At 39.7% G+C, this 54,244-nt stretch overlaps 2 protein-coding genes across 2 annotated transcripts; one reads left to right on the top strand and one right to left on the bottom strand.

Annotated features, from left to right (window-relative positions):
- Positions 1–23,643: 23,643 nt before the first annotated feature.
- LOC124139560 (leucine carboxyl methyltransferase 1-like) lies at positions 23,644–34,460 on the bottom strand. Its single transcript, XM_046506733.2, has 6 exons — positions 34,186–34,460; positions 30,424–30,607; positions 28,516–28,760; positions 26,933–27,042; positions 26,562–26,645; positions 23,644–25,945 (listed from the first exon to the last, which is right to left on the bottom strand). Exons 1-6 carry the CDS (start codon positions 34,384–34,386, stop codon positions 25,822–25,824), a joined length of 948 nt encoding a protein of 315 aa, XP_046362689.1. The 5' UTR covers positions 34,387–34,460; the 3' UTR covers positions 23,644–25,821.
- A 207-nt stretch (positions 34,461–34,667) lies between these two features.
- On the top strand, positions 34,668–53,896 carry LOC124139559 (DNA polymerase delta subunit 3-like). The gene is made up of 14 exons (XM_046506732.2): positions 34,668–34,927; positions 38,100–38,155; positions 39,825–39,930; positions 40,805–40,912; positions 41,631–41,695; positions 42,294–42,399; positions 44,485–44,613; positions 46,339–46,414; positions 48,091–48,259; positions 48,577–48,623; positions 49,458–49,532; positions 49,682–49,888; positions 50,878–50,978; positions 52,836–53,896. The coding sequence occupies exons 1-14, from the start codon at positions 34,832–34,834 to the stop codon at positions 52,923–52,925; spliced, it is 1,431 nt and encodes a 476-aa protein (XP_046362688.2). The 5' UTR covers positions 34,668–34,831; the 3' UTR covers positions 52,926–53,896.
- The last annotated feature ends 348 nt before the right edge of the window (positions 53,897–54,244 follow it).

Raw genomic sequence — 54,244 nt, 5'->3', positions numbered from 1 at the left:
ATTATTTTTTTCTCTTTTTTAAAAAGAAGAAGAAGTACCTGTTACATAAAATGGGCTTCCGCCCAGGGTAGCAGAAAGCCCATGACATACATCACAACTTATCAGTACATCTTAGGTTGTTTTTTTAATGAAAGTAACATACTTCTCAATCACACATTCACCCTATTTATACAAACATACTGCCTATATCAAGTATGCATAAACTATTAAATTGTATATATCATATTGCAGTGCAGGAAAGTACATGGTCTCAAACATTAAAGTCTTAAGTACAAAACTAAAAATTAAAAGAAAAGCTGCTCCTCAAAAAGTTGATGATACAGCATCTAAGCACCATAGAATTTCTGTTGATTACCTGTCTTGAAAGCAATGTCTTTTTCAATGTTGTATCGTGAAAAAGCTTCCTTTGTATAAACATGAAAATAAGGTTTTGACATCCTGTGTTGTACTGAATATATTATTACAAATATTGTTCCAATTTAAGTTTTCAAATTGTAATTCCCACATTTCCTGCCCTTTAGTTTTTACTTCTGTAGAAACCTATGAAAAATAAATGCTTTGAACTACAAAAAGTTTTTACCACACAGCGCTGGTCCCCCACAGAATATGTAGGAACTGTAACTAAACTAGTTCTGAGTTAGTGTTAATGCTGCTGACAACACAATAAAATTCTAAACATGATGAACAAATACCATACATTTCATTAAATTCCTCATAGGACAGAAACTCCTTATTGGCCTTGACCAAGTCTATAATTTGGGAGTCACCCTACTCAATCCAGTATTTCAAGAAAAATGATTTCCTATTAATTTTGATATTAGGGTTATGAAAAATTGGTTCTGTTAAAAAACTAATGAAAGATTCTGGCTTGATTTTCTCATCAAGCACTATAAATGACTGAAAACAACTTTTCCAAAACTCATTACTTATCAAAGATAATTCCTCTCAAAGAACATCACACCAAATTCACCAAGTTTACACAAATAAGGATATGGTATATAGATTTAAATAGGTCCTTCCATTTTGGATCACCTGAGGACACAAGTCTCCTTATCCATGTGGCCTTAAGGGATGTTATGTATGAAAAAATATTTACCATACCTAAGCTCTCTTGCTTAACAGGTTGACAAACTTTAATCCTCTTTACTTTGTCTTGTTTTGAGTGATAATCCAAAGAAATTTAAAAAGCATGGCATTTAAAGTAACAAGAAAATCATTTGGGGGATCAGGCAGTGACAGCAATAGATAATTGAGTTTTGATATCAACAAGGATTTTGATTGCCACCCTACCAATTGGTATAACTATCCGTTTCATCCACCTATTCATAATCTGTTTTAGCTCAAATAATTTGTCTTTAACGTACAACTGAACCATTTTTTCCAGATTTGTGCAAAACTCTTCTGGATTCCAACTAATAGGCAAATCATCTTTGAATTTTTCCTTACAACTTCTCTTGGTGCCAAGCGAGATAACTTGAGTTTTATTATAGTTAATCTTAAGACCAGATATTTTGGCCAAACAATCAAGAGAGTTAATACATGATACAAAGGAGGACTGACTACCATCAAGTAATAATTCCATATCGTCAACATACTGTCTAAGAAGATACTCGCTACCGTCCACCGGGATACCTTTGACATCTCTGTGAGAACGGATCATATTGTTAGTATTTCTGCACAGAGAATTAATATATATGGTGATAATGGGTCACCCTGTCGACAACCGCGTCTGATATTAAACCAAGATGACAACTGACCATTGATGGACATACAGCTTTTTATATCATTGTAAATATACAGATACTAATTTTCTTAAATTTTCACCAAATCCCTAAAAATATAAAGATTTGTCTATAAATGATCAAGCAATGGAATCAAATGCCTTCTCAAAGTCTATAAGAAGAAGCATACCAGGAATGTTTTTTTTTTCTGTACATGAGATGGCATCATAGATTAAGCGAATATTGTCACCAATGTAGCGACCTGTCATGAAGCCAGTCTGATCTTCATTAATGATAAATGGCAATTTTGATTTGATTCTATTTGCTATGCATGACGATGCAAGTTTATATAAAACATTCAATAGTGATATGGGCCTCCAGTTAGTTATGAAGCGTTTAGGCTTGACCCCCTTTGGAATACAGATGATAACCCCTTGTTTCTGGGTAACAGAGAGTTCACTTGATTTGAAACCACAATTCAGTGATCGCAATAAAAACTGTCCAATATCTTTCCAAAAGAATTTATAAAATTCAGTGGGAAAGCCATCTGAGCCTAGGCTTTTGTTATTTTGCATAATCTTCAAAGCTTTTGCCAGTTCATCAAGAGTTAATAGATCTTCCATCTCTTTCACATCATTTATATTTTAAAGGGGAGAGAATCTCTATCCAACAGGGAATTCAAATCACAGTCTTGCACCATGTGTTCTTTGCTCCTGTAAATTCTCATAGAAATTGGCAGCTTCAGCAATAATGTCACTTGAATTTAGCAATGTGGTGCCATCTTTTAACTCCAAATGAGTCATAGACTTGCTGACAAAATTCCTTTTCACAAGGTTACAGAAATAACTGCTAACTCTTTCACCATCCATAATCCACTTAGTTCTAGATCTTTTTGCAATTCCAGCCATCTTGTGTTCCTAATTTCCTCTAATTCTTTTCTTTTATCATATAATGGGTAGGTTTCTCGGCATCAAAAACGATATCCGTTGGGGTTATATGCGGATAGAGATGCAAATATCAAAGGTCAAGTAGAGACTACTTTCACTGTTTATAAACAAACATGGCGTCGCCCTTGTCATTCGGCGATCGAGTCAGAATTAACCATTGGGAATCTGGATAAACTACAGAGATAATTGCTATCATTATCAAAAGAACAGTCTAATATACTGAAAATCAGTGTCTAACTGTGACATAGCGAAGGCATTTTATAAGTTTGGGCAACTTTGGAGAAACAATTTTGTGAGGGCACGAGGCCTAGCCAAGCGGGATCAGTAGCCATATCTGTGCTTGTAGACCTTCTCCACAATTTAAAATAGTTGGATTTGGCCGAAATATGTTTGAATTGTTACCTTGTTTCGTTTTGTCGCTGTGTGTACATCTGACTACACTGCTTAACGTTATGACAGGACAGACCAACTGTCAACAACGTCTGACTGTGGCTGTGACGTCTCGTAGACTAGGTTTAGAGTAGCTTCCCTTTGACAAAGGGCAGTTACTCTAGCGGACAGACCGATGGATTGCCGTGAAAGGCAATTAAAAACAATTGTTGTTTTGAGTATATGTTGTTTTGCCACTGTATAAGAAACAGATTTCAGTTGGAATTATATTGGCTACTGTCACTGTCCGACTGAAACATCATTTACCCTGTGACGTAATAAATATTAATGCGCGCATTCCAGGAAAACTCGCACTGTTTCGGTAATGTTTATGAAAGAGGGAAAGCGATTTTGAAGCACAGAATTAAAGAATGACATTATATGATAAAGAGGTTATCACGCTTGTGTGTTTGGGGATGGTAAATATCCTGTATTAGGAATAAACACTATGTATTTAGCTCGCCAAGGCTCGCTAAATACAATGTTCATTCCTAATGCAGGATATTTACCATCCCCAAACACACTCGCCTGATAACCTCTATTTATCTTCCAAATCATCAAAATTAATATCATTAGAAGTTTCAAGAATTTTGATCTGTTGAATCAGATTTTGTTCTTTTTCAATATTTCTTTTTTTCTTGAAGGAAGAATAAGAAACTGTTTTCCCTCTGATTTCCAGAAGCAGGACCATTTTAATTTATCATTTATATTAAACTGAATTTCTTGATTAGGTGACCGCTTCCGTGGTCTTGTGGTAGAGCGTCCGCCCGGAGAGCGGAAGGTCCAGGGTTCGATCCCGGGCCGCGTCATACAAAAAGACGTTAAAAGATTGTACTTGTTGTTACCCTGTCTGGCGCTCGGCATTAAGGGGCTAAAACAAGGACTGGTCGGCTCGGAGTCAGTATACTGTGTCTGAGTGGGGTATTCATGTTAAACTGCGGCATGGTATCTCAGTGAGCTAGCACTATAAATCGGCATCAGTCCGGACTAGTACAAGCAGCCACACACACACATACACGTGCATGCACGTCGCTATATAAGTGCAATGATCTTGGACGCGACGTTAAACCCAATTTCACCTCACCTCACCTCTTGATTAGGTATATCATTAATATTGGGAGAATCACCATACATTTTAATATACAGCGTCCATTTTAATATGCAGCTTTCTTAAGCCTTGCGGCACTAGTTTCAAATTAGCAACTTCCATTCCAGACTATGCTTTAAAAAGTATTTTGAATCAGTCATACAGTCCATAACAGTAGTTTAGTGTTAAACTTTAGAGGTTGCATGATTAGAAAACGTATTCTGCTAACAATGTAACACAGAATATGATTATTTCCTTTTTTTTATCATGTGTTCGTATCATTATCTTTCGTGTAGTTGTCCAATTTTCGATCACAAACGTTGATACTACCTAATTTCGTTTATCCGACATACTCGTTCATCCGACATAATCATATACAATCAACAATGTTGGATTACCGGGACTTGACTGTACTGTGATTTAACCTTTGAAATAGTTTCTTTCACTAGATCTATGTAATACTAATCTTTCAACAAAGAAAGTTGTAGTAGTACGCTTTGGACAAGTTTGAAATGAAATGATTGAATGTTAGTTCTATAGCCTGCAGTGATTTTAGCCTGTGTGGCAAAAGAATGGAGTCTTTCTGAGATAAGGAAGAAATCTAATCTTGCTTGTTTTAAGGGTGACTTTTTACACCCTGTAAACCTTTGGATTTTTGGATAGAAATCTCTCCACACATCTACAAAACTAAAATCACCAATTAATTTTAATACTTTTTCACGAGCACGAGGGTTATTGATATTCTGGTAATTATGAACATCCAGTGACTCATTCAAAACAAGATTCCAATCTGCAGCAAAAATATAATCCTCATTTGTCATGTGACTACTTGCTCTTTAACCTGCTCATAGAATTCAGGTGAGTGGGACCATAAATATTCACAAGTGTTACCCGTTGATCACTAATAATTATATCTAATATAAGTAAATTACCATTGTCATCCATATAAGTCCCATGTGGGGAATTAAACTCAGGTTTTGGGCGAGCGAACACTTGTGTCCTCTGTGTTTGTTTGTTTGTTGTTTAACGCCACACTCAGCAATATTCCAACTATATGACGTTTATCTGTAAATAATCAAGTCTGAACCAGACAATCCAGTGATTGACATCATGAGCATCAATCCACACAATTGGGATACGATGACATGCATCAACCAAGTCAGCGAGCCTGACCCCTTGATCCCGTTGGTCGCCTCCTATGACAAGCATAGCCGCCTTTTACGGCACGCATGCTTGTCATAGGAGGCGACCAATGGGATCGGGCGGTCTGTGACCGTAGTTGGAATATTGAGGTTTGTTTGGTAGTGAGGCTTGGAGGACCTCTAATAATTAAATTATTTTTGCCGTACATTATACCACATTTATGTGAGAGGGAACAAATACAATCTGCTGTGACCACTGCCATGTTGGGGGGCATGGATGACCCAGTCGTCTAAGGCGCTGCGATTCGCTGTGCAGAGTTGCGTCCCTTGGGCACGCAAGAAACCTATGATTGTGGGTTCGAATCCCTGTTCGCCCCAATTATGTTTCTAGGTTTGTCAGCACCATACCCGTGCTCGTGGGTTTCACCGAAGTGGTAAACGTCTGAGACCTGCATCACCTCGGGCTTTCCCCCCACATTAAGCTGACACGCCGTGATATAACTGGAATACTGTTAAAAGCGGTGTTAAACCCAACTCACTCACTCACACCCACCCCTGCCGTGTGCCAGTGGTTGTGATTCATGACAAAGCCAGACGGAAAGGATTCCATATCCTATCTTTATTCCTTGTAAAGAATATGTTCACATAAACACAAAGTTACAGGTTCAGTCATTATAAATCAGCTAGATGAGGTAAATCCCTCATCAAATGTAGAATGCTGGAATACCAAGACTGTAAAACAGCAGAGACACCTTGTTCACTTCCAGTGAAGCCCCGTTAACCTGGACAGTCCCAACTCCAGTGAAACCTCAATTGTCTGGATAAATGAATTTAAGGATTAACAAACCATGGGTATGTAGTGACTTCCATCATGTGGAAACGTTTCTAACAATAACCATCTTGGACATGAGGTTTCAGGACTAAAGACTTTAACAGTTTGCACTGTGCGTATTTCTATATATATGTGTGACACATTCAACTGGACATCTGGTTGAAAATTGGTAAAATCTGATAAAATTTGGTTTCACTAAAAAAATCATAATATATTACAATAACCATGTATATTTCAATAACATCAAAATGATAAACAATTCTTCAGAAAAATAGAACAGATCACTGCAATTGTACATTCCGACAACCACTCGGTGCCGACAACCACTTGGTGGCTCAAGTCAACCATCTACATGCTGAAGGAACTCTAAATGTTTTAAGTTTACAGATTAGACTGACTGGCGTCAAAAGCCACAATCGGAAAATAAAATCATGCTAATACTACACTGGTAGTTACCATATATTCATATCTATTTGCCCTATCACTCCTTTTTTGATAAAAAAGAAAGTTAAAAAAAGAAAAAATACAAAAATTATACAAAATATAAGTAATTATTAATTTTTAAAGCTCTCAGTGCTATCATCAAAACCAAGCGCATAGCATAATAATAGATAACTGATCAAAAGCATAGAATGTAGACTCGCCAAAGCAAACATTTATTGTTTCTCACTGAACTGACCGATCCAAACCACTACAATCCAAACAAAATCAGAATGAGTGAAAGAGTTTGGTGTAACGCCGCTTTTAACAGTATTCCAGTTATATCATGGCTTAATTTGGGAGGAAAGCCTGAAGTGATGTAGATCTCAGATCTTCACCACTTTGGTGAATCCCATGAGCACATATATGGTACAGGCAAACCAAGAAACATAACCGGGATTCAACCCATTATCATAGGTTGATGTCTGACATGCCCAAGGGACACAACTCTGCACATCAAATTGCAGCACCTGAGACATCTGGGTCCCCGGAAATAAAATAAGAAAATGCAGAGCTACACATATATACTTCTACTGGCCCTAGAAGACTGGTTAGCTATAAATCAGTGCACAATGATATGAAAAAGCATAGCCCCAAAAAGATGAACTATACATTTGCACACAGCACAAAACTTGTCCTTCATAAAAAGAAATTGCACAATACTGAACCATACAAAAGTTTGAAAACTGGTTTGAAACAATATCACAGTCAATAGGTAAACATGGTAAACACAGCAACAAAGCTAAATAATTCTGAAAGCAACAAAGCAAAACATAAATAATACATTTATAAACATTGTAGTACATTGCAGCTGAGTGAAGCCCCCATTTTGACCAAGTTTTTGATAGTGTAACATGCCGTGACAGGACTTTGATGGAATAGAAACCGATTCTATTTCTCATCAAACTTTGATCAAAGTTTGATGACGTTGATTTAATTTAGCCAATCAGACTGCAAGGAACATTTACCCTTTTTCAGCCGGAAGTGCATAGAGTCAAGTCAAAATGAGTCAACTATTTTGGACTCAAGAGATGTTGGGAGAATTAATTGATTTGTTTCAACAACGAGCGGCCATTCTTGGGACCAAATATGCCTTTGCCTACCCCGACGCCGCCTTCTCAACATGGCAATAAACAAAATACATATGATAACAGCAAACAATTCTTTATCAGTAGCATCCACCTTGGCAAGATAATTCCAACCAAAACTTTGACGGCCTGTCAAAAACTTTCATGAGTGTTAACAGTCCAACTTGGACCAAGAAAACTTGGTTAAAATTTTCTTTGACCAAGTTTTTGATAGTGTAACGGGGGCTTAAGTTTACTGCTGGTGTATATCAGCTAAATATCATGGCACGTCCAATCAGTGTGCCAGGAGAGCCCGAAGTGATGGACATCTGGGACGTTTACAATCTGGTGAAACTCATATGTACAGAAATGGTTCTGATAGATCTCATCCTCTATTATAAAGCGTACTATAATACCTCTTATTTATACATTTGAAATATGATGCTGGAGCGCTCGGTTCCAAACTAAAATATAAGGTATCTAATCTACAGTTAGACTACCCCAAATTTCAAAACACAGTAGGTTTATCTCCTAATTGATAAGGAGATGTACATTACTTCTTTTCAGATTTGCAGGATTTTTTGAATATTTGATGCCCCCGAAGTTTCATTTGGAACTGATGGCGTTGGCCGGAGGTTTCAAATGTAAAAAGTTCCCGGCATCAAATACTCAATAAAATCATAAAACACATAATGTTTATCAACATTGTGAAATTCAAAAGTTTTTAGTCATTTTCCAAACGAATCTCTTCAGGACATCTGACAGCTGTGAGACAGACATGATGTCACTCTGGAATGAGATGGTATCATGATACAATAGATGACATCCCATGTTTCTCGGAAAACTGATCCCGCCTGATTAGCAGAATTTGAAAAAACGCAACTAAATAGAAGTTGTTCTGATGAATATTGATTAAACTCTTTATTGTACTTAATTAATGTAGTATCCATTTTGCCAAGCTGAATGGCACATTTTTCAAACATGAGTAAAACTGTTATTTATCAAGAAACAAATACAAACCCTCTGAAAAGTCTGCAAGAATGGTTTTGATTCCCATCTAGCCACATGTTTCAACCAATCAGATTGCAACACACACCCGCCTTCATTTTACAAGTTGGCATTTGGATTTTATTCTACTTCTATATGTACAACAATTTATTATTTGCTGATAAAGAATCCAGCTATCTGATTGGTCACTCTCTGTCTTATAAAACCTTCTACATCTACTGTACCCTGTACTACTGTCCTGGCAACTATATGTTCCAAAGTAATTCTGGCCTTCATCTCAACCAATTATTCATAAAGAAATGTGTAACCTGACATAAGCCAGATGTTTTTTGTGTGTATGAATCCACCTACTCCAAAAAATTGAAATGTTAAAAATATATGAAAAGCAGTGTGTTTTTACTGCCAACAGGAAGGAAGTGAAATGTAAAAAACACACAAAAAAACGTCACATATTGTCGCTATCAATATAAATAAATTATTTAAAATACTGTAAGTAAAACCTGTTGAAAATCTTACAAATTCCAGCCATGCATTTTTTCTTTTCATTTCTCCCAATTAATACCCACTCCAAATTTAGAAGAAATAAAAAATACATTTGAAATTGGACTTTTAAAACCCCTAACATTTCAACCTACCGACCTGGGCTCAAAATCTATAAACCTTAAATAAAGAAAAGTCTGTCAAGTCTTTGGTAGGCAGCCATTCAGGTGCTGGAAGAACTTGAAAAGGCAAAACTGTTTATGGATGCCAAACTTTCTTATTGTCCGTAACAATGAGTCTGGAGTATTTCCAGCCCCCACCACCTTGTTACCATTGATGTAATCAATAAAAATGTTTTCTGTAGTCTTGATTTTGGGGTAGATAAAAATGTTACTTAATATTTGTTTTCACCCTTTTGTGACCTTAATCATCCCAATGTCAAATAAAATATTTTGATTAATAACGTGTCAAATAATCCCAATATGTTCAGTCCCTGGCTCTTATTTTCATAATGTTTTCACAAAGGGAAATTACTATTCCCAACTTGACATGTACCCTAGGGCATCTCTATGTATGCCATAAATGTATAAATACTCACACATTAATGACATATATGGATATATCGAAGTCACCAATATAACCACACCTAAACAAACCGTACTTTTACAGTGTGTGATGAAACAATCAAGTTCACGACAAACATGGATATAATTGTCATCTGATGCAAGAAACTCACCTGATACTTCCACAGTATGTTTGAACTGTTCAAAACATTAACGTTTGTTTGTTTGTTCTTTAATGCCGCACTCAGCAATATTTAAAAAAACCAAAAACATTGGAGTGAACTAGTGAGTGAGTTGGGTTTAACGCCCCTTTTTACAGTATTCCAGTTATATCACGGTGTGTCAGCTTAATGTAGGAGGAAAGCCCAAAGTGATGCAGGTCTCAGACGTTTACCACTTCGGTGAAACCCATGAGCACGGGTATGGTGCTGTCAAACCTAGAAACATAATCGGGGCGAACCGGGATTCGAACCCACAATCATAGGTTTCTGGCGTGCCCAAGGGACGCAACTCTGCACAGCGAATCGCGGCGCCTTAGACGACTGGGCCACCCGTGCCCCCTAACTAACATTGGAAGACCAGAAGTGTGGTATTGGCTGGTCCACACAATTCTACAATTCTCAGTGTCATGTTTAACGCTTTGTATCAAGGACCCAATAACTGTATCATAACAGTAGGGCTGGGCTGGGAAACTCACGTACCTGGATCTGGTCCGACCCGGGTACCTACTGGACTATCCGGACCCGAGGTTAGTCACGTGATATATTGTTTAATGACAAAAGTTATCTAGAACACTATGGTTACATTACAAGTCACAAATGTTTGCATTTCTTTCTGACTATGCACCCATTCTTTCCGACTTTTCATATGGTTGAATAAAGATATAACTTAAGTCAACTTCAATGTATGCATGACCAGATTGTTTAATACATGTATATAAATATGTTTTGCCAGGGCAATGCTGAAAGAAATCCTAATTGGACATTTTGAGATATCTCTTGAGACCTACAGTGGGTAGCCGGGCAGGGTCGGGTAATAGGGGGTGGGTACCCGGGTAGTAAATTTTGACTCGTCCCAGCCCTACATAACAGTTCCTACTCCTCATACTACATGTGTGATGACTCCTCTTGCACAACATTGCAACATCCAGACTTGCTCATGGAACTTTGCGAAACAGACAGACTTGATTCAGAATTTTCTTGAGACCCCCCTCCGTAGTTGACGATATACGCCCCAACAATACTGCTGTTCTGAATCCTGGTGACGATGTACATGACAAGACAGAAGAGAAGCAGTTGTAGGGCTGCCAGTACTGGGCCTATCACCTGGAACACAGACAACTGGGAATTGATTTTGTCGAGAACCCTGTTGTAACATGAAGACTTGTATATAGAAACGTTGGACATCTGAGTTTGATAAATCACACATTTGGCCTTCTTGTCACAGAAGCAGCTCTCTGGAAATTGATTATTTGAAAAATTATTACTTAGCCAGTCAGCATAATTGTTCACTCCACAACAATGGAATTTCTCTTGAGTTTCCGACACACATTCTTTAACCATGGGATCCGTAAACAAAGCAAATGTTTTCAGCATTTCGGCTTTGAGACGACCTTCAGAAAGTATTGACTTGTGGATATGTGCAACGATGGCTGAAGTTGTCTCCATCGCCAGTATCACGGTCAAAATAAACATACAAGCTCGAAAAACTTGTTCGTTGGTTCCACACGAGGTCTTGTATAGCCCAATAACTCCAACAACAGTAGTAATCACCGCAGCAGTTAATAATAAATAGTTGGGTGTGAAGTACAATCCCATATAGTTACAGGAATATATCCTCTGTGACGCGATCCACACGGAAATAATAACAGTGACGAAGCCCTGCAAGAAGTACAAGGCACAGAATAAAGTTACGAAATACTTCATTGCTTTCATGCGAAGGGATGGCTCCTCGATGTGCGATATTTTCAACATGACTGCTGCCGTGTTGCATCTGCTTAAATATCATCACAGAACCAACATTTCTCTTGTAAAATTGTTATAAAATCATGATAAAGATATAGATCCAAGTTTACTGAAGTTCATGATCAAAATTCCATCCATGGCCATGGGTTATGATCTGAACCCATGATCACTATTCAGTCCATGATCAAAATCATGATCAAAATGTGTGATAAAAAATCACGATCAAACTTAATGATCAAACAATGACAGTGACTTCATCGCTGAAAGATTTCTTTATGTGCATAGAAGATATCATTCATTGTAGATGTCTAATGACGGAGCATCCAACCCATCAATAATAGCCGCTTCTTGTACAGCATTGAGACATCTCATGTGTGTTGCCTTGCCTTGCCTTGCCTGGCCTGATCATCGTTACTGGAGCTGCCATACAGAAATGAAACAGACATGTTTAAGTTGAATGAAATGAATAAATTTAACAAAAATGAAAGAAAGTGACTGTAGGCATAGTTATGTAATTCCAGTTTGTTCAACGTCAGGGGAGAAGTAAGTTTGGTTCAGACACAATTAGAACAGTACAGTCGAACACTTTTATCTCGAACCTAGTGGGACCATGCTGTAACTTCTAGAGTATCCAGACAGATCAAGTATTTTAGATACATAGAAATACGATTGCATACACAACACGTGTAGGCGATGAGTGAGTGAGTGAGTGAGTGAGTGAGTGAGTTGGGTTTAACACCGCTTTTAACAGTATTCCAGTAATATCACGGCGTGTCAGCTTGATGTGGGAGGAAAGCCCGAAGTGATGCAGGGCTTAGAAGGTTACCACTTCAGAGAAACCCACGGGCACGGGTATGGTACTGACAAACCTAGAAACATTAATCGGGGCAAACCGGGATTCGAACCCACAATCATATGTTTCTGGCATGCCCAAGGGATGCAACTCTGCACAGTGAATCGCAGCGCCTTAGACGACTGGGCCACCCGTGCCCCCTGTAGGCGATGACAAATTGAAATGTATTTTGACAGCAATGATTAATAAAAATAGTTACAAATTATGTTCAGTGTACATACACCTCATTAGGCATAGCAGCAATCACTGTTTAGTTTGTCCACTTGACAAAAAACAACGAACTACCTCTCTTATCTCAAGTTTGTTTGTTGACAGTTTATGCTACTGTTATACCACGGTACAAGTGCTGTCTGTCACATGTCTCCATGTTATATATACTACTGTTATACCACAGTACAAGTACTGTCTGTCACATGTCTCCATGTTATTTATACTACTGTTATACCCGGTACAAGTGCTGTCTGTCACATGTCTACATGTTATATATACTGCTGTTATACCACGGTAAAAGTGCTGTCTGTCACATGTCTACATGTTATAAATACTGCTGTTATACCCGGTACAAGTGCTGTCTGTCACATGTCTCCATGTTATATATACTGCTGTTATACCACGGTAAAAGTGCTGTCTGTCACATGTCTACATGTTATATATACTGCTGTTATACCACGGTCCAAGTGCTGTCTGTCACATGTCTCCATGTTATATATACTGCTGTTATACCACGGTAAAAGTGCTGTCTGTCACATGTCTACATGTTATAAATACTGCTGTTATACCCGGTACAAGTGCTGTCTGTCACATGTCTCCATGTTATATATACTGCTGTTATACCACGGTAAAAGTGCTGTCTGTCACATGTCTACATGTTATATATACTACTGTTATACCACGGTCCAAGTGCTGTCTGTCACATGTCTCCATGTTATATATACTCCTGTTATACCACGGTCCAAGTGCTGTCTGTCACATGTCTCCATGTTATATATACTCCTGTTATACCACGGTCCAAGTGCTGTCTGTCACATGTCTCCATGTTATATATACTCCTGTTATACCACGGTCCAAGTGCTGTCTGTCACATGTCTACATGTTATATATACTGCTATTATACTATGGTACAAGTACTGTCTGTCACATGTCTACATGTTATATATACTACTGTTATACCACGGTACAAGTACTGTCTGCCACATGTCTACATGTTATATATACTGTTATACCACAGTACAAGTGCTGTAGACCTGTCACATGTCTACATGTAATATATACTGCTGTAATACTATGGTACAAGTGCTGTCTGTCACATGTCTCCATGTTATATATACTACTGTTATACCACAGTACAAGTGCTGTCTGTCACATGTCTACATGTTATATATACTCCTGTTATACTATGGTACAAGTGCTGTCTGTCACATGTCTCCATGTTATATATACTACTGTTATACCACAGTACAAGTGCTGTCTGTCACATGTCTCCATGTTATATACATTACTGTTATACCACGGTACAAGTGCTGTCTGTCACATGTCTCCATGTTATATACACTACTGTTATACCACGGTACAAGTACTGTCTGCCACATGTCTACATGTTATATATACTGTTATACCACAGTACAAGTGCTGTCTGTCACATGTCTACATGTTATATATACTCCTGTTATAATATGGTACAAGTGCTGTCTGTCACATGTCTCCATGTTATATATACTACTGTTATACCACAGTACAAGTGCTGTCTGTCACATGTCTCCATGTTATATACACTACTGTTATACCACGGTACAAGTGTTGTCTGTCACATGTCTCAATGTTATATACACTACTGTTATACCACGGTACAAGTACTGACTGCCACATGTCTACATGTTATATATACTGTTATACCAAAGTACAAGTGCTGTAGACCTGTCACATGTCTACATGTTATATATACTGCTGTTATACTATGGTACAAGTGCTGTCTGTCACATGTCTCCATGTTATATATACTGCTGTTATACCACAGTACAAGTGCTGTCTGTCACATGTCTCCATGTTATATATACTACTGTTATACCCGGTACAAGTGCTGTCTGTCACATGTCTCCATGTTATATATACTACTGTTATACCACAGTACAAGTGCTGTCTGTCACATGTCTCCATGTTATATACACTACTGTTATACCACGGTACAAGTGCTGTCTGTCACATGTCTCCATGTTATATATACTACTGTTATACCACAGTACAAGTGCTGTCTGTCACATGTCTCCATGTTATATATACTACTGTTATACCACGGTACAAGTGCTGTCTGTCACATGTCTCCATGTTATATATACTACTGTTATACCACGGTACAAGTGCTGTCTGTCACATGTCTACATGTTATATATACTGTTATACCACGGTACAAGTGTTGTCTGTCACATGTCTACATGTTATATATACTCCTGTTATACCACGGTACAAGTGCTGTCTGTCACATGTCTCCATGTTATATATACTACTGTTATACCACAGTACAAGTACTGTCTGTCACATGTCTACATGTTATATATACTGTTATACCACGGTACAAGTGCTGTCTGTCACATGTCTCCATGTTATATATACTACTGTTATACCACAGTACAAGTGCTGTCTGTCACATGTCTACATGTTATATATACTACTGTTATACCACAGTACAAGTGCTGTCTGTCACATGTCTACATGTTATATATACTACTGTTATACCACAGTACAAGTGCTGTCTGTCACATGTCTACATGTTATATATACTACTGTTATACCACAGTACAAGTGCTGTCTGTCACATGTCTCCATGTTATATATACTGTTATACCATTGTACAAGTGCTGTAGACCTGTCACATGTCTACATGTTATATATACTGTTATACCACAGTACAAGTGCTGTCTGTCACATGTCTACATGTTATATATACTACTGTTATACCACAGTACAAGTGCTGTCTGTCACATGTCTACATGTTATATATACTACTGTTATACCACAGTACAAGTGCTGTCTGTCACATGTCTCCATGTTATATATACTGTTATACCATTGTACAAGTGCTGTAGACCTGTCACATGTCTACATGTTATATATACTACTGTTATACCACAGTACAAGTGCTGTCTGTCACATGTCTACATGTTATATATACTACTGTTATACCACGGTACAAGTGCTGTCTGTCACATGTCTCCATGTTATATATACTACTGTTATACCACAGTACAAGTGCTGTCTGTCACATGTCTACATGTTATATATACTACTGTTATACCACGGTACAAGTGCTGTCTGTCACATGTCTACATGTTATATACACTACTGTTATACCACGTACAAGTGCTGTCTGTCACATGTCTCCATGTTATATATACTACTGTTATACCACAGTACAAGTGCTGTCTGTCACATGTCTACATGTTATATATACTACTGTTATACCACGGTACAAGTGCTGTCTGTCACATGTCTACATGTTATATATACTGTTATACAATGGGAAGAAGTATGATCATGATCTCAAATGACAACAGCAATATCGCCTACAGTGTGTCAACATCTCATCATACCCATATCGGACAACATAATGATATTTTTTATATGCCTTCATAACAATCACTTCGGAATAAGGAACTTGGATATTCTTCGCAATATAATATCATAATATGCAATATCGGCGACCCACAATACACACACTTGATCTCCACTAGAATCTAGGCAACAGTTAAATCGTTCTCATAGTCATAATCCCACACGATCACGAGAGGTTTGCTGTATCTCTTGGAGGTTTTTCCTCTATTATTAATTTCTGTAAGCTGATTCATAACGTTTAGTACTTACCTAACATATCAGGAACACTAACTGACTGCTTGTTCACATAAAAAAATAACAGAATCTATGCCTCGCCCCAAATTAGTTCTCGCCATGTTGTTTACATTAGCAGACGGTAGTTCAGGGGAAGCAACTCCTTATCAACCGTCGTTTCTTCATTTACATTTGCAATACGTATATGAAGGATCGATTCTAAACAGAAAACAACAACATTTCTTTTATTAGCGTATTCGAAATAATAGACAAAGAAAAGAAACATAGTTTTCATGGGTATTAAGATACAGCAATCCAATTACTCTTTCAAAACATTATAAAAGATTTCAACCTGTCAATCAATGGTCTCGTACATGTTGCTGTGTGTTGAGTTTGGATTAAACCAGTGACCGTTGATAAGGTTATTTTATCATTTGATTAAACTATATATTGTCAGCGATCATGTGCGTAAATATATTTCTGTGTTTTTTTTCAAATAATGGTTCATAGCCTATGCTATAAAAAAGATACTTACTTCAGCACCACTCTATAATAATTCTCAAAACGTATCTAATGAAATCTATACACCGTTATATAGCATCATCAATATCATTATAAATACAAGAAATATATGAAATTAAATTATATGGAATTTAATGTAACCAATACACATGGTTATTGCTCGCTGTGTAGGCTCCGATATGATACAGCAAGGTACGGCTGAAGATATATCGCTGTAATGTTTCATCTTGTGTAGACTCTGATATGACTCTCCGTCATCATATGACTAAAGATACATTGCTGACTTGGGTGTTAAACCCTCTATATACTGACTCTCTGATATATAACACTCCGTCATCGTACAGCTAAAGATACATTGTTGACTTGGGTGTTAAACCCTGTGATGACTCTGATATAAAACTCTCCGTCATCATATGACTAAAGATACATTGCTGACTTGGGTGTTAAACCCTGTGATGACTCTGATATATAACACTCCGTCATCCTACAGCTAAAGATACATTGTTGACTTGGGTGTTAAACCCTGTGCTGACTACGATATATAACACTCCGTCATTCTACAGCTAAAGATACATTGTTGATTTGGGTGTTAAACCTGTGATGACTACGATATATAACACTCTGTCATCGTACAGCTAAAGATACATTGTTGATTTGGGTGCTAGACCCTGTGATGACTACGATATATAACACTCCGTCATCCTACAGCTAAAGATACATTGTTGACTTGGGTGTTAAACCCTGTGATGACTCTGATATATAACACTCCGTCATCCTACAGCTAAAGATACATTGTTGACTTGGGTTTTAAACTCTGTGATGACTCTGATATATAACACACCGTCATCCTACAGCTAAATATACATTGTTGACTTGGGTGTTAAACCCTGTGATGACTCTGATATATAACACTCCGTCATCCTACAGCTAAAGATACATTGTTGACTTGGGTGTTAAACCCTGTGATGACTCTGATATATAACACTCCGTCATCCTACAGCTAAAGATACATTGTTGACTTGGGTGTTAAACCCTGTGATGACTCTGATATATAACACTCTGTCATCCTACAGCTAAAGATACATTGTTCACTTGGGTGTTAAACTCTGTGATGACTCTGATATATAACACTCCGTCATCCTACAGCTAAAGATACATTGTTGACTTGGGTGTTAAACCCTGTGATGACTCTGATATATAACACTCCGTCATCGTACAGCTAAAGATACATTGTTGATTTGGGTGTTAAACCCTGTGATGACTCTGATATATAACACTCCGTCATCCTACAGCTAAAGATACATTGTTGACTTGGGTGTTAAACCCTGTGATGACTCTGATATATAACACTCCGTCATCCTACAGCTAAAGATACATTGTTGACTTGGGTGTTAAACCCTGTGATGACTCTGATATATAACACTCCGTCATCGTACAGCTAAAGATACATTGTTCACTTGGGTGTTAAACTCTGTGCTGACTACGATATATAACACTCCGTCATCGTACGTCGAAAGATACATTGTTGACTTGGGTGTTAAACCCTGTGATGACTCTGATATATAACACTCCGTCATCCTACAGCTAAAGATACATTGTTGACTTGGGTGTTAAACCCTGTGATGACTCTGATATATAACACTCCGTCATCCTACAGCTAAAGATACATTGTTGACTTGGGTGTTAAACCCTTTGATGACTCTGATATATAACACTCCGTCATCCTACAGCTAAAGATACATTGTTGACCTGGGTGTTAAACTCTGTGCTGACTACGATATATAACACTCTGTCATCGTACGTCGAAAGATACATTGTTGACTTGGGTGTTAAACCCTGTGCTGACTACGATATATAACACTCCGTCATCCTACAGCTAAAGATACATTGTTGACTTGGGTGTTAAACCCTGTGATGACTCTGATATATAACACTCCGTCATCCTACAGCTAAAGATACATTGTTGACTTGGGTGTTAAACTCTGTGCTGACTACGATATATAACACTCCGTCATCGTACGTCGAAAGATACATTGTTGACTTGGGTGTTAAACCCTGTGCTGACTCTGATATAAAACTCTCCGTCATCATATGACTAAAGATACATTGCTGACTTGGGTGTTAAACCCTGTGATGACTCTGATATATAACACTCCGTCATCCTACAGCTAAAGATACATTGTTGACTTGGGTGTTAAACCCTGTGCTGACTACGATATATAACACTCCGTCATCCTACAGCTAAAGATACATTGTTGACTTGGGTGTTAAACTCTGTGCTGACTCTGATATATAACACCCCGTCATCCTACAGCTAAAGATACATTGTTGACTTGGGTGTTAAACCCTGTGATGACTCCGATATATAACACCCCGTCATCCTACAGCTAAAGATACATTGTTGACTTGGGTGTTAAACCCTGTGATGACTCTGATATATAACACTCCGTCATCCTACAGCTAAAGATACATTGTTGACTTGGGTGTTAAACCCTGTGATGACTCTGATATATAACACTCCGTCATCGTACGTCGAAAGATACATGACCAACTCGGGTGTAACATCCAGTGCAGACTCCGATGACGGCGAGAGAGAGATTGCTGACTCACATGACTGTTGATCATTTGAACATTTACTAGAATATGTTGTTTTGATTTTTATTAAATAACCACAACAATCAGATTATAAGTTTTAAAAGCTAAACCGGAATGGGAATCTCTACAATGAGTTCAAATCAATGCATTAAGCTGCTAAAATACTTCAGAAATGTTTATCGTCTTTGCAATTGGTTGTAATGATGGCTGCATACTAACCAGGCAATGCGTAGTGTTTGTTTGTTGTTTAACGCCGCACTCAGCAATTTTCTACCTATATGACGGAGGTCTGAAATAATTGAGTCTGGACCAGACAGTGATTGACATCATGGGCATCGATCCACGCAATTGGGATACGATGACATGCATCAATCAAGTCGGCGAGCCTGACCACCCGATCCCATTAGTCGCCTCTTACCACAAGCATAGTCGCCTTTTACGGCAAGCATGGGTTACTGAAGACCTATTCTATCCCGGACCTTCACGGGTCCAGTGCATAGTGTCATCATCATCCATGATACTTAGCTTACTTTCAGTGACGTCTGGTTCCTGAAAAGATATTTTAACATTTTTCTTCCTTACAATATTTATTTTACAAGGTAATGCCACGAGAAAATATAAGTCCATGACCTGTGTCAATTGCAAGTACCCTACCAGTGTGTGCATTCCTCTTTCTGATGAGTATACTGAACAGTTGTATATTTGAAGTGCTTGAGTGAGTTTGGATTTTGGAGTATTTCAGGAAGAAAGCCCCCAAAGTTGCAGGATTTTGGAAATATACCACATTATTTAACCAAGAGCACATTTCAAAGTGCTTTTAATGTGTCAAAGCTTTTGTAGTCATCATTATCAACGATATAATGTTGATGCGCATAGAGCATAAGCCATATGTATGGAATTGCACTACATTATTATTATTATTATTATTATTATTATTATTTACATATTAAAAAGAAAAATGCAGCAAAGAGGGTTTGGGTGATCCTGGCACAGTCAGGCTGGTTAGGCTCATCGTCAGCTCAGGGCCCTTGCCCCCTCTACACGCAGCCCAGACAGCGAATGTGACTTCTCCTAAGAAGCGCTGCCTAGTCAAACCCACCCAGAACTTTTCGGAGAATGTGAGGACTCTCCAACACTGCAGCCTTCTGCATTACCCAGATTGTCAGAAGGGCTGTATTCCTGGCAGCAAACCCAGGTACTCTCCCGGTGTCAGTCAATAGATTGGGAGGTACCAAACCTAAGGCACCGAGAACAGTGGGGAGTCGGACAACTTGGAACTTGGGATGCAAGCGTGACATTTCGAAAGCGAGGTCGGCATATTTGCCATGTTTTTCCTAAATCTTGTCAATCACTTTACTGTCAAAAGGGACAGAAAATTCAATGATATAAATGATTTCATTGGATTTATCAAACAGGACAAGATCAGGTTTGTTGGCATGGATATATCTGAGGCTGTATACAGGTCTATTCCAAAGGATTTTGTATTTATCATTTTCCATGACGCCCTCTACATATTCCGGGTCGTACCACGGGTGTCAAAACCACAAGCATGGCGAAGACGGTAATAAAATGATCGAGCTACCCCATCATGTCGTTTAAGATACTGTGTCTGTGCCAAAGCTGGGCATCCACTCACAATGTGTTGGACAGTCTCATTAAACTCATTACATAATCTACATTTCATATTCACATTTTGATGCACAATCACACATTGACGGTTTCGAGAGGGAAGTGACTGGTCCTGAGCAGCAAACAGAAAGCCTTCTGTTTCACTTTTCAGGCCAGACGACTTCATCCAAGTGAAGGCCTCTGCAGGATTGCTGATCTTCTCGACACACTGCACATAAACTCGATGCAGTGGTCGTTCTGAAAGCCTCTGAGTCTGGGCCGATTTGATTAGCACTTCGCTTGGTTGACACTCATTTCTGTACCGCCCAGCAGTACAGAACCATCAACAAAATCAACACCGACATTGAGGTTATGTCCCACATCCTTGGCTCGTTTTAGAAAACTGTGGAATGCCTTGTTTTCATCATGAGTCTTGACATGCTTCACAAGAGGATCATCAGACAAATAAATGTGTGCAGAAGTGCACAAAACAATTCTATCACGAAGAGCCTCCACATTAATCAAACCACGCCCTCCGATCATAATTGGTATATATAAGCTATTGAGGGAAGAGCGAGGGTGGTGGGATCTATTGTCTGACATGATTCTTCGTGTGAGGGTGTCAATACCCTGAATTTCTTGTTTCGTACAATCAAGAACACCAAAAGAATACGAAAGAACGGTCACAGCATAAATATTTGTGGCTTTGACTTTATTGCGAGCGTTCAGCTCTGAACTCCAGATTTTCTTTAGTCTACATTTGTACTCTGCCCGAAGTTTTCCCTTGATATGGGCATTCTGGAGTTTGTCCCTAATCTGCATCCCTAAGTACGTATAGGCCTGACCTTCCACAAGATGGTCAATAACTCCTCCTCCAAGCACACTGACTGATCCTCCCTCTTCTACCTTGCCACGTTGAAGAATGTTGCATTTGTGGAGCAGAATCTGTTTTTTGAGTGTAGATCCTCCATTGGCAATAAGTTCAAGGTCATCCATGCTAAGTTAGTTTCTGGACAGTTCCCACAAAGTATAGTGTGAGGTGAAACAAAATTAGGTTTTAAGCCACTTTTAGCAACATTCCAGACATATTACAGTACAGCATACTGAGAATGGCTTCACACTGGGAACAAACACTGGACTTTAGTGTGATGAGTGAACGCTCTCACCATTGGGCTGCCTCACAGTCCCCTTAGTATTGGTCAGCTTAACAAACTGCCTGGACAAACTGGTTGTCTTCAAAATAAAATGTATCTTTTTGGATCATGTAGATTTTTTACCATAAAGCTCGGTCCCCCCAAAAATACAGGATTACCAGACATTAAACTGTATTTTGCCAATATGGAAGATGTTTTATTCATGTTTACATAAGAACTTAAATATTGTAATAATGGTTATATTTCTAATGTTATCCTTCACAGAAACCTTGTCGTAGGAGACGACTAACGGGATCAGGTGGTCAGACTTGCTGACTTGGTTGATGCATGTCATCCAATTGCGTTAATCGATGCTCATGATGTCAATCACTAGATTGTCTGGTCCAGACTCGATTATTTACAGACCGCCGTCATATAGCTGGAATATTGCTGAGTGCGGCATTGAACAACAAACAAACAAACAAAGAGAGTAAACTGAGCACGTCACCACTGGCTAACAAGCCAACCATGGGATTTTAATCGTTATGCATTATATGACGGTTGCCATTGACGACATTGCCATATAAGTACTCTAACAATAAGTACCAACTATTATAAGTCATGACAAAGTCATCAGAGATCGGAGATTTTATTTACTTAGATAAATTCATGGAACCAGGGTGCAACCTGGTTTTCATGTCAACATGCATGTGCTGCAAGTTAACTCAAGTTCCTTAACTCGAGCCTTGTATAATATTTTAGCAAATAATCATGGGTCATCGGACCTATCTCATTCAGACAGGAAAACAATTTGTGATTCTTATTCATGAGCATGATTATCAGGCTCGGTGTTAATAAAACAATTAAAATGATTCGGTTTCTTTTTCGACATTCCAGATGTTCCGGGACGGTGGATCCATAAACAAAGGCATAAAACGAAAACGATTGAGACATTGTCTTTGTCAGTAACGCAAGCAATATCGCATCAGGGACAAGGAATGGGGTTCACCATAGGTAAGTTGGCAGGACTTGAACACATTGTGACTGGGAAACACATGAACCACTAGGCTATGCAGTTGAAATGGATAAATTCCAAGGACAAAACCATAATCTGTGAGTGACTAGTTCACCAAACTTCACATAATGTAGTCACTGCATTACCGTATTCGACATAATAAGCGCCCAGGGCGCTCTCAAAATTAGAAATACGGGGCTCTTATTAGAATATTATTTTGGTGAAAAACAACAGAGTTGAAAGATCGTAAATTTTGTGGTTTATGCAGACAGTCTGAAATGTTTATATACGACAGATATATATTTTCCAGAATTTAACTGCCCATAATTAAGGGTGCATATAACAAACGTATTATGCGCGAATAAATAGTCTTGTGTACATTCATCAATCGGAAGGGGTGCTAATTGGGATTGTTCAATAGCCAGTATATTAGCAAATATCGCCGTGGGCGCTTATTAGAGCGGGGCGCTTATTACGTCGAATACAGTATTTAATATTTATTGTGATTTCTTTTTAAGAAATTCTGCATGTTTGTATTGTATTCACAAGTACACTCAATCATGCACACGCCTTCTGTGATCAGCATCACGAGTGATGGATGGAAGTAGTCAGTTTATCATGTATATATTTTCCAAGAGTTGAAATATATCTGTGTATAAAAATATTCCGGGAATATTCAATCTTCAGAATACCTATCAGCTCTGAATATTATTCTCTCTTTACATAGAGACACACTTATAAATCCATGTGAGAAATAACGGTTTGATTCCAGTGAGAAAATGTAATTACATTATTAGCCTGACAGTTAACTAAATGGCAAATTTTGTAGCATCTGTCACAATTTGAATTTCATCAAAATAATTTTTTAAAATTCAGAATAAATAATTTTGTTGTCAATGATATATACAGGAATGAGAAATAGATTTTGTTAGTCATGGGCAATAATCTGTAATGTAACATTGGGGGCACTTCACAAACTGATCTTAGTGCTATGACTGTTGTAACTCAGATACTTATACACAATTGTGGTGCTAAGACGACTTTGTGAGACTGGATCCTGACTGACTGATATATGTGTAAGAATTGCAGTTATATAAAACCTATCAACTTGTTTACTGGTTCATACGGAGGGGATCTAAATCTAAATATTTAAATATTGAACACAGAATCACACAAGCTGCTTCTTCCCTGACCCGTTCCACAAACTGATCTTGGTTCCCAAGACTGTGGTAATGTCCTTCATCTCACACAGATTTACAAGAGTCGCCGCGCTAAGACGGTCGTAACTTGGATCCTTTAACATAAGTTTACAATAGTTGTAGCACTAGATTTATGATATTCGTCAAGCCAAGACTCTGAATTTCCATTACTAGTATCTAACAATTATAGTAGTCTTAGCACTTAGATTTTAATAACAGTCAGATCTCCAACTGTCTAACAATTAGAGCAGTCTTAGCACTTAGATTGTCATAACTGTCAGATCTCCCATGTTTTAACATAGATTTACAGTAGTGGTAGCGCTAAGACGGTCATAACTTTTATTCTTTAACATAGATTTATGATAGTTTTAGTGCTAAGGTGACTTTCTGGACCAGGATCCTGCCCCTGATAACATACCGCCAGCCTTCACACGGCTCCACACTCTACAGTGTGTCAATAACAACATCACACAACACTGAAATACAAACTATAAGCTGAAACCCGTTGTCAGCTTCAACATAATGCTCGGAAGGCAGGCAAGAAATAGTCCTTCAATAATAATCAATAACTGATATGACTTGTTCAATTTTTCCCCCAAATATATCAAAAGATATACATACTAGTACAGTAGAGTTAGAACTCTGAAATTGTGTTCAGTGTAATTTCTCTGGTTCATGTATTCCGTCATCTGCAGTGTAAATATTTTGAAAATAAATATTGTCACACACAAGGTACTGTTGTATTGTGGTTTGGAACACATAAACGGTTTCTTAATCTCATTATAATCAGGACTTTCATGCTGATAGGACATCTCTCTGCGTGAAGATTTGAGCTCACCTACACAGAGAGTGAACCAGGGTCGAACTTGGACTGACCAGTCTAAATGAAGGATGCATGTGTTCTTGAGTCAATCAGATGTCAGCTTTTGAAAACAATTTCAGCTTCATTTCTTTCTCACCTTGATTTTGATATTTAAATTTTAACACTAGAAACACGGAACACAAATATTCTTTGATGTACTCCCTTTTGGGTGTAGATGCCATGGCTTTCAGAAACAGCCGAGTGCAAAACACATCAGCAACAATATATTACGTGCTTTTCATTTTCATTTGGAACAGACTGGTTAATTTTGTTTTCAAGATCCAGAAATCGGAATGCTGGTCTAAATATTTTGCTAATTTATACTGAGAATTTAGAAGCCTCTGATTCTGATTAGAAAGTTCACCCTATGCGACATGCTGTGAAGGTGTCTTGAGATCTTCATGCAGAAAGGTGGCATGTCGGAGTGAAGATCGGATTATACTGAGACTGATGTTTTCTCTGAGTTGGTGGTAGACAGCCTGTGAAAGCTGTTGTTCATGTGAGGCCGATCTGCGCCAAGCCCACGTCCTTCAGGTCCCGGTAGGCCCAGGTGAGGCAGTAATGGCTGAATAGCTGGTGCATCAGCTCCCGCTCGTCCATCATCTCAATACGCTCAATTCTGCAGGCACAGAACAATAAACACAATGATGATAATGATAAATACATACCCACGCACACATCCATACATACACATCATCTCAATACGCTCAAATCTGCAGGCACAGAACAATAAACACAATGATGATAATGATAAATACATATTCACGCACACATCCGTACATACACACACCTCCACATATCCATCCACACCCACCCCACCCAAATATCCATCCACACCCTCATACATACACATCCATCCACACATCTGCACTGCGAATTGTCGGCTTAGATTGGTTGTTTGTAGTTTATTGCCACATGGAATTCCGTAAATAATCGAGTCTGAAACAGGCAATCCAGAGATTGATATCATGAGCATCAATCCACGCAATAGGAATATGATGACATGCATCAACCAAGTCAGCGAGCCTGACCTCCCAAACTTGTCAGTTACCTCTTATGACAAGCAAAGTCGCCTTTTACAGCAAGAATGGGTTTCTGAAGACCTAGTCTTCCCCAGATCTTCATGGGTCGTGCAGCTTAGAACTACGCACAGCGGAACTGATTGAATCACATATATTAATAATGAAAAAATCACTGTTTTTATGATTATATTGTGATTAATAGAACTATCTCACCTCTGTATCTCAGCCTGTGGAAGACAGTTGTACACAGTGGATATTTCTAAGGAGTCGGCACTCGTCCACCCATTGGAAGTAAACCTGCAAACAAATAACTCTCTACTTCATTCAAATATCGATCAGATTGTCTTGAGTGGGTGCAGCCATTTTGTTTGAAGCAAATGCAAGTGATATGAGAGATGGAATCTGATTGGTCAACAGGAGGGACATAGAAGGGACATAACTCGTAATAGCCAGTTATGGCACCATGATCGAGCCAGTTTGGCAAGGGTGGAAACTGGACTTTTACAGTCAGTTAACTCCCTTGCCTCAGGAAGATGCTTCCCCCAATGGGTCTAGAAGGAGGACGGGGCATGAGTTGTACACACCTCTTCATCTGAGTGTCCAGACTTGCACAAGCTGAGACGCCGTGGAGGTAGCAATCTCGGGTCTTCAGGTTGTCCATCATCACCTGGCCGAACCTGTCCGTCATGTTCACCTGTAGAGGAGAGTCACACTGTCACAGTCACAGGACGTACATCCTACCAAGGTTTTCCATTTCAAGTACACCCATTGTATAGCAGTGTGTGATCAATCGAGGGAAGATAACTCTTCCACTAATACACTATTATCTCCCCTACATCACCTGTAGAGGAGAGTCACACTGTCACAGTCACAGGACGTACATCCTACAAGGGTTTTCCATTTCAAGTACACCCATTGTATAGCAGTGTGTGATCAATCGAGGGAAGATAACTCTTCCACTAATACACTATTATCTCCCCTACATCACCTGTAGAGGAGAGTCACACTGTCACAGTCACAGGACGTACATCCTACAAGGGTTTTCCATTTCATGTACACCCATTGTATAGCAGTGTGATCAATCAAGGGAAGATAACTCTTCCACTAATACACTATTATCTCCCCTACATCACCTGTAGAGGAGAGTCACACTGTCACAGTCACAGGACGTACATCCTACAAGGGTTTTCCATTTCATGTACACCCATTGTATAGCAGTGTGATCAATCAAGGGAAGAAAACTCTTCCACTAATACACTATTACCTCCCCTACATATATTCATATTTGATACAAGAATCTGAACAGGATATCTGTTTTGATCATGAAAAGTGACAAACAACTGTACTGAAAAATGCACCATAGCTCACCTGGATATGTAGTCAACAGCTACAAAATCAATAAAGACAGCCACTTGTAAACAAGAGTGATTTAAAGTTGCTGTAAGCATTGATATCCAACTATTTCTGCATAAATATTGAGGATCAATAACTAATATTAAAATCCTACTGATTTGAACAAAGTTTGATGACATCTTCTTCAGTCTGGCCATTGCTCAGGAGAAGTTTAGTGCTAAATATGCATTTTGGGAGAACTTGTCAAAACAAGGGTAGAATTATAAAAGTTGCGAAGAGTGAAACGATGCTGAGTCCCACTTCCCGCCTAACTAAACATAAAATTCATTACATCCTTAACATAAATGGATGAGTAATGGCCATTAACATGACAAATAGGTTAAGTCAGGTGAGCTAAAAAAGAGAATTTTATCATAGCCTTTCTGTATTTTGAATTACTTTTTATCACATTAAAAAAAATGTTTTCCCCTTCAGTAAATTGAAATACTTCGAAATGAGTAATTGAATGTTTTATCTGTCGTAAAAAAATTAAAAATTTATTAGACATGTTCATGATGTTTGATAACATATTTCTTAATCCTAGAACATAGAACATAAAAACAAAATCTGATCTTTTACTTTTAATCACAATAATCACTAAAACTCATCTTGTTTCCATTTAATGAACAATCCCAAAAAAATTCTATCATTACCTGTTATTATTTCTTTCACACCACAGGCTATCATAAGCTTAGTTTGCAAGTCTGAGCTCAATTTTAGCTTGCACTTAACACAGGTCGATAAAGCTGCAAATAAAATATGACCATTGTCTGACCTGCTCATAATTAATAAAGAATGCTGTATTGAAGGTGTCGGAGATCCAGCGAATGAGGTGCTGAGATCGTTCCGTCTCTATGTACACCAGGACACACTCGGCCAGGAAGAGTGTGGGCAGGTCCTTGTCCAGCTTGCACTCCGTCACCAGCTTCTTCTCCAGCTCGGGGATGTTCTTCAGGTTGGCCGCCACGATGTGGTAATCTGCTGCGTGCATCTCCGTCTTGCTCACCATGATCTCATCATCTGAAGGGAATCAACATGTCTGTTGTTTAACGCCACTCGACAATATTCCATCTGTATGACAGCGGTCTGTAATAATCGAGTCTGGACCATATTGACCGTGACTGACATTATGACATCGATCTAAACATCTGGGATGCGATGACATGCATCAGCTAAGTCAGCTAGCCTGACCTCCCAATCCTGTAGTTGCCTCTTACGACAAGCATAGTCTCCTGTTACAACAAGCATGGGTGGCTGAAGACATATTCTAACCCAGATCTCCACGGGTGTTAACAGCGTTCGAAATACCTGCCTGCCCGACCGTCCGAGACGGGTTGATTTCAACTCGGGCTGCCAGATTTTCAAATCCCCCTGCCCGACGGTCGGGTCATATTTCATAGGTGAAAATATTCTAAATATTTCCCGATGATAAGCATTAATTCACATGTAAAGAAGAATGATAAAATGTAACCAAAAAGAAATCCCGTTAGCTTTTAGACAACCTAACATTTAGCGATGCGCTTATGCTACAAGCAATCAGTTTTCATATTTTTAATTAAATTATCCTGAGAAACATATGATTATAGTGGGCAGGCAGGTTTTGGTCAGGGCTGGCAAGTATTTCAGCTAGCCAGTCCTGTGGTCTGGCTGAATTTTTTGGGAGTTTCATACCCTGGTGTTAATGAACACTTTACAAATTGTGTACATGACATACACTCCATGTCTAGAAGGCCCCGCCAATCATCACATACCACCCGGCATTTCCAGTACGATACCAAGTATACTACTCAAAAAGAGTTTTGTCTCGCTTATTGTGAGGTGGTGAGGTGAAATGGGGTTTAACGTCGCGTCCAAGATTATTGCACTTATATAGCGACGTGCATGCACGTGTGTGTGTGTGTGGCTGCTTGTACTAGTCCGGACTGATGCCGATTTATAGTGCTAGCTCACTGAGATACCATGCCACAGTTTAACATGAATACCCCACTCAGACACAGTATACTGACTCCGAGCCGACCGGTCCTTGTTTTAGCCCCTTAATGCCGAGCGCCAGACAGGGTAACAACAAGTACCATCTTTTAACGTCTTTTGGTATGACGCGGTCGGGGATCGAACCCCGGACCTTCCGCTCTCCGGGCGGACGCTCTACCATTAGACAACGGAGGCGGTCTCTCGCTTATTGTAACTGACACATGTTTATCCATGTTGTGGGCTGTCAGAATGGATATCCAACTATTTCTACATGAATATTGAGAATCAATAACTAACATAAAAATCCTAATGATCTGAACAAAATTTGACGTCAGCTTCCTTAGGTTGGCCATTGCTCAGGAGGAGAAGTTTACAGAGCAACATCTGACACATTTTGGGCAGCACATGAACAGAAGAAAATTCAAAAGATGCCCGATTTTACGCCAATTTAGCAATATTCCAGCAATATCATGGCGGGGAACACCAGAAATGGGCTTCACACATTGTACCCATGTCGAGAATCAAACCCGGGTCTTCGGTGTGACAAGCGAACGCTTTAACCACTAGGCTACCCGACCGCCCCCCTTGAATGATGACGAAAAAATACAAATGTCTCTAATGATCTATAGTAAACAGTTCTTGTTAATACTTGTTTTACAAATAAGAACTTTGATTCATTTAACATGTAATAAAGAGACTGAAAATACACAACCTTCCGATGATATCTTCTCTATAAGAGCTTTCTTTGTTTTGATGAAATGACATTTTCTTGAGGTAACCGGGGGGAAGTCGACTTCCACGAAACTCTTTGGTGATAGTGCTGCATCCTTCAGCTTCCAGTACGTTGTGTCGAACCCCGCCCCCAGGTTGACAATCTGGCAGTTGCACTGAGTACTCTGAAATATACACATTTCTCTACATATATTTACGCTTTCATCATATAGCAGATTTTGTTATTGACGTCATGAAACAATCCAAAAGACTTGATATCACATTCTGATAAATATGTACATGAGGAAACCCAGCATGTACTTCTTTAAATAAGCTCCAGGCAACAGGCAATGCCTACTAACTAAATTATTGCCAGAGTTCCTGATAATTTTGGGGCTTCCCTATATGTGTGTTTGTTTACGGAATATCTTTGTCACTCTATCCTAATTGAGGGGGATCACTCTTGAAGTGTAGTCATATGCTGTTTGCGAAGTTACTGCGGGAACATGTCATCGTGAAGAGCAAGGAAAATGAAAAAGACGATTAAGATTTTGTTGTGAATATCCATTTTCCTATATACATTTAGTCAATTTCCAAGAGAAATATTCATTATATTTGTAGAAAGTATTTAACATGTTTAAATGTCCAAGTGAAAGTGCTGAAATTACATGCTCCATAACTGTCTTCCATAACAAACCTATTTGGGGGTGGGTAAGGAAACCTGCGCAATTATGGACGGTGCGAGACATCGGCTTTCTTTGGCTGATATGTAAACTTGTTTACTCGTGTATCTATCTTGTGGTTCTTAGCAGACATACTGTACCTGCTATTTGAACAAACAACCTTTCATCTTGACACCAGTAAGAATTAAAAATTTCAGAAGAATCTGTGATCAAATTGAATAATGTTTGCCTCATGATTTTAATGGGGAAATTAGTGAATATATACCTGGCATAGCAACATTAGCATGTTCTGTGCCATATGCTAAAGAAAGTACAAAGACCGCCATCAATTTATTAAGTGTATGCTCATAACTTACAGAATGAAATAGCTGTAAAAATGAGAAATGATTTATAGGCTGGAAATCATAGCTATGGATTCTGTTCAGCTATTACTATCCAACATGACTGGTGACTTACAGTTACAAATCCCTCCAACAGTAAAGATCTTTAGTGCATTTGGTGTTTATACCAAACGTAGAATGGTTAGAAACAACTACTCTGGGTACCATTGTACAAAGCAACTTTAGCACTACGACTGTCGTAAGTCTATGTTAATGAATGGGAGTTACGATCACCTTAGCGCTAAAATCGCTTTGTACAACGGCACCCTGGGCAACAAATGACATCCGCTGGTAGCCAGAAGTACATTAATTAACATTGAAGTTTGTCAGTGATAGACTTGAATAATGACCTTGACAGACGAAAGAGTGACCAGTCCATGTTCCAGTCTGCAACATCTCTAACATTCTGACTGTTACCATGGTTACTAATCATGTGTCCCAGGACATGCTATCCTTCCAAAATGGCCTCCATTATGTGGCAGACATGGGACGACCTGGCCTGAGACTCCACAAACGTATCTGCACATCTCTGTCAGTGACCAGCTGGTAATTATGGGATGTAGACTTTACATACTTATCAAGCTGTCCTCATGATAAGCTTTACAATGAGTTTGACAATATTCATGTCGTCCTTTAGCATTACATGATCACTGAACGGAGCAGAAAATTCAGAATTCATTAAGATTGTACCATGGAATGTCTTTTGTGTTATAGTCTTTAACTTCAAGGTCCCATTCCCTTCTTATGAGTCCTAAATAAAACTTTTAAGTAGTAGTATTTAAATACATCTGATGTTGTTTAGCTATGAAACTTGTAATAAGTAAACAAAAATGATTTCAAACCAGCAGCAATGGTTAAAATGATACTCTCTGTGAAGGTAATAACATTCATTCATAAACATGATAAATCCATGCCAACCACCATCACCACTGGTTACCTCTGTTAGTTTGTTGTTACTAGTGGTTACCAGTGTTGCCTTTGGCAGGGCTATCTAGGAATAATTGTGTCTGGTAACAATGGTAATAGCATCATGCCTAATCATGCTAATAGAGGATGATGCTATTTCTGCACTGGCTTTCACAAGATCAGTCAAAGTTCACATTAAAGATGTTTGTACAACCAATGAACAATGATGTAGTTGCTTTATTTACCTATAAGATTACCAAAATAGTCCATTAAGAACATATTTTGTTAAAAGTGGACCAGTAAACATAAACAGGTCAAGTTCCTATGCCTCTGCCACTATACTTAGTCATTTAGCTAAGAAAACAGTGCAGTGCAGGAAGAAATGCCTTGATCGTGTTTCCCGATGCAAATATAGCTTCGTCTCTTCAGCAATTTGTATCTATTGTACCTATGTATCAGAGACCAATGTACAATGGTGTATGTGTGATAGAAATAATGAACTGGAGCAGTACATGTGAATATGACTTTTTGTTTGTTTGTTGTTTAACGCTGCTCTCAGCAATATTCCAGCTATATGATGGCGGTCTGTAAATAACAGAGTCTGGACCAGACAAACCAGTGATTTACATCATGAGCATCGATCCACGCAATTGGGATAAGATGACATGCATCATCCAAGTCAGCGAGCCTGACCATCCGATCCCCTTAGTCGCCTCTTACGACAAGCATATTCGCCTTTTACAGCTAGCAAGGGTTGCTGAAGACCTATTCTACCCCAGATCTGTGAATATGATGATGTGAGAAGTAAAAATAAGCTCATGTTATGGTATGTATAGAGGTTAAACAAGCCATTTTCTTTCCATATAGTGAACTACATGCTTGTAATGAAGTGACAGATATATGGAACTGTTTCAATGGTCCTGGACATTTGCTGTATACTTTATCACATAAAAATGATGTATATAACAATTATGCTTATAACAAAATAATGGATATAGCAAACTTGCTTTGTGGTTCTGTATGTACAGATGATAACAACAATGTTTATGTTTATAATAAACTGTTAATCTCGTAGCTCCTCATGTGTCACCAATCAGCCTATCAGAACATCTGAGGCCACATGCGGCTGTTCAAAGCGGCAATCAACAATTGAAAGCAAGTGATTAACATTAAGTTGTGATTAACTGGATTAAGTCCTGACGCCTTGTCCTAAACATACATCCTCAATTGATAATAGTAAAAGGGTTATTAGGCTATATGCCTTTAGGTGTATATACATGATATATCTAGCTGAGTGACACACAGAGTGAGTGAGTTGGGTTTAACGCTGCTTTTAACAGTATTCCAGTTATATCGTGGTGTGTCAGCTTAATGTTAGAGGAAAGCCCGACGTGATGCAGGTCTCAGACATTTACCACTTTGGTGAAACCCACGAGCACAGGTATGGTGCTGACAAACCTAGAAACATAATCAGGGCGAACCGGGATTCAAACCCACAATCATAGGTTTCTGGCGTGTTCGAGTGACCCACAAAAGATGTACATGTGCACTTACACACTTTTGTTATTCATCAAGTAACATGAAATGGTCAATACTTGATCCAAGATGTCTGACAGTCGAAATGCTTAACATGCTTAATCGAACTACGGTTGCTAAACGAACTAAAATTAGTGGTCTCTTGGAGTTCGTTATAACCGTAGTTTACTTAAGTTTAGTGGAAATAACTACCATTGCTTACACCACAGATGGGATCATACACAACATACATTCTTCCAGAATTCTTAGAAAACATACTTTAAGGAATTTTTCCATCAAAATTTGGATAGATCGGACTCGAGCAAAATATCCCCTGTTGATTTCTGGTGCGTGAGTACTGAATCCTTTCGGAATAATCTGTGATATGTATGGATCTGTCCAGTAGCCCTTCTCGACAGCAAATCTTTTACACTGTGCTGCATCGTCATTTGTTGCAATGACAGCATCTTCGCATGCCATGGCTATATTTGTTTGATTATAGTCTTTTTACTGTTTGCAAGGAAATCCTAAATGACACTTCGTCGCCATGTTGTTTTGGGATTTATTCAAAGTTCGACGTTTTTTTAATCCGAGACAAACCTTTCCTGAAAAAAAATGTTTTGTTTCGATATTACCTTGAAATAAATATATCAGCTTGTTTATGTGCCCTAAAAGATTTCACATTATCAATACTGTGTTATTTGGAGCAATATATTCCCGCGTTCTATTTATTTAGATCATGTCATTTCGTTTCAGGTAACAAGTCCTTCTTCTATATTCACGCTTGTCAACCTCGCGAATATTCCCGCGAAATCCATTTTCGAGAAGAAGATTCAGCTGCTGAAATTCGACATAAACAATTCGTGGCGAAAATTAATTATTTGGATGACATCGAATGTTTTGACAGCATGGGCCTTCTCACCTAATGATTCTACTTTCTCTTTCGAGTGAAGAAAACATGGCGGTAGACGAATATTATATGGAAAATTTGGATGAATTTGTGAACGATGAAAATAAAGTTGTGAGTGTTCCCAAACTACTGCTTATAAATACTATTCTCCACTGTCATTGTTGAATGCAGATATGTGATATAGTAATAGGGGAGCGGACTTCATCGCTGTAAACATCAATTTTTGTTTTTTTTTGATTACACGTTACATCATCATGTTTATCAAAATATTACGTCATATGTGTTGATGCTTGTAGGCCTAGATAGGGATGAGACATTAGTAGTATGCACGCTTCTTGCGGTTTCACTCTTATTGTGGCAACACCTATTCTAGTTTTATAAAGAAAAACGCGACCCATAGCTGTTGTTTATCTTCAGAGATAATGGTTATTTCATAACAAGGAAGGGAAATTTCATAACAAGGAAGGGAAGAAAGTCGCTAAAACACAAGTTTTCTTGATGCTTGTCAACCAATAATAGACATGGCTGACATTGAGTTGCATTGTACCCACATGTTCTCAAACTATCATCCATGCAGTTATAATGTGGCTTATTTACAGGCTGTCATTATGTTATATCCATATTGAACATGTTGAAAGGCACCTCAGCAAGACGTCACCAAGCGGAAACGCCAGCAGTTGGCAATAACAGAACCTCAGTCAGTGTGAAAGTGGTTAAAATTACTCAGTCTCAAGCTGCATTTCTTTAAGATTCATGACAGGGTGCTGTCAGATCACAATTCTTTACAATGTCTCGAGGGTTGCATGCTAACACAGTGCTCTGCTGTCCATGGTCTGTGGTGTAAAGAAAATGTGACAAGATGACAATGATTATTGTCAATACTTTTATAGTGACACGTGGTGACAATGATGGTGGTGAATAAACCAAGCAATATGAATAAGTAAAACATATATATATACTGATGCCGTTTTCGGTCAATGATCAGTGGCCGTTATTACAAAAGCACGGCTGTTTTCACCAGATCGGTGCCGTTCTGCTGAGGTGCCGTTTTAGCCTGCACACATATTAAAATATAACTAGTACTGTTTCGTGTTTGACAACTGGGATTGTGATATGCCGCAGCATATCTTATGAGATGTAGTTACCTAATTATTTCCTCATCCGTTCCTCGTTCAATCAGTTTGGTGAAGGAGTAAGCATATGCTCCGAAATGTTTTGTTCCTCATCAAGAAGTTGACATCCAGATATTCTCTTCCTTATGTGAATCACTTCTAAATGCCTTTCAAAGACAATTTTTTCTCTATGTCACTTCTGGGGGCTATGTATTGTATGTCCCATGAGAATAGTGGATTTGTGCTGTGGGACATTTCTGGGCAATTCTAAACCTCCGATAGGCTATAAGTCATAAAATATTTTTAGGATCTACATTGATACCTTCTTTCAATTACAAGTGCTTGTGGTATGTTTGCTATGCAGGCATGTAGTGGTATAGGGGAGGTAACTCTGTTGGGTAACTCTTCATGTGCACGGGACGTCTCATGCATGGAACTTGACGTGTGATATGACACATGTGCTTGCTGGGGTCAGCCATCTTAAATGCTATGCATACTGTAACATTCCTGAAAAAACATTTGAACCTGCTTAAGACTTGTCATACGACGGATACAACAGTGATTTATTTCATCGGAAGTGAACTTTCACAAAGTTTTCAATATTAAAAATGAAAAACGGTTTTGGAGACAAGAGGGCTTCCCCCTCGAAAATACCACGGGTTATGTTTTCCTGTACCCCCAGTAGAGACATTTAGAAAACCTGGCTATTGAATGAGGAACAGATGTTGGGGTATGGCAATAACAGCTTTATATCGTGAAGATCCGTGGTAGAATAGGTCTTCAGCAAACCATTCCTGTCGTAAAAGGCGACGGTGCTTGTCGTAAGAAGGCGACCTACGGGATTAGGTGGTCAGGCTCGTTGACTTGGTTGATGCATGTCATTGTATCCCAATTGAGTGGATCGATGCTCATGATGTCAATCACTGGATTTTCTGGTCCAGACTTGATTATTTACAGACTGCCGTCATATAGCTGGAATATTGCTGAGTGCGGCGTTAAACAAAGAACTAAATAAATTATATCTTGCATACTTGACTATAATAATGTTCAGTTTATGATTTTCTGGTTTTATGACCTCAAAGGTTTGGCATCCAGCACAACCAGTACTCATGATACATGAGTTATTGAATACATTTATCCCTGGGTGGGCATTCCAGGTTAGAATAAGTCCACCTATACTTGTCATATGAGGCGAACCCGTGAAAATCTGGGTTAGAATTGGTCTTCAGCAACCCATGCTTGTCATAAGAGGCGACTAATGGGATCAGGTGGTCAGGCTTGCTGACTTGGTTGATGCATGTCATCGTATCACACTGCATTGATCGATGCTCATGATTTCAATCACTGAACCGAATGTCCTACCCGAGTGCCCTACCTGAATGCCCTACCTGAATGCCCTACCTGAATACCCTACCTGAATGCCCTACCTGAATACCCTACCCGAATGCCCTACCTGAATACCCTACCTGAATGCCCTACCTGAATACCCTACCTGAATGCCCTACCTGAATACCCTACCCGAATGCCCTACCTGAATACCCTACCCGAATGCCCTACCTGAATACCCTACCCGAGTGCCCTACCTGAATACCCTACCTGAATGCCCTACCTGAATACCCTACCCGAATGCCCTACCTGAATACCCTACCCGAATGCCCTACCTGAATACCCTACCCGAGTGCCCTACCTGAATACCCTACCTGAATGCCCTACCTGAATACCCTACCTGAATGCCCTACCTGAATGCCCTACCTGAATACCCTACCCGAATGCCCTACCTGAATACCCTACCTGAATGCCCTACCTGAATACCCTACCCGAATGCCCTACCTGAATACCCTACCTGAATACCCTACCCGAATGCCCTACCTGAATACCCTACCTGAATGCCCTACCTGAATGCCCTACCTGAATACCCTACCTGAATGCCCTACCTGAATACCCTACCTGAATGCCCTACCTGAACACCCTACCTGAATGCCCTACCTGAATACCCTACCTGAATGCCCTACCTGAATACCCTACCTGAATACCCTACCTGAATGCCCTACCTGAATACCCTACCTGAATGCCCTACCTGAATACCCTACCTGAATGCCCTACCTGAATGCCCTACCTGAATGCCCTACCTGAATACCCTACCTGAATGCCCACTGCTGTACATGTTGCAGGTGACGTTCAAGTGGTTGAGCACCAACCTGAAGGTTCATGTCAACCAAGCAAAACAGTGAGTGAACTAGTTTCCTTTACCTCAAAACATTTGTCTAAAATTTAGTGTGATTAGTTACAAATGATCTACTAATTCATCACAGTAAATATGTATGGCTGCCATTCTGTAAAAAATCCAGTTTTACAATACACAATAATAGTCCAGTGTTACGGATAAGGTATTAAATGTTACTAATCAAGGTCAAAATACAGACAAATGGATGCCATATGAAAGAAAGAGGAGGCATGGGTGGCCCAGTCGTCTAAGGTGCCGCGCTTCGCTGTGCAGAGTTGCGTCCCTTGTTCGCGCCAGAAACCTATGATTGTGGGTTCGAATCCTGATTCGCCCCGATTATGTTTCTAGGTTTGTCAGCACTATACCCGTGCTCGTGGGTTTCACCGAAGTGGTAAACAGCTTGTTCCTCTGGTATATGATAAATATTGGTTATTATTAGGGCTGTAACAATTCACTCGTGTATTTGGTATATAAATGTATACCGTATTCGACGTAATAAGCGCCCTGCTCTAATAAGCGCCCACGGCGATATTTGCTAATATATTGGCTAGTGAACAATCCCAATTAGCACTCCTTCAGATTGATCAATGTACACAAGACTTATTTATTTTAGTAATACGCACTCGTGTGTTATGTGCACCCTTAATCATGGGCAATTAAATTCTGGAAAAATATATTTGTCGTTCATAATACGCACAGACTTTTCTTTTGTATCATTCCAGGCTGTCGGCATAAACCACAATGTTTACGATATTTCAAGTGTGTTTTTTTTTCACCAAAATTATATTCTAAAAAGAGCCCCCTATTTCTAATTTTGAGAGCACCCTGGGCGCTTATTACGTTGAATACTGTAATATAATAATCATTAACTCTGTCAGGATGGTCAAACCATGTCCAATAGTTAATTTTGTGTCACTGAATATTAATAATATTATTATAAAGAGTACATCGACTGCTGACTTGTTTCTGTATTCGTGAATAAATATTCATATTCATTACCCTATACTTGTGGTACGTATCATATTCGCCGCATAGTGTATTCGTTGCCGCCATAGTTATTATCACTATCAATGTTTAAAATACCCGCCTGCCCGACAGTACGAGACTGCACTTACTGGTGGTCGGGGGTTAAAGTTACCAAGTTGACAATCCACCATGGTATTGTTATTTCTTGAGAACTAATATTGAACGGTACTATTCTTATGTTTACCCTTTTGTTACTTTTGTTCGTTTGTGTAGAAAAAGGGGCAGTCGGGTAGCCTAGTGGTTAAAGCGTTCGCTCGTCACGCCAAAGACCCGGGTTCGATTCCCGACATGGGTACAATGTGTGAAACCCATTTCTGGTGTCCCCTGCCGTGATATTGCTGGAATATTGCTTAAAGCGGCGTAAAACCATACTCACTCACTCACTCACTAGTCTAGAAAATGAGGACTGACAACATTTTATCTGGCCTGGTAACTTTGCAATGTTGCCAGTCCGGTTGTTGGACTAAAATTTTGGGGAATTTTATACACTGTCATTATTATTATATATATGCTCTATGTAATGTTGAAATAAAGGTTGGAACCTCCCCTCCCAACTGAACATGCAGTTACCATGACGACAGTTTGTGAACTCACAAGTACAAAACCAGTGCCATGTTACATCATCAGATGATTGTCTTCCTTTCAGAATGCTCTATGCCTTCGTGCAGCAGGAGAGAAACAAGAGGGACAATGACAAGCTATCAGTGACATATTTTGTTGCAGGAATACCGAAAACCAAGAATGGTTTCATGGTTAGAAAATTTAAAATTCCTTTTTCTCACTTCTTTTGGTTTTAAATCAAGCTGATAGAGTATTATTCACAATCATGGATGTGTGTGACCTGGCTTACAGCATATCATTATAACCCAGGCAACTGTGTGGATCGCTGGTCTTGATGTCAGTTAGGGCTTTGTGTTGTCCAGAATTAAGTAATTACGGGTGATGTTTTACTCGACACTGCTGGAATATGCCAACTGTGGCGTAAAACAACATTCACTCTCTCCGTCTTTTAGTTCACCCTAATGAATTATATACTGCTTAAAAGAAGTTAAGGACCTCTTCATTCTTTCATATCACTATACAGTACGCTTACAATTAACTGATGGATATAACAAAAAAAATTGTTCGTCATTTTGTTGTATATATACTGTACATATGCTTATAATGAACTAAGTTTTAACGAACTTAAATTAGTGGTCCCTTTGAGTTCGTTTATACTGTAATTTACTGTAGTTAATCTGTCATGGCATTGTGGTCTTGAATGGTATGTCTGTTGTTTTGTATCATTGTATGGTAGCTGTTTTCAATTTCTTGGTTTATACACAACCATGTCCACATACTAGGTTTGCTGAAGAGAGCGGTGTGGTCGCCTAGTATGTAAAGCATTGGCTCCCAGATGGGTAAAATGTGTGATGCAGTTTCTGGTGTCCTATGCCATATTATTGCTGAAATATTGCTGAAAGCGACGTAAAATCCCACTGATTCACTTACCCCATATATTGGAACTGATCTTGCCTTGTTAGCATGGTTAGGAATGTATAAATTGAAAGTTGATCTATAACTGGTTAATACCTATGTTGTGTCCATGAAAAGACTGCCTCCTTAGAGAAACTGTTTCTTTCTCAGGGTCACAAGTGTTGCATTGTTTCGGAGGAGGAGCTCGGGTCTTTCAAGTCGACGCTGACAACGGTGACCAGCTGCCACATCTACAGTGTCCAGAAGGTCAAGTTGAAGGTCAGGTTTTACTCTTCATCAGTTAATTTAACCTTCTGTATTATCATGAGGAGTGGCAAGGTAATTAATAATTTACAAATCTTATACACCTTTCCAAAGTCTTGTTGGGGATGGGCTAGCCTTCTGGTTAAAGTGCTTGCTCTGCACACCCATGTCCTGGGTTTTATTCCAACCATAGGCACATCGTGTGAAGCTAGCTCACTTCTAGTGTCCTCTGTCGTGATGTTGCTGGAATATTGCTAACACCAACATGAAGTCATACTCACTCACTTCAAAGGTAGGGTTTGTGCCAAACTTTTAATTATTTCTCCATGAAACTTTGCCAGTTTATTGGGCCAGTTAGGACTTGTGCCACTCGTTTTCACAGAAATGTAAGATCATTTATTGACAATTACTTGTAAGGATGGTGCGGGATATTGATGACTGCCCTTTTGATTCTTAATATGTCAGGGGGGCGGTCGGGTAGCCTAGTGGTTAAAGCGTTCGCTCGTCACGCTGAAGACCCGGGTTCGATTCCCGACATGGGTATGATGTGTGAAGCCTATTTCTGGTGTCCCCTGCCGTGATATTGCTGGAATATTGCTAAAAGCGGCGCAAAACCAAACTCACTCACTCACTTAATGTTTCAGGTGAGCTACAGAACCTTGTTCCTGATTTGTCTGCCGATGTTAGTGTGGAATCTGAGATAAATTTCTGATTCACTAGTTGGATGTTTCAGGACTCCAATTCGCTGTTCATGGCCGACTATGACAACACGAAGGAGAAGCTACACTCATGCAGCAGGTAAGTCACTATCTAAACACCTTTGTCTTTTAATTTCCCGTGAAGATCCGGGGTAGAATAGGTCTTCAGCAACCCATGCTTGCCGTAAAAGGCGACTATGCTTGTCGTAAAAGGCGACTAACGGGATCAGGTGGTCAGGCTCGCTGACTTGGTCGATCCATGTCATCGATCCCAACTGCGTGGATCGATGCTCATGATATTAATCACTGGATTGTCTGGTCCAGACTCGATTATTTACAGACCGCCGTCATATAGCTGGAATATTGCTGAGTTCGGCGTAAAAACAACAAACAAACCAAACCAAACCTTTGTCTCCTAAAGACTTAGAGAGGGGAAAATGTACTAACTACAGATGTTGAATTATGATCAATGATGACTATGTCAGATTAACAAGACTCAGTAATGAGTGATTTCGGTAATTCATTGCAAATTAGGTGTGTCGGAGTCGGATTGTGAGACTGTCGGATTAACGGGTCTAAATAGCACTGATTTAATATGTTCCCATCATTAGTGTCGGATAAAGATGATTAACGGTTATCGGATTAACAAGACTTGACTGTATGTGCACTTTCCCCACATTCCACTGCTACTGTTTCAGCTATAGTGCTATAAGCTACCCCCGAGCCAAGGCCAGGTCCAAAGAGGAGCTGGCCAAACTTGGCGTCCAACAGTCGCAGCCATCGTCAGACCCGCCTAAGACAAATGTGAGTTGAAGAGCATTGAATCAGAGATTCTCTATTGTTAGTAAACAATGAATTAACTGAGTTCAGCAACTTTCGGATGGACCAATACTTCCGTGAGGGTTCTGGCATTAAGGGGCTAAAATAAGGACTGGTCAGCTCGGAGTCAGTATACTGTGTCTGAGTGGGGTATCCTTGTTAAACTGCTGCATGGTATCTTTGTGGGCTAGCAAACCGACATTAGTTTGTGAACACACAATGCCATTTAGAAAGTGGTCAAATGTAACAAAATGTATAACACTTTCTTAGTAAAGTACAGATTCTTGTACTTCTTTGGGTTGAGTCCCGTCTGGGATTTGAACCCACACTGCAAGAGTGAGGCACCTAATCGCCAGTACACAAAGTCAGCGATCTAACCCACTCAGCCACCGAGGCTTCCACAAAATGAAAGTCTGACAACTGGTAGTCTAGATCACATACTTTGTGTACCCCTCTGACATCTGTACTTTATACGCCCTTCACACCAATGTTGTCGAACAGGCTCCAACTGTGTATGAACGTAGTGGACGTAGTAGCAACTATTGACAGTCTCTTTACGAACTTTATGGATGGGCTCAGACGGGCAGGGTGCCCCAGAACTTTGAGTCTGCTCAAAATTTTATCCCGTCCATCCCGTTCTGCAATTAGTCGGATTGACAACATACTTAAAACGAGAAAGACGTATTACGAACGGAATTGCCATACTTTGAACGGAATTGCCGTACTTCGAACCTACTGGGGACGTGTTACTACTTGGTGCAGTCCGACATTAATTTCAGTACGTGTGCACAACGACCGGGTCGACTTCTCTTTGGAGGCATGATGTGTACAGCTCGGAGCCCTGAACTTGAATGAAGACTGGCTACGCGCTCGGTATCCATAGGAGTCGGGCCAGGACGGGCAAGGACACGAATATGCACGCACTTGGGACGAGATGAGGACGTAATGTGAACGAGTTGGTCGGGTTAAGAATTAGTTAGAACTGGCTTGGACGTATTGTGAACGAGGTTGAACTGGTTAAGAACGGGTTGAGAACGGCTACGGACGTGCTCGAACTGCTTCGAAACATTGTCGAGTTGAGGTGAACGGGCACTTTTACACGATCTGAACTGGATACAAACCGACTGCAGACTGGCTAAGAACGAGATAAGAATGAGATAGACGAAATGAGGACTGCTTATGAACGAACTAGCATCGTATTTTACGCCAAACTACGCGTTCTACCGTGATCACAGCCCGTTTTAGTATTTTGTTTAGAACGGGGTAGAACGGGATAGAACTACTTTGGTGTGATGGTAGCATTACTCAGAAAGTGTTATCCCAAATATAACATTTGTGACATGAGTCTGGACTAATACAAGCAGCCACACTGTCTTAGAGTTGAACCGAGTCCAGGGTGTCGTTAAACAAGAATAAAGCAATAAAATAAAAATTTGGTAAAAGTTCACAGTTTTATTACTATCAGCTAAGAGTAACTGAGGCAATCTGAAGGATCAAGACCCCAAATGACACTGACACTGATTAATAAAGCATGAACCAATATACATGCTGATTTAGCTGACTGACCATATGACAGCCATTACAACAGATAGATGAAACAATACTCTGACAAGACAATCAACAAGATGCATAGACAACCAATTAAGCCGACTTATTAAAACCGTACTATTAAACATTTACAACCAGATATGTACAATTAGTGAGGTAGCAAATAAATAACTATAAATACATGAGAAATATTTACGTAGTACTAGATAATCCCGCCGCTGCGTGAAAATCAAAGTTACTAAAACACTTTCAAGACATGAATAAGCTTGCATACATATAGGAGAAAACATATATCAAACCAACACTTAATAAAAGTATGAGATTAAACTAACTAACTCACAAAACCCTAATGAGCATAAAGACACAGACCTGTGCCGAGCGGCGCCTAGGGTGGCGCTACAATCACTGGACCATGACGTGCAAACACATACTATATAAGTTCAACAATCTTGACCACAACATTAAACCCCATTTCTCTTTACCTTACCATGGATCTATGACATATAATTTTGTCTATTCCAGGGCAGTTTATCAACGGCAGCTAAACCAGCAGCCAATGGCAGTGCAGCTGTCAAGGCCGAACGCAAGGGCAGCATTGCTAGTATGTTCTCCGCAGGAGGGAAGAAGAAGGAGGCTGCAGAGAAAGTCCCTGTAAGCTGACCTTGACCTTCATGAATCCCTACCAACAGTGTTTGAAATAGCCATCGGCCCGTAGGCCTGAGGCCGACAGATTTGTTCTCGGGCTGATAGTTGTAATTTTTAGCAGGTCTCTACGGCCTGCAGTTTATTTTAGTAATTATTTATTAAGCATTATATAAGTAATGTGATGAACATAACTTTCGTCATTATACACATTAAGATTAGACCTTTCAAATGGTGTATGACTTTAGTCACAAGCTGATAATTTCTGATAAATGTAGGCTTCTGGGAACTCGGTGTGATAGCAGTACTAATCTCATTAAAACCAGACTTTAGTTTTCGCTACCGCTAAACAAAGATCTGAGGACATCCCATTACGGGTCGCGTCATAACGACCTCTAGCGAACTTTGACCGATCAATGAAATGACTGACAAGAAATCGACATTAGCCAATCAGAAGGCAGCTTTCTCGAGCTTTACGACACTAGTTTCAAACTGGCCACTAAGGTTTGAAACAGATTTTAACATATTTTTGGTTAAAACTTTTAAAACCGATAAAAAGAACATTCTGGAATGGCTTACAGATGGCCTAGATTGTATGGATAAAATCATAAAAACTGTCGTTTGGAATACCCTCTGTTAAATATTTCGAGGTTGCATGATCAAGAAACACATTCCGTCTGTCACTTTCATGATCTGGTAAGCGACGCTCTGATTGGTTGGATGAAAGGTCGTTCTGACGTGACCTGTAATGGGATGTCCTCTGATCTTTGTTTAGCGATAGCGAGAACTAAGATCTTATTTTAATGAGATTGTAGCAGTACAAGCTTCTGGTTGAGAGTTGTGTTTTGTAGTTTATATTGCAAGAGTATGTGTCCCTGCTTCAGCTAACATATTTGGGCCTTAAGGCGTTAAATGTGCTTGCCCATAAGGATCTCAGTTTACTCCGCCTAGTTTCAGACACTGCCTCCAAATCTATGGAAGGGCAGGGGTTCAGTCTTTATTTGAACATCGTCCTGACAGAACAAGTGATTGAGATAAGACCACTTACCCTGATTGAATGTTCAGTTGCCTGAAACTTTTCATAAAAATAAAGTGAAAAATATTGAGAAATGACGGGTAGCTGAACTGGTGGCCCTGTCTTTCATGGCTGCTTGTGGGTGGAACTCTTTCAGACATTTCTGGCCATGTGTCGTGATTATCAGAATACTATTAAGTGATAGACACAGCCACTAGCCCGTTAGACCGAGACAGGTGAAAATCTAGTGGGACTATTTGTTTCATCCCAAAATCTAATTATTTTACGTAACTCACTAGTCCGAACTGAGCTGAGGACTAGTTGGATATGAACAATGGCGTCTACCCCTGCTGTTGAGATTGGCCTGTTCAGTATGATGGAATGTCCACACATATATATTCATTAGTATTGGAAAACAATCTCTCACGAGTGACACACTGTATCGCAAAATTCACATTTCATTCAGACTTGATACACATTATCTAATCAAACTGAAAATTCACTTGCCACAGTGCCAGGCTATGATATATTTTAACCTCTGAAGGGTACAAGCTATCCAAATCTAACCTGCTTTTAATTTGGCTTAAGGGAATATGTGATTATGATTTTGAAGAGGGATCAAAATATTCTGGTGAAAAGACTGATCATGTTACTAAGTGCCCCGTAGCACACAAGGAAACAAAACCATTCTGTTTCGTGACCATGTTCTCCTGCGTCAGGTTCCAGCTAAAGGTGGAAAGGGCGGCAAAGGCAGCAAGGCTGGAGGTGTGATGTCTTTCTTCTCCAATCAGACAGGTACGTCACACGGATATCGTCTCAGTGCTGTCATGGAAACCTACAACCTTCCCACTGGACTTTCATTGTTCGCTCTTCCGACCAAAACACTTGGCTCTATTGCCCACATGGGTAGTTATTGGTCTATTTTTGGATGAATAAGAAAGTCCTTGAAAATAGTTTGTATTTAAACCTCAAGGATGTGTGTGAACCATGACTGATTGGTGTGGAAGTATTGCTGATTGACTCATCTGATTGACTGTAGCTCACCTGATTGACTGTAGCTCACCTGATTGACTGTAGCTCACCTGATTTTCTGTAGCTCACCTGATTTTCTGTAGCTCCCCTGATTGACTGTAGCTCACCTGATTGACTGTAGCTCACCTGATTTTCTGTAGCTCACCTGATTTTCTGTAGCTCACCTGATTGACTGTAGCTCACCTGATTGACTGTAGCTCACCTGATTTTCTGTAGCTCCCCTGATTGACTGTAGCTCACCTGATTGACTGTAGCTCACCTGGTTTTCTGTAGCTCACCTGATTGACTGTTGCTCCCCTGATTGACTGTAGCTCACCTGATTGACTGTAGCTCACCTGATTTTCTGTAGCTCACCTGATTTTCTGTAGCTCCCCTGATTTTCTGTAGCTCCCCTGATTGACTGTAGCTCACCTGATTGACTGTAGCTCACCTGATTTTCTGTAGCTCACCTGATTTTCTGTAGCTCACCTGATTGACTGTAGCTCACCTGATTGACTGTAGCTCACCTGATTGACTGTAGCTCACCTGATTGACTGTAGCTCACTTGATTGTCTGTAGCTCACCTGATTGACTGTAGCTCACCTGATTGACTGTAGCTCACCTCATCAGTTCAAAGCAATCCAACATAGACCCTCAGTGGTAAAGAATCTGCCTGGAGAGAGGAAAATCTGGGGATGGATCCCCAGCCATGTCATACCAAAAGATGTCAAAAGATGTTACTTATTGTTACCCTGCCTGGCGCTTTCATAAAGGGGTTAAAACAAGGACTGTCGGCGCAGTGTCATTACACTGTGTCTGTATTCATTTTAAGACCTGTGAAGATTCTGGGGTACAATAGGTCTTCAGCAACCCATACTTGCCGTAAAAAGCGACTATGCTTGTCGTAAAAGGCGACTAGCGGGATTAGATGGTCAAGCTCGTTGACTTGGTCGGTACATGACATTGATCCCAATTGCGTGGATCGATGCTCATGATGTCAATTGCTGGATTGTCTGATCCAGACTCGATTATTTACAAACCGCCATCATATAGCTGGAATATTGCTGAGTGTGTCGTTAAACAACAAACAAACAAAATTCATTTTAAACTGCTGCATCGTATCTCAGCGGGGTAGAACTATAAAATCATGCAAAAAAATGCAACAATCTTGAACGCGACTTTAAACCTCATTTCCCCTCACCTCACATCAAGAGTGACCTTGGGTCAGGTTTTGATGTAATTGTAGCTAGTTTTAATACAAGATGGCCACAAACTAACATCACTTCAATAAGAATGCAGTCACCAATTGTTTTTAAGTGGCTGTAATTACGTATCCATCTGAGCTACAGTGCCAGGACACTAATTTTTCATAAAATATTTTTCAGGCTTCATCAATAATTTTGTATGGAATAATTTTGCTACATTGTCCTGACATGAAGACAATCGATTTCATTTTTCAGCAAAGCCAAGCAAACCTGTTGAGAGTAAGCCAGTGCTCTGTGACCCTGTGGAGACAAAGCCAGATGACAGTAAACCAGTGAATAGTGAACCAGTGAAGAGTGAACCAGTGAAGAGTAATAAACCCAAGCCTGAGCCTCCGAAGGAAAAGAAGAAGACTGATGTGAAGAAGTGGGTTGATTCTCAATTTTTCAGTGTTGAATGGATCTGGTGGTCAGGTTGATTGTGTGTCACTGTACCCCGACGTTGTGGATGCTGCTCACAATATCAATCACTGGATTGTCTGGTCCAGATTTGATTCGCCATCATATATTTGAAATATTGCGGAGTGCAAAGTTATAGTCCATGCATCCAATGAGAAGCTTGGCATTAAATTTGATGTTTGGGTTGAGAGTTTGGTAAAAGGCCGTTCTAGTGATAACAATATTAGCTTAAAAGCTAATTGAAAATATCTGCCCACTTTCTTATTTGATATTTTGGTCTTTCAGAAGCCGTCCTAGCAAGGGAAAGAAATCTACAAGGGTCTCAGATTCAGGTAGGTCATAGGGTCAGCCGGAGATCTGTGGGTTAGCACTGACCCCCAGAAACCATGGCTGGTTAAAGAGGCGAGTTAGTTTATCGGATGCTAATTGAAAGTTAACAGCTGATACTTTCATTGAACACATTAAATACAAAACTTGAAGACAATGTGAAACCTGGGTAGTCCAGACTCTGTTAACCTGGAAACCCTGCATCACAAGTGGGTGTATGTAACTCGGGTACGCAGGTCGGATGGGTACCGAGTTGGAGGACTAGGGTACCGAGTAGGAGGACTAGGGTACCGAGTTGGAGGACTAGGGTACCGAGTAGGAGGACTAGGGTACCGAGCAGGAGGACTAGGGTACCGAGCAGGAGGACTAGGGTACCGAGTAGGACTAGGGTACAACAACACTACCCAGACCCATGGTTAGTCACGTGATATGTTATTGTTTAATGACAAAATGTCACTATAACGCCATGATTGCATTGCCAGTCACTCATGTTCTTTCTGACTGCCCACATTCCTTCTCACTTTTATGTTAGAATGAAGAAAAAGGTTTCAGTCAGCTTCAGTGTACGAACATGAGTGTTATTTGTGTATCTAAAACTTTTTGTCAGGGATCTTGTACCCAGGTAGGGACAGGTAATAGGGGGTTGGGTCTCTGTGTAGTAAATTTGGACTCATCCCAACCCTAATTTAATGTACCGTTATGTACCGGAATTTGTCGGTGCAGAAAATTTCAATGGATTCATGGGTTTTTAATGTATAATCGTTGTCCTTGTTGATTGCTTGTGATCATGGAGGCTATTATGTATTGTCTAATGCACTGGTGTTTGTTATATTGTGTAGATGAAGACAAACCCGACACGAAGAGAAGGAGGCGAATCCGCAATGACCTGTTTGACAGCAGCAGTAGCGAAGACGGTAAGTGGGAAAAATTTAAATGATTTTTTTAAAAAGCCGTGTGGATGTAGACAGTATACCCCTATGTGGAGACTATGTTTAGGATTGGATGACGACAATGTTTGCTGTGTTGGTTGTGTGTTATTTGTGACTTCCTACTTTGTGAACAGAGATGGAGGTTTTGGAAGAGAGTCCTGTCCCAAGTCCTGTCCGTGAGTCCAGCCCAGAACCCGAGTCACCAAGCCCGAAGAAAACCACGAAACCTGATTCTGATGACGAACCCGTTATTGTCAGTCAGACAAATGGAGGCGAGAAACGGAGAAAGCGGACGCGGAAACTCGTACCCAAGACATCCATGGACGCAGATGGATTTATGGGTAAATATGTTGAACCTGTCGGAGGTTGCATTGTTTTTTATCACAGTAGAAAGTTTTATTTCATGTAAATGTGTCAGGCAGGAATTTTTCCAAAATGTTTTTCTTGACAGCTGAGTTAGTAATAGACAAATTGGATTTGACAATAATGAAATGAAAATATGATATATTAGCAATAAAATTTGTATTATGCGAGCCTTTCATGTAGAACTACAGTAACCATGGTAACATGAATGGAGTGCACTGTTAATGATATAGCGCCAGGTGCTGTCATGTTAGTTTCTATAAGTCTTCACACATCCAGAAAGACCTGTGAAGATCTGGGGTAGAACAGGTCTTCAGCAACCCATGCTTGGCGTAAAAGGCGACTATGCTTGTCGTGAGAGGTGACTTATGGGATCGGGTGGTCAGACTAGCTGACTTGGTTGATGTATGTCATCGTATCCCAATTGCGTGAATCGATGCTCACAATGTCAGTCACTTGATTGCTTGGTCCAGACATGATTATTTACAGACAGCCGTCATAGAGCTGGAATATTGCTGAGTGCGGTGTTAAACAACACACAAACAAACACATCTAGAAAACTATCTTAACCTTTTGGGAACTGTTTGCGAAAGTTTTTGAGCATGGATGTACAGACTTATGAAAAGTAGTTCTTGCTTGATGACCTCATTTGCATATGTATTGGATTGTAAGTTTATCTGGTATAACTGTCCATTATATGGTAAAATAATTTATTGTGATGACTTACCATGTTCTGTTGTATTTTGATATTTGATAAAAGGATGACTGTGAAATATACTCCTGTTTAATGAAGTAGCTTACCATTGTTAAAGTTTTTGCTTTTTCTTATGGGTTTGATACCCTACATGGGTACAGTGTGGAGCCCATTCCTGGCGCCACATACCTTAAACATTGCTAAAAGCTCGCTAAGTAAAACTCGCTCACTGATGCTTGTTTGTGTTGATGAATATTATCATGACCCTTGCAGTCACAGAGAAGGTGTGGGAGAGCGACTCGACGGACGTGTCCGAGCGAGAGGAGGATGTCAAGAAGCAAGTACCATCACCGGCCAAACAGTCCAAGACACAGGTTGGTGTACTGGCTTGTCTGATCCAGGATAACTGCATATCGATGTGTATAATGGGAGTTTTGGGGTCCGAGAACGAGGGGGGGTCTCACTAAAGATCAAGCTCATTACAGGCAACTATCTTAGGGACTGAGTATTAGGTGAGGTGAAATTGGGTTTAACGTCGCGTCCAATATTATTGCACTTTTATAGCGACGTGTGTGTGTGTGTGTGTGTGTGTGTGTGTGTGTGTGTGTGTGTGTGTGTGTGTGTGTGTGTGTGTGTGTGTGTGTGTGTGTGTGTGTGTGTGTGTGTGTGTGTGTGTGGGCTCTTGTACTAGTCTGGACTGATGCTGATTTATAGTGCTAGCTCACTGAGATACCATGCCGCAGTTTAACGTGAATACCACACTTAGACACAGTATACTGACTCCGAGCCGACCAGTCCTTGTTTTAGCCCCTTAATGCCGAGCGCCAGACAGGGTAACAACAAGTACCATCTTTTAACGTCTTTTGGTATGACGCGGCCGGGGTTGAACCCGCTGGACACTCTACCACCAGACCACGGTTGCGGTCGACTTGCGGTATTAATTATGGAGAATGGTAGGTCAGGGGGAATCAGGGGAGGGTCACTCAATAATATTATGACAGACTCTAGGGGAGGGTCATAAAAAATACACGTTTGGGGAGGGTCATGAAAAAAAGGGAGAGTTTATAATATAAATTGATTTTGCATTTTGTCTTTTTAGTGAGGGTCATGAAAATATTATACTAGGGCATGGGGAGTGTCATCCAAATATGACAAGCATATGAGTAGGATCAATATTTTCTGTATGTTAGTAATGAAATCTGACACATTGGTGGCTTAAGTTTTTTGTTATATCTCTATAATAAGAATCTTGCAAATCCATTGGTTAATGTGTACCATGTGATGGAACAATACATTCCAGTGTAGACCCCGAATCATGTGACTGACACTGACCTTGAATATTGACTCGTCATATGATCAGTATTGACCTGTCACGTGATGAAATTGACTTTTCTGCCAGAAAACAAGATGGCGTCTGGTACTAATATTTCACGGTTCACAGCATTGTTGCTGTAATGAGACGGCAGACGGTTTAAAGGCTTCAAAAAGTGAATTTTGGTTTAACAAAACGAATGATTACTCTTGACAAGATCAGTATGCTAAAACATGGAACCTCCGACCTGACCCCATCGGCGGTCTCACCACCTCAGAGCTCGGGCCCTGTGGTCCTTGTTTTGGCATATTGTCCACAAATTTAAATTATAGGTTCGAATCCAAGATTCGCCCTGATAATATTTCTTGATTTGTCAGCACCACGCTGTGCTCATGGGTTTAACAAAAGCAATAAACATCTGAGACCTGCATCACTTCACGCTTTCCTCCCCCGTCAAGCCGTTATTGAAACACCCTTCACATCAGCATTAAACCCACTCACTCACCGAACCAGCATCGTCACTGGTGTACTTTTTCATGTATTTCTGGGGCGGTCGGGTAGCCTAGTGGTTAAAGCGTTCGCTCGTCACGCCGAAGACCCGGGTTCGATTCCCGACATGGGTACAATGTGTGAACCCCAGCCCCCTGCCGTGATATTGCTGGAATATTGCTAAAAGCGGCGTAAAACCTCTCACTCACTCACTCACTCACTCACTCACTCACTCACTCACTCACTCACTCACCCACCCACCCACCCACCCACCCACCCACCCACTCACTCACTCACTCACTCACCCACCCACCCACCCACCCACCCACCCACTCACTCACTCACTCACTCACTCACTCACTCACTCACTCACTCACCCACCCACCCACCCACCCACTCACTCACTCACTCATGTATATCTATTTTTCAGCCGACAAAGAAGGCCTCTCCACAGAAGAAATCTCCTGCCAAGGGACCTAAAAACCAAATGTCTCTGATGTCCTTCTTCAAGAAGAAATAAAATCTTTCATCGTATCCGAAAATGTGCTCAGGTTTATGTTAAGTTCTGCAGTTAATCTGAACATTGTACATATTTGCATTAAAGATTAACTGTGACAAGTGCTTCATTTGAAAGTGAATAATGATAAATGTTGTAACAGTTGTTTCACATGAAACTGTTGGTAGCCTTGTTGTTAAGGGTTTGCTTGTCATGAATACCATGGGTTTGATTTTACACATGGTTAGATTGTGTGAAACTCATTCTTGGACACCCCTGCAGTGATAGTGCTGATATATTGGTGAAGTCGTTTTGAGCTGCATTCTAACACAAATTTGTTGGAAATTACTCGATTCTGATTGGTCAATCAGAGGTATCAAATGATAATAACCACCTGTGATTGAAACAGCTGATTTGGATACCGCACTGCTGCAGAAGATAATAGTAATAGAAAGTCCTTCTTTCTCAGTCGTTGTCAGTAGGCATTTCATTTGTTGTCAGTAGTCATTTATGATAATTATATGTACAATATCAGTTCATCTCCTCTGTTCCTTGTCTTCGTGTGTTTTATGTTATTTACATAATACTGGGTTGTGTAAATCCTAGCTGTAAGGTCAAGACTCGATTATTTACAGACCGCCGTCATATAGCTGGAATATTGCTGAGTGCGGCGTTAAATACAAACAAAGAAAACAAAACCCAGCTGAAAAGTATTTGGACGTGCTTTGTTTTATTACCATCTATTTGGTTTGGTGAACCAGGTTCAAAATGTACCTCCGTGTAATATATGATACATTGGGACTTGTTTCTGGACTCATTTCACTAGGGTTGTGCATTGGCAAAAGATGTGTGATACAGGTATATGTAGTGTGATAAGTATTGCGATTTAATGAGAGTGGAATAATGTTACTAATATTACTCAGCATGGTCAGTCGCTGCCATTTTGTAGTCATGGAGAAAAGGGAGACAACCTAATAAAATAATATCATTTCCAATTTTTTGAATTTTTAATTAATTTTCAAAACAAAACATCATTTGTGAATGATTTCTGTGTTGATTTTTGGTTAAATGATACAATTGTCAGTTAATTTTTACCCTATACATAGGAACAGAAAAAATTTGCAATGTTATCATTTGAAAAGAGTATTGCAGTATGCAGGTAATACCTTGCAGTCGCGGTCGGGTAGCCTAGTGGTTAAAGTGTTCACTCGTCACGCTGAAGACCCGGGTTCGATTCCCGACATGAGTATAATGTGTGAAGCCCATCTCTGGTGTCCTCTGCGGTGATATTACTGGAATATTGCTATAAGCGGCATAAAACCATACTCACTCACTCACCTTGG

The sequence above is a fragment of the Haliotis rufescens genome, unplaced genomic scaffold, assembly GCF_023055435.1.
Source record: "Haliotis rufescens isolate VD_foot unplaced genomic scaffold, xgHalRufe1.0.p SCAF_9, whole genome shotgun sequence".
Taxonomy (NCBI): domain Eukaryota; kingdom Metazoa; phylum Mollusca; class Gastropoda; order Lepetellida; family Haliotidae; genus Haliotis; species Haliotis rufescens.
Note: the sequence above shows the minus strand (reverse complement) of the source record. Positions and strands in the feature narration are given on the sequence as shown.

Coding starts and splice junctions, on each gene's coding strand:
- LOC124139560 (XM_046506733.2), bottom strand. CDS start 34,386: ATGGCATGCGAAGATGCTGTCATTGCAACAAATGACGATGCAGCACAG. Junction 28,761..30,423: donor AGAGAAGATATCATCGGAAG/GTTGTGTATTTT, acceptor GATTCCCTTCAG/ATGATGAGATCATGGTGAGC. Junction 26,646..26,932: donor CTGGACACTCAGATGAAGAG/GTGTGTACAACT, acceptor ATTTGTTTGCAG/GTTTACTTCCAATGGGTGGA.
- LOC124139559 (XM_046506732.2), top strand. CDS start 34,832: ATGATTCTACTTTCTCTTTCGAGTGAAGAAAACATGGCGGTAGACGAA. Junction 38,156..39,824: donor CATGTCAACCAAGCAAAACA/GTGAGTGAACTA, acceptor TCTTCCTTTCAG/AATGCTCTATGCCTTCGTGC. Junction 39,931..40,804: donor AAACCAAGAATGGTTTCATG/GTTAGAAAATTT, acceptor TTTCTTTCTCAG/GGTCACAAGTGTTGCATTGT.